The sequence below is a fragment of the Saccoglossus kowalevskii genome, chromosome 13 (assembly GCF_978046115.1).
Source record: "Saccoglossus kowalevskii chromosome 13, keSacKowa6.1, whole genome shotgun sequence".
In the NCBI taxonomy this organism is placed as follows: Eukaryota; Metazoa; Hemichordata; class Enteropneusta; family Harrimaniidae; genus Saccoglossus; species Saccoglossus kowalevskii.
In genome coordinates this window covers 37,677,194-37,749,282 of record NC_140653.1, presented here as the reverse complement: position 1 = coordinate 37,749,282, position 72,089 = coordinate 37,677,194, and the positions used below count along the sequence as shown (strand labels likewise).

Sequence of the window (72,089 nt, the reverse complement as noted above, 5' to 3'; positions counted from 1 at the left end):
AGCCCAAGAGCCTTTGCGTTTGTTATCGACGCTAGGGACTCAATTCCCCCCCCCCCCGCTTTAAGGGAAGGAGTCCAGTGGCGGATCTAGGGGGATTCTTCGGGTCCGTCACCCCCCCCCCCCCTGATAATAATATATTCAATTTATTATTGTATAATGTATACAATCATTAACTTAGGCCAGGAAAAAAAATCTCTGTTTCTCGTTTCATGGAAATTTTAAAATGAGGCGGCCAGGCGATATTTTTTTTTGAATACTGAGCTTACATGGGGGAAATTTGAGACAAGTGCGAGTACAAGCGCATTCAGAGGAAAGAAAAAAACGTCCGAGTCACATAGTTCAAAATGATGCGCGCGGAAATGAGAAACAGAGGTATTTTTTCTCAGCCTTAGTCTGGCGATTTTAAAGTTTGGACCCCCTCCCCATCAACAAATTCTGTATCCGCCCCTGAAGTCGGAGGGCAGGACTGCCTGTTGTTGTTGTTGTTATTTTAAAAGAGGACACGACCGGCCCGCGCCTGTACGCAAGTAACACGTCCACAGGTGATTTTAAAGATGACTAGATGCGTACCATAGAAGAGGTTTGTTCTTTGAATCAGTACAAATATAAAAATAAAAATATGTTCATCAGACGACAGCTAGGAAGCAAATCGCCCAATGGGAAAGCGCTGTGTGATATTGTATTATTTTATAACACATGTTTGCAAGGGCAATATGAATATTCATTGACGGTAATCATGAACAGCCCGAGGGCAGGAATCAAATCGTGATATTGCCCGAATCACCTCGTGTTATTTGTTTTATCACATCGAACATACACCAACCATGCACAACTACACCTAACATACATCTCCCACACTCGCCATACCACAAAATAACAGCACTTACTTTAGAAGTATGCAATATTTTATTTCATGTATTATAACAAGTGACATATCACTCAATAACATACTAGTACAGATATGCATTGTACATACATTGTTTGCTGAAAAAAAAACACCTTAAAAAACGCAAGTAAACGTTACTTACAGCAGTGTGAATTACTTAATTTATCGAGTACAAAATTATCGGAGTGTGTTGTAAACTACTCACGCGCAAGTTATTTCACCAGTCGCCAGATAAAAATGCCAGAACACCTTGAAAGTGACTACTATGACTTTCTGGTGTGCGTACCATACCTGCATTCACAAGTCATTCAGCTTTAGAGCGTTCTCGGAGAGCATCGGTGTGGCTCGCGGATGCGGCATTTCAATGACAGCTTCGTCGTACGTATTTGCTCCATATAAAGAATATCTTAAACATCAAAACGAAGTATCTTACTTAATATTCATTCTGGCACGTTCACTGTCAAGAAAGTTCATTGAAAGAACAACCCCGAACGAAACAGCACCCGGGACAGCGGCAGTGCAGCAAACGACAATTTGTTATGTGCATTAACGTTGCGCAATAGTTTCAGGGCGTCATGCATGTGATATACCATATAATATCCACTCCGCGGGCAATATTACATGTAATATCCATTGTTATCCAATGTCATATGACTGGGTCTCAACCAATCACAACGTGCGTAACAGCACACATTGTTAGTGTATGACATCACTTGTTACAAAATAGTTACAAACCCACTAAAATCATCCGTTATTTGAAAATCATTTTCTGCACTTTCACTTAAAATGATAAAATGGGGTGATATTTTGTTACAAGCAGATGAAAATAACATAAATTAGTTTTTACCTTTGGGTCATTCCACCCTTGAAAGTGCGGCAAGTTTGTCTTTTTAGAATCCATACTATCTAAAATAATACTCAGCACTTCATTTGGAACAGTATTACCCTCTATTCGTCTATTTCAATATCCTTTTCTCACATCGCTGAAATAGACAAAAAAATCGCAATTTATTTGTAATTGTGAAAGTTATTCAAATCAATTGAGCCTGATGACTGAATATGGTTATTATAATTATATATACATAAAACATTTAATGTAGCGAATCGAAAATCGTGTTATTATCCATAAACAAAAACAACTTTGTGATCGTCTTACTATGTTTTTGAGACATGTTTCTTCTTTGCCTCAGTGAGACCTAAACGGACTACAGGATTCCTTTCTGTACTTAATGCTTCCTTCAGTGATGTACACTCCTTGCATTTCGTGAAGCGACATTTCTAAACAAAAACAAACATTTTGACACATCTTAAAAGGAAAGTATATCATGAGCACAGTTTTTAAAGCACTTTCCGCTTACGGCAATTATTTTCCCCATGAACATAAATTACCTTTGGAAATGTGACATGTTTGCAATCCTCGGCCCATATTTGGTAGAATCTCCTTTTACAAATAGTATCCTCGGGTGGATACAGTTATTTGTATTCCTTATACGCATCTATGATTGCAGTACAAACGGGCAAATTCATTCTTCCAGTATCAGGCTGGGTGTCACCAAATTTGTTCACAAAATATTCAATGTGTGCCCTTGCAAGCCAACCTAATACAAATACATGAAAATATGCACAATAACATTAATTACATAAATTGTTGCCACTTTTACGTAATATGATGTTTTTCTATGAACAAATGCAATACCTTTATCGCCATAACGTGCTAGATTAGGCATACTCTCCACCCTATGGTGGCCTCTTTATTTCTCGTTTTCTTCTTTGTAGGCTAGAACGCGAAACACCAAGCATATTCGTCCACGCCGCCCTGAATTGATATACAATATACATTCGATTAGTTTATTTCCGCCTGTTGACTCCACATGGAGAGGGGGCTCTTGTATACACTTTGCGCTGTATTACAGCATTTAATTGTGTTTCAACAACTCTCTAATAGAGCCTATTGTGACAATGTTAAAATTGTTGCAGACTAATCCTTAAAGAATTTACTAGTCCGATTTATGGATAGCATCACGATTACCTAAACTGTAAGCGTAATGAATTATGGTATTTTACATGTCAAAGTCGCAACAGCGAAAACCTTCGAGTTAGCAATGTAAAAACTCGCATTACATTACCATATAACAGTATTTGCAGCTCCTGACAATCATCAATCATCATCATTTTCCCTCTCGTTAAGATCTATGGATACTCGTGAATTCTAGTCACAACTACTCGAATTCGAATGTTCATGTTCAATTTCAGGAGTCAAAGAATTGTACATTGGATTGTGATGAACATTTTATTTAAAGCAGGAATTCGTTACCTGCGCATGCGTCAGACGGCCTGCATGTGTCATATCGTGTCATTGTTTACAAACAACGTCTACCCATGAGACTTTGCGTTTTTAGCTTGTGTTGTTATCGTCGCTTGGAACTCAATTCCCGCGCGTGCGCACGTGACGACCCTCCCCCCGCTTTAAAACATCATGGTATGGTACTTAATAATAATATACAAATGATCAATTTATTAAAATAAATAATTTGAACTCTTGACTTGCTTTTTACATTCGATTTCACAAATAATACGAGGTATCATGCTGAGGTGGATATCACAAATTCATGGGAGTGTGTTTTAATCACAAACACAAACAATGGCTATTCAACATGAGATTATCAATAATTCCCTGATTAACGTCTAATATGACATTAAGGTTACTAGGTTATTGAATATATTATTGTGTGCGGCATTTGAGTCTCGTAGACGTAGACATCAGAGAATCAATGACTGATTTAACAAATGTTATCTGATGTAAAACATCACGTACCTGCATACTACCACTCCATCTACAAGGAACTTATTGTTTTCCATTGCAGTTAAATAATAAAACTCCATAAATTTTGTCTTTTGGTCGGCACCCTTTTTGCAAGTGTGGAACAGCTCTCGCCAATAACGAACCGTCTCAACAGCTTTCTCTAATTTCTCCATGCATTTGAGACTACAGCAATGGAATGATGCAGCATCGACTATTTCCTTTTCGGAGGTTAATAAGGTTCTTCTATTTTGACTGTTCAAGTCTATATAATATAAGAACAAATAATAAATACGTTTCTGTTTTTGTTATTACCACATTTTGTCATTAAACATGTCATACAGTTTAATGAAATAAATAAAATAAAATAATCGAAGAACATAATATATGCGACCACTGACGAATACTTACCCCTTTCACAAGTCCTACTTTGCAGTTTGTTTTCTTGTCGATGCGAGATATCTCTACGGTCAGGAGTGTCAAACTGTATGTCAGCTGATGTTGTGTTGGCACAACTAACAATTACCACATTTATAGGTTCATCACACGTACCAGTATTATCTCGAGCATTATCTGATGTAATGTCCATGGGTTCGTTTTCATCATCATCATCGGAAAAGTCATCTCTGCTTGTATTGGGGGATTCCGAATAGTCAATATCACCAAAGAGGCAATACGAATAGTCCGTAATAGAATCAGTGTCCTGTGTATCATCGCTAGTTTTTAACAATTCGAAAGAACTGTGTTGATTAGCACTCATCTTGGCTCAATATGTGTTCAGCGCGCTTATTTCTACTTGGTGTCAAATTTGCCGCCCAAAATGGTAATTAGTAGTCATCGGCCAATCGCTGTAATGTGATATTTGTAACATGAATCTCCATTTACAGGTCAAACCACATGCGCAAAGTGTGTGATTCGGGTGTTCAAGTCTGTACTGTACTGATTCAAAGAACAAACCTCTTCTATGGTACGCATCTAGTCATCTTTAAAATCACCTGTGGACGTGTTACTTGCGTACAGGCGCGGGCCGGTCGTGTCCTGTTTTAAAATAACAACAACAACAACAGGCAGTCCAGCCCTCCGACTTCAGGGGCGGATACAAGATTTGTTGATGGGGGGGGGTCCAAACTTTAAAATCGCCAGACTAAGGCTGAGAAAAAATACCTCTGTTTCTCATTTCCGCGCGCATCATTTTGAACTATGTGACTCGGACGTTTTTTTCTTTCTTCTGAATGCGCTTGTACTCGCACTTGTCTCAAATTTCCCCCATGTAAGCTCAGTATTCAAAAAAAAATATCGCCTGGCCGCCTCATTTTAAAATTTCCATGTGTGAAAGCAGCTTTTCTGCTTCCTCAAATTAGATACTTGTTTTTCAACTTATCTAGTGAGTAAACTTGAGTTTAGACACACTAAACTTTATATTACACTTCAACGTGAGTAGACAGAATACCAGTCTGTAATTGATACTACTGACATCTGTTTATGTAGTTATGAAAAATCCATTAGCAGAACACTCACACACACTGTACTATGAACTTGGTATTTGGTGGTAGTTTTCCCGCCTTTAGTTTAGTGCAGGACAGACCAGTCAAGAGGCAGCAGCTATACTGAAGAGCTATTACCATGTAGGGAGAAATAGAACCCGTACCTCCAATATTCACTGGAGTGGACATTACTGTCTGGGATCACCTACAAGAGGAAATCTGGAATCTGCTCTGTTGGATGTTGTATGCTAAAGTCCTGTACTGAGGATCTCGCCGCTACATTTATTGTGTGGTACTGCTACAAATACCGAAGGATGCTGATGTGAAAGACAGAGACTGTACGTGATCACTCCCCAAACCCCTATTTGGTGTCACTGCTTGGTAATATACTTATATATATTCAGATAAGTTCTTATTTGTGTTTTATCTTTATTATTTCTTTAGTTTTATTAGTCTAAAGTTTATCTTTGTGTGCTCGTAAGTCATTTAGTCAACAGTCCATTTCTCATTAATGGTTCCGCCCAGCTTCCCGTAACCGGCTTTATTTCGAAATGTTTAGCCTAATAAGACCCAGGCCGTTACAAATTGGTGGCTTAGCGGTGGGATTGTTTCGAATTTAAGAGAAGTTTTGAGAAATGACTGGCGACTTTGTGATTTCACAGTGCATATTTGATAGACATTTTTTTATAGATTTTGATAAACATTTTTCTTGGGTTTTGTGCTAGACTATTTGAATGTATGCATAACTGTTTCTGAGTGATTTAAAGAAAACTGATTTAAACAAGTATGGCTGATGGAATTTATAGGAATTTATATGATGTGGATGAAACTGGGCGTGTCAGTGGAGATGAGAGTATGCCTGAACTTGTGGGGAATTTAGAGAATGCTGGTACGAATGAACAGGGTGCAGATGGTGATGAGAGGAGTAAAGTTGGTGATGAAGAATGGATTGATCTGGAAATGAGTGATGAAGAGTTCAGACGTAGTATGAGAAGAGAGATGTTAGAAATGAGAACGATTATGCAAGAACAGGCTAGGATTAAGACAGACTTAGAAAATAGATTAGAGTGTATAGATAGGGAACGTATGGTTGCATTAGACAAGGCTAGAAATTATGAGGAAAAGTTTAGGGCATTAACTATGCAAACACATACGCCAGTAGAGATGACCAACAGACGTGAGTGTTGCCATAGTGACTGGAACACACCACTTAGTGGTAGGGACACATCTCATACTAAGCCAAAGTCCATTGTTTTAGATAGGTCAAGTACACACACAGCAAATGGGGATATATATAAACAGGAACAGATGATGAACAGAGAGACATTAGAGGGAATTGGTTTGTCAGGCAGATCTAGTATTACACCAGGAGATAGGAAAACACAGAATATTGACACATTAGCCAGTGCTAGGTCAAAGTATAGTAGGGAGACAGGGATTCCAACAACTAGTTCATATGCCAATATTAAGTTTGATAAGTATAGTGGTGATACCACATGGGAAGATTATTTAGCATATTTTGAGGGCACTGCCTTACTGCATAGATGGAATGTGGAAGAGAGAGGTTTACAGTTGTTTGTCAACCTTAAAGATGCAGCATTGCGAACTGTAAATGATGAGCTCCGTGGTGCTCATAAATATGACTATGATGCTATTGTTTGTGCTTTGGCAATTCGTTTCGGCACTGAAAATCAAAGTGACCGGTATCTTGCTGAGTTTCGATCACGTAAGCGCATGCCTGGTGAGTCCCTTGATGTTTTTGGGTATGATCTGCGACACCTTGCTAGATTGGCTTATCCGGAAGCAAATCAGCAGATGATAAACAAAATGTCTGTTGAACAATTTGTGCGTGCAGTTGGTCATTCAGGGATTCGTAACCGTTTTAACCTGAAAGAGCCAAAAACTATGGAGCAAGCAGTGAATGAGGCACGCAAGGGTGAGATAGGTTCAGCAATGGAAAGAGATATTGAGGCTGAGGAGGAGCAAAGGTTGAGAAGGTCAAAATATGTTAGACAAGTTAGTCGAAATAATTCAGGTGCCACTTGGAATAGAGATTTTGTTTGTCATCGTTGTGCAGGAAATGGTCATAGAGCAGCCATTTGTCCCAGCATAGTAAATGTCAATACTGTATTGACAGGTGATAAAAGGTCTACATGTCATAATTGCAGTGGTGTAGGTCATTTTGCCAGGGACTGCCCTACCACTAAAGGGAAAGGTAAGTGGGGAAACGCCAGCCGATCCAACTTGGGGGCACAAGGGGGATCGCTAGCAAACGAGAGCCCAGAGACAAAGGAATAGATACAAAGGAACCGAGTAGTATTGAAACTATAGTAAGTGAGTGTGTAGATGCAAAGCCCCGCACATTGTATGTACCAGTTTACACCTGTGGTGTTAAAGCATCATTCTGTTTTGACACTGGTGCAACAGGTAGTATAGTTTCCATAGATTTTTATAGAAGTATCCCTGCCAAAAAACGCCCAAGTATTAGACAGGTAAGTGACAATACCTGGTCCCTAGCTGATGGTAGTTGTCTTAAGGTTGTTGGCGAAGCTACTTTACCAATATGGGTAGGTTCTACTAAAGTGGAATTACTAGTGATAGTAGCTGACATTAGAGATTCAGGTATCCTTGGAATGGACTTCATGGACCAAACTGGCAGCTTGTTTGATGCACGAGGTAAGTGTGTAATAGTAAATGGAGAAACGATTTTCTGTGAAAATAAAACAACAGGTCCAACATGTGCTAGGATATATTTAAAGAATGCCATTACGATTCCTGGGGGATAAGAACAAATAGTTATAGGTAAGACCTCACGTTCAGTAAAACATAGAGATTGGAGTATGGTAGAACCAACAAAAACAAGTGTTATGGCCAATAAGGGATTATTAGTAGCAAGGTCAATGGTAATGGCACATCAACGTACAATACCTGTCAGAGTTTTAAATGTGACCAACGCTCCTATCGATCTCAAAGCTGGAAATATGATTGGTATGGTTCGTATGCTAGAGAAAGATGGAACTGTCAACATGGTAGATGAGGAAGTGGAGAGTTCGGCAACAGAGAGAGAGACAGTAACAAGTCTGATGAGTCCTGATCAAACTCTACCAGCCCATGTAACTGACCTCTGGAAAGATGCTTGTGAACACCTGGATGAGGACAATTTTAAGAAGTTTGCTGAATTCGTGACAGAGTACCAAGACATAATCTCGAAAGGTGATGATGACATTGGACGTACCAACTTGGTGAAGCATAGTATAGATACTGGGGACGCCCAGCCTATCAGGCAACCACCAAGACGTTTGCCATTCCAACAGGCACAAGAAGCCAGTAAACAGGTAAGTGATTTATTAAATAGGAATTTGATAGAGAGGTCGACAAGCCCTTGGTCTTCACCTGTGGTCTTAGTTGGTAAAAAGGATGGTACAATGAGATTTTGTATTGATTATCGGAGATTGAACACCTGTACGATTAAAGATGCTTACCCATTGCCCAGAATCGATGACAGTCTAAATTCGTTAGGAGGTGCCAAATGGTTTAGTACTTTAGATGTAACTAGTGGTTATTGGCAGATAGAACTAGATGAAAGTGCGAAACAAAAGTCGGCATTTGTGACACGTGATGGCTTGTTTAATTTCAAGGTCATGCCCTTTGGCTTTTGTAATGCCCCTGGTACATTCCAAAGATTGGTAGAGAGAGTAATGGCTGGATTGCAGTGGAAAATCCTTCTACTGTATCTAGATGATATTATTGTGTTTGGAGAGACTGTAGAAGAGTCATTAGAACGCTTGGGTCAGGTATTCCAAAGACAGAGGAATGCAGGACTCAAGCTCAAGCCGAAAAAGTGTAGTTTATTTAAGAATAGTGTAGTTTATTTAGGACACAAAGTTTCAGCTGACGGTATCACGACAGATCCGAATAAGGTAGATGCTGTTCGTGAATGGCCGACACCAAGAAAAGTGAAAGATGTCTGGAGTTTCATTGGGTTCGTTTCTTATTACCGAAGGTTTATCCAGGGCTTTGCTAATATATCAAAACCATTACATCGGCTGACAGAAAAGAAGCATTCCTTTGTTTGGTCTGAGGAATGTGATTTAGCATTTCAGACTTTAAAGGGTAGACTCATGAGTGCACCCATATTAGCCTATCCGCTGCCAAAAGGTGAATATATATTAGATGTAGATGCTAGTAATTACGCAATAGGTGCTGTTTTGTCACAAGTTCAAGATGGTGTAGAAAGAGTGATTGCCTATGCTAGTAAATCCTTGACTAAGGCAGAGCGAAACTACAGTGTTACACGTAGAGAGTTATTAGCGCTTGTGACATATGTTAAGTATTTTCGTCAGTACTTATGGGGAGTTAAATTTAGAGCCCGTACTGATCATGGTGCTATCACCTGGCTGAGAAACTTTAAAGAGCCATCTGGTCAAGTAGCACGTTGGATTGAGACGCTTGATACGTTTGATATTCAAATCGAACACAGAGCAGGTCGGAGTCATCAGAATGCAGATGGCTTATCTAGGCGACCAAGTGAGTCTGACAGTGAGTCAGATCAAGAATCTGTAGGTGAGTCGGGTCCCGTTGTTGTGACGCCACATGAGGATGACCCTAAGGTAGGGCGGAACTCTAAGAGGCGAAGACAGGGTCGACAAACCAGAGGTAAGAAGCACAAAGTTAAAAGTGGTCATGATGGGGACGGAAGGTCACCCAGGCCAAAACAGGTAGCTCATAAGGTTGAGATGCCCACACTACTGGCTGGTCCAGAAGTAATTGAGAATGAGGATAGTGATATGGAGAAGTCGCAGAAACCTGTGGGTATTCCAAAGGTTCAACAGGTGTTTGAACATATGAAGAGAGGTAAGGTAATAGATGGTAAGTATGTACCAAATGTATGTGAGGAGAGTGATACAGCTGTAGTAGGGCTTATTGAAGCTAAACCAGTATGGTCGGTAACTGATGTGAGAGAGGCCCAATGCGCTGATCCCGATGTGAAATGGATGATAGAAGCTAAAGAGAGAGCTGATGATCGTCCAAGCTGGACAGACATATCCGGTTTGTCAAGTCGAGCAAAGTCATATTGGGCTGAATGGGACATGATGATTTTGAAAGATGGAGTACTGTATCGACAATGGCAGTCAGTGAATGGTAAGTCAGTACAAAATAAGTTGTTAGTACCGGATGAGTACAAGTCTGTAATTTTAAGTGAATTACATAATGCCAAAACTGCAGGTCACTTAGGAGTGAAGAAGACTATAGATAGGATTAAGCGTAGTTATTATTGGAGAGGTGCAAGTGTAGATGTACGTAGTTGGATACGAAAGTGTGATAGGTGTGCTGCTAGGAAGAGGCCCACCCGGAAGGCAAGAGGGCCACTTCAACAATCTGCAGTTGGAGCCAAACTAGATCGTGTAGCTTTAGATTTATTAGGACCTTTTGATGTAACTGAGCGTGGTAATAGAATAGTTTTAGTTGTAGGTGATTATTTTACAAAGTTCATGGAAGCCTATCCACTACCTGATGGCAAATCTGAGACTGTTGCTCGAACGTTTGTTCAACAATTTGTCACCAGATATGGAGTACCTAGACAGTTACATAGTGATCAAGGTCGTGAGTTTGAGGGTAAAGTATTTCAAGAAATGACTCGCTTATTTGGAACAGAGAAGACATGTACGACTTCATATAACCCTAAGAGTGATGGCCTTGTAGAAAGATTCAATCGCACATTAGTAGCAATGGTTGGTTCACTGGTCGACCCAAATGACAAAAATTGGGACGACCAATTAGCATACGCAGGCATGGCATACCGGAGCACTCCCCAAGCTTCAACTGGAGAGTCCCCAAATATGATGATGTTTGGTGAGGAGAATCCAATGCCAATTGACATTGCGATGAGTGGCATCATTAATAAAACAAGTGATGATATTGAGTCAGATTATGTGCAAACACTTCGACATAATCTGAAAGAAGCATATGAGCGTGCACGAATTGTGCTTAAGGCTAGTGCAAGGAGGCAGAAAAAGGAATATGACCGTAGATTAGTATACAAACCATTAGAAAGAGGTCAATTCGTTTGGTTATTTAATCAACAGCGTAAGAAGGGAGTTTCCATTAAGTTGAGACCAATCTGGGAAGGTCCATATTTGATCCTGGCGAAGTTATCAGATGTGATATATCGCATACAGAAAACACCTAGAGCAGCACCGAGAGTAGTCCACTATGACAGGCTGAAACTATACACTGGTGATAGTATGCATAGTTGGCTAGACAACACAGTTGAGTGAGCAGTTGAGTATGTCTGATATGTGCATTGTGATTATATAAGTTATTTGTATACATGTGTATTTTGTTTACATTTTGTTTTGAATACAATTTTATATTAGTCTTAGTTTGTGGGAAAGTATGTTGAGATGAAAAGAACAAGTGGTTGACGTGAGAACAGCCTAAGAGTGATTGGGACTATTGAGTGATGAAAAAGAAGTACTATCTTTTATCTGTACTTAAGTTTTCAGTATTTTCTTTATTTTATACTTTACATTTTTTTAAATAAGAACTTACTAATGACCAAGCTTAAACAACCCCTCCCCATGACCAGCAGTGAAAGTGATATATATATATATTTCACTTAAATTAGCCCCATCACCCTTTATCTACAATTGGAAGAGGAAGACAGTTAACCTGATTAACCGGGACGGTTAATGACTTAGGAGGAAGCCATGTGTGAAAGCAGCTTTTCTGCTTCCTCAAATTAGACACTTGTTTTTCAACTTATCTAGTGAGTAAACTTGAGTTTAGACACACTAAACTTTATATTACACTTCAACGTGAGTACACAGAATACCAGTCTATAATTGATACTACTGACATCTGTTTATGTAGTTATGAAAAAGCCATTAGCAGAACACTCACACACACTGTACTATGAACTAGGTATTTGGTGGTAGTTTTCCCGCCTTTAGTTTAGTGCAGGACAGACCAGTCAAGAGGCAGTAGCTATACTGAAGAGCTCTTACCATGTAGGGAGAAATAGAACCCGTACCTCCAATATTCACTGGAGTGGACATTACTGTCTGGGATCACCTACAAGAGGAAATCTGGAATCTGCTCTGTTGGATGTTGTATGCTAAAGTCCTGTACTGAGGATCTCGCCGCTACATTTATTGTGTGGTACTGCTACAAATACCGAAGGATGCTGATGTGAAAGACAGAGACTGTACGTGATCACTCCCCAAACCCCTATTTGGTGTCACTGCTTGGTCATATACTTATATATATTCATATAAGTTCTTATTTGTGTTTTATCTTTATTATTTCTTTAGTTTTATGATTCCATTAAATATTAGTCTAAAGTTTATCTTTGTGTGCTCGTAAGTCATTTAGTCAACAGTCCATTTCTCATTAATGGTTCCGCCCAGCTTCCCGTAACCGGCTTTATTTCAAAATGTTTAGCCTAATAAGACCCAGGCCGTTACACATGAAACGAGAAACAGAGATTTTTTTTCCTGGCCTAAGTTAATGATTGTATACATTATACAATAATAAATTGAATATATTATTATCAGGGGGTGGGGGTCCCGGACCCGAAGAATCCCCCTAGATCCGCCACTGGACTCCTTCCCTTAAAGCGGGGGGGGAATTGAGTCCCTAGCGTCGATAACAAATGCAAAGGCTCTTGGGCTGACGCATGCGCAGGTGACGATCCCCCGCTATAATATTCAGTACTCGTGATAATGATTCGACATTGTCATAATAAATATTACTTCGAGACTGTAGTATCATATTAATTTCTTTATATGGCAGTATTATAGTTGAGTCCTTTCACTTTATTGTTATCAAATATAATGTCTTACTTTCTCACAGGGACTGGACTGTACGAAGTTATTGACACACTTCGGTGCCACCTTATGCCACAATAACAACACACTTTATGGCTTCCTCGACCTTCATGAAATCCCACACGATTCTAATTACATGTTAACATCGATTTCGAAGACTATGTTATTGTATGCAAACGGCGGAGCTTTGCCACCAAAGTTGTATGTGCAGTTGGACAATACACCGAAAGAAAATAAACATCGCTATGCAATTGGATATTTCTCTTATCTTGTTGCTATGTATATTGTCAAAGAGGTGCAATTAATGTCAGATTATGACTTAATATTCTATACTTTAAATTTGCAACGGACCAGTTCATCCACTATGATAATACGATTGTTACATAAAATGCATCTATTTTGTTTGAATTGCACTGAGTCTAATACAAATGTAAGATACATGTGTGTATAATCATTATTATTTTTGCCATGCAGGTGCTAGTGTCATTTGTAATGGTCGGGCATACTCATGAAGGCGAGTATTTTATTAGTTTTTTTAAGTCTATGGTTGGCCATATTTCCGGTTGTATTTGTTCTCTCAGATCACTGGCAATGAGAAAGGTTTTCTAGTCAATTGTAGTGTGTGTATGCTTCTAGGGTATACCGAATGTACGATAACGGCATTTATAATGCATGCCCCCAGATGTAATTATCTTTTGCAGTTATTAGTGCTATGGATTTGAAATATAAACTACAATTTAATTTTACAGATGTTGACCAGCGCTTCAGTGTGTTTTCTAACTGTCTTCGGAGGCATAGTGTTATGACATTACCAAAGTTGGCGTCCGAATAGAAGGGTGCATTATGCCAAGAGCTAATATAATACTGCTGGATGAGATATTTGACTTCAAGTCTTGGTTGGAACCCTTCATGTGTGATATCAGTCAATTCTCCTACTATCATCAGTATCGGTAAGCAATGCTCTCAGCTATATTTTCACACCAAAATATGATATGATGTAAGTAGCTATACTTATTTGCATTACATAGTAAACAATAACATTAAAAATTGCCTGGGCGCAAACACAATTATATGCTCCATCAACATAACAAATTTATATGTAGCTTTACATAAATTAACTTATTCGTTCTGAACCGGAATTAAATGGTTGTGGTTATTGACATTGCTATTATACTCACTCTGGTATCTGTATCACAGCCATTGTACTTCCGTGACCTTATCGATGCCGATTCGCTTGTTAATCATATTTGGAAATTAATACGTGCTTACAACACAATGGTAACTCTGCACAATATCCCTCCCGGGGGCAATACATAGAACTTGCCTAATGGGGACGTGCCCCTGAAATGGGTCTCATTTTTTTGATTTTAGGTATAAGTATGAGTATGTATAAGTATAGGTATGAATTTTGCTCAATAAACATTTATATCTTAAAGGTTTATGAAAGTAGATGGTAATTTGGAAATAAAATACAAAATGTGGGATACAGATATTGAGTGGTTGCCAAAAGAGGATGAGCCGCCTTTGGAAATATTCCGAATTGGTGAAGATGGTTCGCCGTTGATACCGTTTGGTATTCCAAATATTGTTGAAAAGGACATACACCATAAACAAGAGTTGGAGGCAAGGCAGCGAGTAGTTCAAAATTCAGCCGTTTACATGAATGAAAATGAGCGAGATTGGTGGAATCTCTTTCTGCAACACCCCGAAGATCCAAATCAGTGGTGGTATCCGTATTGGCGAGAAGATACAACTGCTGGATTGTGTATAGTGCGAGACATAGGGCATTATAACGAGCCATCTGAACTACAAACTGTCCTTGACACAGAGCGATTGAATATTATTGAAAGTATGACAAAGGATAAAAATGTTTCTCGGGTAAATCACATTTCGATTTAATATTTAGTCACGATACCATTTTGACTTAATCTTATTCTCGGTGTTGATGTTTAGTCATGACGCAATTATTCGGGGGCAATGTGTGTATGATTAATCATTTTCGTTAATTACAGATTATAACCAAACAAGTGAAGCGTAGAGTTGGAATAGCCAGTACATTTGGTAAAATGGCAGTGACGATGAAGCCATTGTCGTCACCCGAACTTGGCAAGATTATTGACTTTCCAGATATGGATATATTGACCCAGCAGTATGAGGTCATCAGGCGTGTGTAAGCCATTATTCATACCAAACGGAAGACCTAATACCAGCCTGCACAGACGGTGCGACATCGTTGAGGTATTCGGAAGCCTAACGAAAGCTTCTAAATTACCAACAGCCGTGAAAACATACTTCCAAACAACACCTCACTAACACTATTTATTTGTTTATTTATATATTTATTTACTCTGCAGTCATCATAGTCTGGTGGGGTGCGTGCGTGTGTGTGTGTGGGGGGGAGACTTTGTGTTGTGATGCGTGTATATAAAACATACATGGACAATTACCAGGTTTCGGTTTCACACATACAAGAGTTCTAACTGCACGGGTATTACACACCACTTTATGTTAAAGGTTATAAATATTTGTTTTCATTACAACACACGAGTTTATTGTAATATCTCTTTCATTTTTTATTTATTTATTGTTTACTTCAGATTATTGGTCACTGGAATTCTTTCGCAACATTTACTTATATGAAATAAAACATAAGAATACCAGTCAAAATGTAGTGCTAGTGTCATTAATAGTGATTATGACTTATTTTCTTTTAATATGTTTCATTTATACTTGACTAATTTTTTTCATTCGGGCTAATAACATTTAATCACTGAATAAACATAGAATACATATATGTATGCTTATTGGCCGATATAAAAATGCATTAACTTGTCAAAAAATGGCGAAATGGACAACAAGGGACAGAGAAGCCGAATTCGCTTACATGCAAAATAAAATGTACAATGTGAAATGCTTAAAAAATTTGCCAAGCATGTCTATATGAACACTATCTACTGGCAGCTTACATGAAAGCCAGGCTATTCTGACGTTACCAGTGAACGATGTGAAATGGTTTTAACACGCCTCTTACATGCAAGCCAGCCATGTCTATAAGGACACTACCTATCGGCAGCTTACATGTAAGCCAAGCTTTTTCGACGTTACCAGTGAACGATGTGAAATGGTTTCAACACGCCTCTTACATGTAAGCCAGCCATGTCATTATGGACACTACCTATCGGCAGCTTACATGTAAGCCAAGCTTTTTCAACGCTACCAGTGAACGATGTGAAATGGTTTTAACACGCTGCTTACATGCAAGCCATCCATATCTATATTGACAATACCTATCGGCAGCTTACATGTAAGCCAAACTTTTCAACGTTACCAGTGAACGATGTGAAATGGTTTTAACACGCTGCTTACATGTAAGCCAGCCATGTCTATAAGGACACTACCTATCGGCAGCTTACATGTAAGCCAAGCTTTTTCGACGTTACCAGTGAACGATGTGAAATGGTTTCAACATGCCGCTTACATGCAAGCCAACCATGTCTATATGGAAACTACCTATCGGCAGCTTACATGTAAGCCAAGCTTTTTCAACGTTACCAGTGAACGATGTGAAATGGTTTTAACACGCTGCTTACATGCAAGCCATTCATGTCTATATGGACTCTACCTATCGGCAGCTTACATGTAAGCCAGGCTTTTCCAACGTTACCAGTGAACGATGTGGAATGGTTTTAACACACCGCTAACATGCAAGCCAGCCATATCTATATCGACAATACCTATCGGCAGCTTACATGTAAGCCAAACTTTTCAACGTTACCAGTGAACGATGTGAAATGGTTTCAACACGCCGCTTACATGTAAGCCAGCCATGTCATTATGGACACTACCTATCGGCAGCTTACATGTAAGCCAAGCTTTTTCAACGTTACCAGTGAACGATGTGAAATGGTTTTAACACACCGCTAACATGCAAGCCAGCCATATCTATATTGACACTACCTATCGGCAGCTTACATGTAAGCTAAACTTTTTCAACGTTACCAGTGAACGATGTGAAATGGTTTTAACACACCGCTAACATGCAAGCCAGCCATATCTATATTGACAATACCTATTGGCAGCTTACATGTAAGCCAAACTTTTCAACGTTACAAGTGAACGATGCGAGCTGGTTTTAACACACCGCTAACATGCAAGCCAGCCATATCTATATCGACAATACATATCGGCAGCTTACATGTAAGCCAAACTTTTTAACGTTACCAGTGAACGATGTGAAATGGTTTCAACACGCCGCTAACATGCAAGCCAGCCATATCTATATCGACAATACCTATCGGCAGCTTACATGTAAGCCAAACTTTTCAACGTTACCAGTGAACGATGTGAAATGGTTTCAACACGCCGCTTACATGTAAGCCAGCCATGTCATTATGGACACTACCTATCGGCAGCTTACATGTAAGCCAAGCTTTTTCAACGTTACCAGTGAACGATGTGAAATGGTTTTAACACATCGCTAACATGAAAGCCAGCCATATCTATATCGACAATACCTATCGGCAGCTTACATGTAAGCCAAACTTTTCAACGTTACCAGTGAACGATGTGAAATGGTTTCAACACGCCGCTTACATGTAAGCCAGCCATGTCATTATGGACACTACCTATCGGCAGCTTACATGTAAGCCAAGCTTTTTCAACGTTACCAGTGAACGATGTGAAATGGTTTTAACACGCCGCTTACATGTAAGCCAGCCATGTCATTATGGACACTACCTATCGGCAGCTTACATGTAAGCCAAGCTTTTTCAACGTTACCAGTGAACGATGTGAAATGGTTTTAACACGCCGCTTACATGCAAACCAGCCATGTCATTATGGACACTACCTATCGGCAGCTTACATGTAAGCCAAGCTTTTCCAACGTTACCAGTGAACGATGTGAAATGGTTTCAACACGCCTCTTACATGCAAGCCAGCCATGTCTATATGGACACTACCTATCGGCAGCTTACATGTAAGCCAAGCTTTTTCAACCTTACCAGTGAACGATGTGAAATGGTTTCAACACGCCTCTTACATGCAAGCCAGCCATGTCTATATGGACACTACCTATCGGCAGCTTACATGTAAGCCAAGCTTTTTCAACGTTACCAGTGAACGATGTGAAATGGTTTCAACACGCCTCTTACATGCAAGCCAGCCATGTCTATATGGACACTACCTATCGACAGCTTACATGTAAGCCAAGCTTTTTCAATGTTACCAGTGAACGATGTGAAATGGTTTTAACTTGTCGCTTACATGCAAGCCATCCATGTTTTTGTTGATACTATCCGACGGCAGCTTACATGTAAGCCAAGCTGTTTTCGTGGATTCCATGAACAAAGTGCATTTATACCATGTTATTTGTATGGTTTTTGTGGATGGTTTTGTTTTTGTGAAGCCGTATGCGATAGTTTCCCACGTAAATGCTATGATTTGACACATTTTGCACTGTGTCAAAAGAAATTTCACATCGTTAATTAATAAACCAGGAAATCCCATTCTGGACTGGATACAATACACAGACAAGTTATACTACACAGCAGTGGCCTACGCACCAATAATAGATGCCAAGCCAACAGTCATGGCTACAGTGTTTACAACCATAGTCAAATGCAAGGAAATGACTAACCACCTGGGACAAGAAGTAACAGTTCAAACCATGAATCAGCAACTCTTTGCCATTGCTCAACAGATTAAATGGGCAGAACCTCGGCTTTTCTAGCATACAGTACTACGACTTGGTGGTTTGTACACAGCATGTACCTTCATAGCAACACTAGGTAAACCTTGGGTAAAGCCGGTCTGGGTGATCTACCCACATATTCTGAGGTGTATGCAACAGGCACAACTGCGCAGATGATTGAGGGGAAACAGTATAATCGTGCAGTTCGTGGAATCACTTTAGCATTTGAGGCTTTGATGGCACACTATATTCAGGGATTTGTCAAGTGGTGTCCATCTGTGCTTTCAACTGTAGTATGTGAAAAACTAGAAACTGTACAATTTGAAGGGTCTACTGGCATGTGGCTTGGAGAATGTTGTATTAAAACATGTGCTTCCAAAAGGTATGACGAATGGGGTTCTACACAATCTCCTACCTTCAAATTCTCGGTAATGTTTCTTCATGCAGTATCAACATTGATGATGAACATACGGGCTGAAAGAGAAGGTGATTTATCCATGCACCTACAAAGTGTATATAACATGCTGCCATATTTCTTTGTTTGTGACAGAGTTAACTATTCGAGATGGACACCGATTTACCTACTGAGCATGATAGAAATATCTGATAACTTCGAGACTTTATTTGAAAGTGGACAGTTTTCAGTGCGACAAACAGCAGCATTCAATGGCATCTGGTCAGACTTGGGCACAGAGTACACCATAATCCGTGATACTAAAGGCGACATTGGAATAATTGAACTCAACAGAATAAAGCCTGCTTTGGTTCGTTTGACCCTTACTCGTCACTTTCTAAGTGCTTAGGACAACTCCATGAAGGAACGTAATGGACTAAGCAGCAAATGACTCACATGCTCACAAGCAACAATACCTTGCTGCCATGAATAGCATGTTCAGACATTGATTAGCCACATATCTAGCAGTATGACAAGCCCATTTAAGGTAGATAACCATTCGAGAATGTCCTCATCAATATAGCCACAGGACTGCATGCAAGTGAAGTACAAGCATCCTTACTAAATGACACTGACAAAAGAGAAGAGAAATGTGCAGCATTTATCCAATTATCACTCTCATCAACATCCAAGAAAACAATATATGATGCCATCCCAAGATCTAGCCTGCAAAGGAAAGAATATATATATATATATATATGTGAAGATGAATTCAGAGTTGATATTCCGTAGAGCTTTGATGATAGCAAAGACACGGGAGCTAACCATGGAATTTCTCCTACAATACCCAATAACAGCAATACCAACTTCACTATTCCATGAAGATGGTCAGATGCGCAAAACGAGAAAGGATGATCTGGCTCACAAGCTAGAGGATAAGGTGAAGAGTGTAGTTAGCCTGCCACAACTGCCGGCTTGGGATAGTGTGTATAAAAGAGATGCAATGGCAATTATCCAGTCTATGAATGACTGATCTCTAGCTAATTTTGGTTCGTTTGGTTCGTTTTGGAGTTATTTGGCTCGTTATGGAGTAGTTTGGTTAGTTTTGGTTTGTTTGGCTCGTTTTGGGTCGTTCCATGTTTTGTCAGTGGCCCATCCATCAGTGTCTTCTTCTCAGGTATTCCATGTTGCACAGGGTTCTATCACTATTTGCTCCACAGCTCTTGCCCTCACCAATGACGTATCTTGATTGGTTTATTTATCAAGTTGTTTATCACCCATGACAGTACAGTTCGAATGCTCATGCACTATACACAGTGACAACTATCTCTGGGGGAACCAATCGCACAATTTATCGGCTGTTTTATCTTGTACCATTTCTACCATTTGTGGTCTTTCTTCTTTCACATGGAGTACTATTACTATTGTTACTCTACACACAACACAACGGCATTCCCGACCACTCTGTGTATCATGTACGCTCATATCTTGCAAATGCTGCAGGGTGTTAAGGATTACTTCACCTGTTCTGTTCCTCTGCTTCTCACACCCGTTTATGTTTATCCTTTAGAATTGCTCTCCGCTCACGGCATCGCCTCTGTGTTTTTATATTATGTATCTGTCATGATCTGAATGCTCAACCTCTGCATGGTATCTCTTTCCCTAATCATATTCCTTATTTTCTTCATCTATCAAAACTATTGTCGCCGTTATCAGATCCCTTATTGTAGCGCAATTATAAGCCCATGTGAAGAAAAGGATTCTTTGGTGTCGCCCAGGGAGTAACCAGCTCCCTCCCCAGTGAACATAAATCAAGAGGCATGTCTCTAACACGACAGTGGGCTTTTGCAAGGTTTGTCCCACAGACAGTAACACCCCCCCCCAAAAAAAAAAGAATCCTGGCTACGGGCTACGGACATGATAATATGGGCTTACAGTTATACTCAACAAATAAAAACTTGGGTATAGTTGACTTTACCGCCAGACATTGTTTAGTGGGAACTTCCTAAACAAACGTTTTTTCAGCAACAATGACATGATGCAGGCCTCAATAGTTGAACATATATCTAGGATGTTAACTCTCCTTGAGTTTAGGACAGGTTTTGACCCTCCCTAATACAGTTTCATCTACCAATTTCACTTTTTTCGACTTTGGATATCTTAAATAGGTGACAGCTATTTTACGCTGGAGTCGAAGGCTGTGTGATTGACATTTCAAGTGGGATAGAAAATGGGGCCATTTTTACGCCATCCATTTTTATAATGAGTAGTGAATTTTTAGTTTTTGTGGTTCGCAAAAATCGAAATGTTAAATGTGTTTTGATTTAAAATCACGAGTCGTTATTAGTCACTTTGTCGTCTCTGGATAGGTAAAAATCTCTGGCTCAATTATCATGAAACTAAAGTCATATAGATAGAATCTAAACGGCATTGCACTGTATTGACGTTATATTTCCTGACCTATATTTAAATTTGTCTGATATATCATTTAGTAATATAAAATATGACGTGATGTCTGGTCTAATTTATTACTTTGTGAGAGCCTTCAAATAGGTAAAAAGGTCAGCTTTTTATAGTTCTGTTTCCACAGCCCAGCTATGTACTATGCTTTATTTAAATATGATTAGAACTCAAATCAAATTTAATTATTACGCAAATTAGGTAATAAATATGAACAGATTGTTCACAAAACTGAACAGGGATGTGTATTGGCCTAGAACGTGCATGTACCAAGCGATTAATATGCAAATTATTTTATCTAAAACTAATCAGGTATGTGCATAGTCCTAGAGCATCTGCGTACCAAGCTTCTTTAGAATGTAATGATTAAAACTTGAGATGGAAACGCTGAGAAGTAGCAATCAATCAATGTAGCAATCTAGTTTGCCCAGACCCAACAGGACCTAAACTTATTTGAAGTATAAAATAAATTCAACTTGTCACAGCATGCCCAGTACTGTGAACACACTACACAGAATTGATCACTGAATCAAGAAAATGTAACACGGTATTCAAACGAATATTTAATTACCAGTCAACAGCGTACAACAATTAATTATTTTTCTCATAGGACAAATTACCCTTGGAATGGTTTTCTAATTTTTGGCTTTTTCACGCTGCATACTAGCGAGTATTTATGGTTCGACGCGTATCTGCTCTGACCATTCAGTTCTTGTTTCCCCGCCTATTTAAATTAAGACAACTCGCGGGCTCCCAACATCATAGTGCAATCCAATGTGACACTATATCACAACTATGTCACAACGACCTTGATTCCTACAACACATTCCTTTCTGAAACAAGTAAAGTTTTTTTATTTTTTTGTATCATCTAATATGAATGTCAAAGTGTTAGTCTTGTTGCTATCTTCTATTTGGCATAAACTTGAAATAGTGTATTTCTCGTTTCCTGCATGTCTCCACGTCAAATCTGCGATGGAGTTCTGCCATATTTTTTTCCATTTTCACCAAGGTCATCATTTGTATACTCCATGCTCCCAGTTGGTCATCCATATTTCCTTTAAGGCTTTTAGTCATTCAGGGTTTTATGACCAGGCGATAATTACTGGGGTCTCAGTGTTGACCATCTACCTCTTCTTAACTAAGAAAGTCCGCTAATTTGTTCTAGAAATATGACACTATTTGTAAACGGGGCTGGAAGTGTGCTGTTGGCGTTATTGTAATTAAAACAGACACACGGGGTATCAGTTCACGTGTAATATAAATATAAATTAATAACACAAAATGAGAAATACAAAGCATTTAGTTATGATCTAACAACTGGTTATTGACTTGTCAGTAACCCCAACTCGAATTAAAATCTTTTGGATGGGGGATTACCTCCAGGGGGCCCTCCCTGGAATTGCGTGTGTACGCTCGCGCAAACACTCCCTTTTTAAATCCGACCATCGTAGTCTAGGATTTTTTAGGGTATTGTCAGTGAACGCGAAAAAAAACGTAAAATTTTTTGTCAGACTCTCAGCGATTGCTTTCTGGCATATTTGTCATTGTTTGGACGACGTTTCAGACCGAAACAACAATAGGAAGGAATTTTCACTCACCTCCAACCGTTTTCCCGCTCACGAGTGATGGCAGACGACCCTCAACAAGTGGCGGAACTTGCGGCAAGGTGTCAATGTGGTTTCACATTCCCGACGTTTGACAAGCATACGCTGTGTAGTTCATGTGACAGAACCAGTTCTTAGGAGAAAACTTGTCATGTTTGTGAGAACTGGTCAACGGACGAGTGGCAGTTGAGCCTTTGTGTGTCAACGGATTAGGAGAAGCAGCCTCAGAAACGTACTTTGCCGACGGGGAATGATGAGACTGGATCGCCTCTACCAGAGACGTTTTTCGATGTGAAGAGAGCTAGAGAAGACCCCAAAAGTGATGATGCTCCCGTATGCAACAATGGGCTTCTGCTTTTGGAGCAGAGAGTACAGCCCAATTCCAACAGGGCGTAGCCTTGGCTAACACGTCTTACTCCCATCTAATCGTGGATTTGACCAGGGAAACCCTACAGAACAGGGGATTTATTGGTATATATTGGTTTATTAGGATACGGACGTTGGAGACAATTACACCTTGCAGGCGTCAGTCGAGCAGCAGTGGTGATGGCACCGTGGGACAATAGGTCGTGGGGACGCCGCCCCCACTATACAATAAGGTGAAACACTCTATAAGGTGAAACACATATATATTTGTCACTAAATCCACCGCAAATTTCGGTAGGAATGCACACCGTGCGGCCCTTCCGACAGCCATACACCCATCTCCAGAAAACGTAAGAGAAATATACCTAAGTGTACCATCAAAGTTTGCTCGCCAAAATGCAGGAAACAGCGTTTTAGAAGGTCTAGATTTCAAAATTCTCCCGGGGGATCATGCCCCGGGCCCCCAACCCAAGAAAGGTCAGGCCCCTAGCGCCTTCGCTGCTCGATTCGTTGACATATCAAATCTTCGCCCCCACAGTCAAAAAAATCTGCTGCCACCTCTGAGCAGGGTTCCAACCACGACTTGAAACAACGATCCGTTCGTAGAGACGAAAAGATCAAGAACGGTCCTGTCAAAGTCAAGCAGTTATTTAATATTCCCGACCCTCCTATGCAGAAATTTGAATGCGTTGAATCAGAGCAATAAGCCATCCAAGGAGACTAAAAGTTTTATCATGGTCTGCAAGAGTATTTCAGTCAGCTTCTATTACACAGCGAGTATTTGAAGGGGGCTCGTGGGGTAATCGGCAGCCTAAAAGTAATTCGGACACGGGTTGTTACTCACAATATGATTTACTGTACCCAATGTAATATTGGGGTCATAACCACTACGCAGTCGCCGATCTTACGGAAGATGAGAAACGTATGTCGTCAAACGTCCCTCCGTCTCAGGTTTTACGGCCAATCAGTATCGATCCACCTTTATGGGACAACGATACCAAGGACTTCGTACCACGGAATTGATGGGTTCATTCAGGGCAAGAGAACCATCATTTTGTACCGTTTGATCCACACTGTAGGGCACTGATGCGTATGGATGACACTATTCACCGTTCCACGCTGGCGCTCTCTTATCAGGATTGGTTCACCTTGTCGTTGGATATGTCGGTCATGGTCAACTGATTAGCGGCGACGATATAAGTGTGGAGGCCCATGCCCTGATCATGGACAATACTAGCAAGCTCATGGTAGCTAGGAATGTAGCTGGCGAGGATTTGTTGCAAGCAAATTTAGCAATGCGTTCAACTGTTTCGCTTTGGAAACGCCAGGGTGTTTGGAAAGATACGGCCTTCGCTAGTATTGATTTATCCACTACTAAAGCCGAGCTAAGCAGAGCGGATTTCAGAGCGGAAACTCTGTTTGATGGGAAAATGTCTGGGACTGTCGCCGATTTGAATTCCAAAACCAGCTTACCAAGAAGACCCTGTTGTAAACGAATTATTAAGAATAAATTCAGAAAACGATCATATTGTTTATTGTGTAAATCATTTACGTGTAACAGGGTTAAATGTACCTCAAAACACTTTTCCAGGGCTATTTCCAGGCATAAAATCTGTCAGAGCGGAAGATTATTTCCATGGCTATCTTGTGTCAATGTCCCACAATCGATCATACAGTAAGTCACCGGGAATCGACGCACTTTTGCCAGGCAGGATGGATGCGTTCCCACAGAATCCTTGGTACAAACCCTGTTGCAGTCGCCTCGATTGAAAAAAAAAGATGGCAGACTTGCAAAAAATCAATTGATCTCGTTGGGGTGGGGCAATGAAAATGGTAACAGCGTAACAGCGCTGATTGACCAATCGTCGAGTATTCTAATGATTGCGGATGGGGCGCTGTTAGCAAAACTAATTGCTTTCCGCTTTAGGGAGAGATTCTCAGTGTGGACAAAATTAATAAAGGACGAGTGGGTTTTGAACACAGTCAGTTTCAGTTACAAAATACCATTGACCAGGCAACCCAATTCAATTCTAAGTCATGGCTTGTGTACCCTTCTCCCCAGGGGCAAGGTCATACGGGAAGCCCTGTTACAGTTGGTCAATGAGCTTGTGTTGACAGGCGCAGTGTTTCCGGTAAAAAAGTTATTGAAGCCCGGTTTCCACTCCAGAGTATTTCTAGTCTAGAAATATTCAGGTGGTTATCGGTTGGTGATGAACTTAAAACCACTCAACAGGTTTGTAATAAAGTACAGAATGATAACACCAGCTGCCATACACGTGGGCAAATGGCTAACTTTGTTGGACCTGTGAAATGCATATTACCTTACAGGGATACATCTTCAGAGTCAGAACCTGTTTAGGTTCATAATAGGAGGGACAACTTATCAGTGCAGATCTCTCCCATTCGGTCCCAAATCGGCTTCATATGTATTCACAAAGATCCTAGGAACAGTAGTGTCAGTATTACACCGAGGACAGTTGATCTGAGCCCCTGCCTAGACGATTGGCTAGTAAAAGCATATCTAAGCGTAGATGCGAAGCAGAATACCCAGTTGACAAGTCAAACCTTACAGAGCTTGGGGTTTTTGATCAACTGGGAAAAGTCCGAATTGACGCCAACTCAGAAAATGATATTTCTCAGCATGGAAATAGACACGGCAAAATCCATGTACAAGCCATCTCCCAGATGGTGCAAAGCTATGGTAAAGATGATAGCATTAGTTCCGAAGGGATTGCATACCTCAGTCAGAAACTTAATGAAACTGATTAGGAAGATGGCATCAATGAGGGGGCTGGTACCGCAGGCAGCACTGTGATCCAGACCTATTCAGAGACAGTTGCTGGACACAATGCGAAATTACGCAGAATTCATGCATCAGTGCCACCACTTGGCTACCGAGTGAAGATGTCTCCTGCGTGTCGAACAGTCTTATCGTGGTGGGTGTCATATCCAGGTAATTGTATATGCTTTATGTGCTATGAATTATAGCGCCATCTAGTGGCAGATAGGGTCAATAAAATGGTGGGCTAGTTGTTTACTTGCACTAAAGTGTATCTGAGTTGCATTAGTTAAATCCAGCTTCATCTGGTGACATCAGATGTAACACTGGGGGTTGGAAGAAAACCTAATGATAGGTGTTCCATTCGAGGTGATGAAACTGACAATGACGATAAAAACGGAACATGGTGCGGTGCTCATCTGATGGATATGATTGTACATGGTCATGGTCATCGCACTGGGCCAGTCAGCATATAAATTGGCAAGAAATGACTGCCGTTAATTTAGCACTCTAGCATTTTCTCCCCAAGGGGAGAGGCAAGTCGGTCATGATCAGATGCGACAACATGACCACAGTTACTTACCTCAACAAGAATGGGGGGCAAGGTCGTCATTGCAAATACTGATCTGGTGTGTGGAAAAGAAAATTATATTGATAGCCTTACACCTTCCGGGGATTCGGAATAGCGTAGTGGATGCGTTGTCAAGGCAACGGCGTTTCAAAGACACTGAATGGCAAATACCTCAGAGAATTTCCAATCTATTGTTCATGATTTGGTCGGACCGTTGGTCGACCTATTTGCGACATACCATAACATAACAAAAAGAGGCTGATATGTGTGTCACTGAGACCACACGAGTCGGCACTCTGCTGGGACGGACTGACAATAAACTGGGCGAAAATGGACGCTTACGTTTTTCCGCCATTTCCCCCTGATTCATGCTGTGTTACGGAAATTGTGATCAACCAGGAATGTCAAGTTAACACTGTTGCTCCCAACTGGCCCTCCCAGGTTTGGTTTCCACTTCTTTTGACAATGCTAGTGGATTACCCCAAGTTGCTATCACAACTAGGTTTACATCATCAGTCCAATTGCATCCTGAGAAGCCCCATCTTTGTACCAGTTACACGCATCAAGCAATTGTACAGACTGTGCGGACGAGGTATCAGAATGTATGTGTAGACAGAGAATCCACTACTGGATTGTACCAGAGTCACTGGAGGGCATATAGAGCTTGGTGTTGTGAAAGAAACTTGCATCCACTCTATCCCACTATTCCAGACCTGACAAACTTCTTTTCATATTTGTTTGATACAAAGAAGCTGAAAGCAGACACAATAAGAAATGTCAGGACGTCTCAGAATTCAGTATTGCATATTACTTTAGAGTTAAGCATTTCTAAATTGCCCGAAATTAAAGCTTTCATGAAGGACTTAACTAGGGAGCAGGTTCCATGGAGCCCAAGAATCCATCCAGACTGGTCTTTATCCAAGGTGCTGGATTCTTTGAGACATGCCCTTTATGAACCGATGAGTAAAGCATCATTGGAGGTGTGGTCTATAAAGACAGTATTTCCATTGGCTTTAGCCTCAGGGAAGGAGGGTAAGTGAGCTTGCAGCCCTCTCCTTTAATGACAGGCTACCTCGGGTCCTTCCAGACAAAATCATACTGAGAACAGTACCGGAATTCAGGGCCAAGAATCAACCATTCCATCAGAAGGCGACTGATATTATCATACCTTCCTCAACGAGACAGGTTTAACTTCAATGATACACTGGAGAAGACTTTGTGTCTGGTAAGAACCATTTTGCACTACGAGCGCATGACAGAGTCCTTGTGTTTTAATCAAAGGGCAGTGTTTGTCTGTCATCATACGGGCAAAACTAGCATGACAGTCACTTCTAACTCCTTATCTCGTTGGTTTAAGGAAACAGTATACAGGGTCTACAACGAAGATAAAACTGACTCAGATAGAGGGATTCAAGCAGTCGGAATCCATCAACTAAGGGGGCTAGGTAACTCCGTGGCCTTCTCGCACGGGGCTACTTTGGCCAATGTATTGGAGTCAGGATATTGGAAAAGTCCCAATACATTTGTTAATCACTACCTGAAAGACCTCTCCTACCAGTCTGAAGGATTATTTAGATGGGGTAGGTTTGTGGCTGGACAACGTTTAATTGATGATCCATAGTAGCAATTTAGTTTAGTATTACTTGCTGTGAGCTTGTAGCCCTCTTCTTTAATGACAGGCTAACTCGGGTCCTTCCAGACAAAATCATACTGAGAACAGTACCGGAATTCAGGGCCAAGAATCAACCATTGCATAAGAAGGCGACTGATATTATCATACCTTCCTTAACGAGACAGGTTTAACTTCAACGATACACTGGAGAAGTCTTTGTGTCTGGTAAGAACCATTTTGCACTTCGAGCGCATGACAGAGTCCTTACGTTTTAATCAAAGGGCAGTGTTTGTGTGTCATCATACAGGCAAAACTAGCACGACAGCCACTCCTAACTCCTTATCTCGTTGGTTTAAGGAAACAGTATACAGGGTCTACAACAAAGATAAAACTGACTAAGATAGAGGGATTCAAGCAGTCAGAATCCATCAACTAGAGGGGCTAGGTAACTCCGTGGCCTTCTCGCACGGGGCTACTTTGGCCAATGTATTGGAGTCAGGTTATTGGAAAAGTCCCAATAAATTTGTTAATCACTACCTGAAAGACCTCTCCTACCAGTCTGAAGGATTATTTAGACTGGGTAGGTTTGTGGCTGGACAACGTTTAATTGATGATCCATAGTAGCAATTTAGTTTAGTATTACTTGCTGTTATACTACTCTTTGCAGTCATGTGAAGCTGCTAGGATGTTCGTTTTAGAATTAAAGTGTTCACGATTTCATGTTACGGGTTATAGATTTCGTTTTATTTATTTTGCCTTATTTAGCTCGGGACACTAACCAGTTCTTAGATAACTTGTAGTTATCATAACAGTACGGTAGTACCATCCTATATGACATAGAACTGGCTGCGATCATACTATATTCCATAGTTAGAAGAACTAATAGGCGCCTTCGCCGCCAGTTCTAACAACATAAAATGATTGCTGTTATGTGATTGGCTGTAGCTTATACGAGATTTATATGGGCATTGTGTCAGATCTTTGGCCGTGTGGGCTTTCGCGATTACTAAAACGCTTTAAAAAAATCCAGCAAATAAAGAATGATTAAAATAAAATAAAGTAAAAGAAAATGTATAATAAAAATAAATAATTTATATGTAACAAAAAATATAAAGATACAAATATGAAGCCTAAACTGGGATCAGATTAACGGAAAGGATGGTTCTGTATAACAAAAAACTGTTATGCTCCATTGTTTATTTCCCATACAATTACAAACGAATTTGTTGATTGGTTTACAATATATTTCAAATATCTGTGCACGGCTCCCTCGCCAAGTATAGGTACATGTGCCAATGCATACTGACACTGCTGTGCACATTTCGGTCATATTGCAACATGCCTTGTTACTTTCACCAGGGTTTGTTATGACTATGGCCACCTAATGACAACGACCTGTAATGGGGTCCCCATTTGTGTTCACTCTGACACGGTGCTGGTTTTTATCAATAGGTTTCATATCATCGTAATACCACTCTCCTTCCTGGCCCTAAGTTTCTGTGGCAGCACTTGACATCAAATTACTTCATGAATTACTGCTCAATTCACACTGACATCTTTGCTTTCGCTGCTAGGCGAATGAATGGAGTTTATTTCACTATAAAACAAATATACAGATAATAATATGCAAACGAAATACAAATGAGTAAATAAGTGTATTTTTTGAATTTCAAATATATATTTAGATATTTATATTAATGGCTTACAGTGAGAATCACGGAAATAGTTTCCTAAAACTAGTCTAGTCCATGACTCCTGAAAAGAAATAAACAAAATAAACAGTAAATAATAATAAGCTATATACAAGTACATAGTTTTGTAAATAATTGAATAGATTCAAAGTCTTAAATTAACAAAAAAGACGAAAAAACAAACTGATTGAAGCATTTTTGTCTATTGCTTGGAGAAAAAATAACTTAATCATACAACATCAAAACGGTAACAATAAACTTTCAAAAGAAAAATACATAAAAACTTGGATGAAATTAAATTATAATAGACAATTCGTTGTTTCATTGACTTAGGGGAGCATTTTTTAATTTGGAATTAAATGTTTGTCTGTTACATTTTTGATTGTGCTAGGAAGGGAATTCCAATGGTTTGCTTCAGTAAATTTAATTGTTTTTTGGCATAAAGTTAGATTCATATTGGGGATCAGCCATTGCAAGACGTGTTGCATAATTATGGGGTATTGGGTCCAGATAATGATTTATTGTATGTGCAAAACGACTATTTTTTACAAATAGACATGTTTGAAGCTTACTAACTTGCGAACATAAAATATTCCTAGTTTTTTAGACAAATGGACAGTGTTAGTATGAATATGGGAGAATGTGATGAGGCGTATGGCTTTTTTGGAGGCGCAAAATTGGTTCAAGGAAAGACGAGTATGTGTTTCCCCAAATGTCTAAACAGTAAGAAATTTGGGGAAGAATTAAGGAGTTATACAGAAGGAGAAGAATTGATCTTGAAACATTATGCCGAATCTGTAAGGTAATACCCACTTTTCTTGAAAGTAATTTAGTTTCCACGTTAAATTACAGTCAATTGTCTCGCCTAAATACTGTGTGGAACAAACGCCCTCTATTGGTAACCCATTAATGACCAATCTGCCCTCTGTGGCAATTGTTCTTTGTGGTGACCTGATAATCATGTATTTTTTGTCTGTGTGTTAATAGTAAGTTGCTTAGCATTACACCATTCACAGACTTTCTGAATTCGTCATTAATGTCAAAAAAATAGATGTTGTTGTCTTTGACAGATTTAAACAGAGTTGTTTCGTCTGCAATAAGACGAAAATCAAAAACATTGCTGGAATTTATAATATCATTGATAAAAACTAGAAATAAAATAAGGACTTTATTTCCTTGAAAAAAATAGCGTGTTATCAATATTGACTAATTGTTGTCGATTGGAAAGGTATTTTTCAAACCAATTTAACGGAAGACCTCTGATACGATAATGTTCAAGTTTGTGGATTAAGATTTTGTGATTAAATGTATCAAATTCTTTTCTCAGATCGATAAAAATTCCGAACTTAATGCAACCACTGTCATTTTATCGGCGATATTGGTGGTCGAGTCAGCTAGAGCGAGTTTTGTGTTATGTATTTTTTTTTTTGTGAAAGCCGAATTGCGTGTTTGAAAGTGTGTAATTTTTTCAAGGAAATTTATAAATTGATTCAAATATTTTGCTAAAGGATTGGTAAGGTTGAAATAGGACGATAGTTAGTGACCTCTGCCAGAGTACCCTTTTTTGTAAATGGGTGTAATCTTAGCAATGTTTAAATCATCAGGAAAAACACATTGGCGTAACAATTGATAATGTGAGCAAGGGGTCGGGCAATAAGGTTAGCTGAGTGAATTAATGTTTTAGGGTGTGTTTCGTCATGTCCTGCTGATTTACTAGGATTATGGGATTTGATTTGATTGAAAACTTCGTACTTACTCAGTGGGTGGCTAAATAACGAGTCAATTTCACTTCCAGTGTGATACTGAACCCGTGTTCGTTATACTAGCGTCAAGGCTCAGACCAATATTTGTGAAATAGTCATTAAATTCCTTGCTTATATCAGAACTGTTCGTTTTCGTTGGACGAATTTAATTAATGGGGGGGAGTAACTTTGTTTTTGTTTTGTTTGGGATCTCATTTATAACCTGCCATGAGTAAAATCAAATTTATTTGAGTGATAGGATTTTTTGGCCGACTTTAGCAACTTAGTCAAGGCGTTTCTGAATTGTATATATTCGCGTGCATTTTGGAATGCGGGGTTATTTTTAATTTTAATAAAGAATTTGTCGGGGTGATTTCGCAGTTACAGGGGATTTCGTTCTAACACCTCCATTTTGCGATTTTTTTTATTTTATTTAAACTACAAAAACAAATTAATCGCCCCGACTGCGCCAGTCTAATATCAACGGTGTACACATTGCTCTTGCTAGTTTTTTAGAATAATAGTTTAACAGGCAATTTGATTTCTGTTCACTTTGCAAATAAGTGTACCTATGCGATGGTAAATGACGGTCAAGCATGTACGGAACACGATATACTACGTTATTTGAGATTCAAGGATTTGAGGTTCCTCGGATATTTTCTATATTCGAAATACGTTTATGAAAGAGGGTCAGCAAAGGGTATTTTCGTAAGCTGTAATAAATTATTTTTATTTTCGTAATAATGTAATTTAAATAAATAAAAAAACGTAAATTCGTAGACATGGACAAGGTGAAAAATGTTATCAGCTATTTTATTCGTCCTTAATTTGTACAAAGATCTTATTTTTTAGCGTATAAAGCATTTTCCACATTCAATGTCGCAATTTCCAATTTTAAACACAAATTATCAAAAATATTATAAAAATGTAAAATGTAATTGGAAATTTGCTTTATCTGTAAAGTGTAAAAACCTATTTTTTACTGTAAATGGAACTTTCCTTTTATTTCCTGTCTAAACGTAAAATGTCTTTTATTTTATGTAACCTGTGCCGGCTAGCCCCCCCCCCCCAAAGGGTGCCATCACCCAAGTCTGTAGAACTCCAGACGCCATATGATACGAGTTAAATTACCAAATCGGTAGTAATCGTAGCCCAATTATGAATAACTATTTCAGTGGGAAAGCGTTTTCATGAATACCCACTCATCGCAGTAATTGTGGATGGTTTTCACCTATTTGGTACGCTTGGATAACGTCTCACGACACACTTTTAACTACGTTGTAGAATATCGAGACGAAAAACACAATGATAGGCCTGGAGAGTGTTGGCAATCGTCTAATGAAAGGAAAACTACTCTCTACTATTTTTCCTGAGGTATATTTAGGTATCATTCCGTAATATACTGTGATTCAATTATAGGAAATTGTAGGAATATATGCGTCAGCCATTAGTGGAATGGCAGATTAGTGAAATGGCAAACCTTTAATGCGCCTACTGAATAGAAAATCCAATCTATCACGATCTATGCCATGACGCACACGCTGTCATTAACCTTTTTCAAACATAGCTAAAAGTGGCAGATTTGTCCACAATTTCATTACCGCCTCTGCATTCCGCGACTGAAACGGGGAAACCGCCGTAAAGTAAGGGCCATTAGCGGTTTTTTAAAGCTTTTTTTTATAATTTAAATGGATCTACAATTTGATAAATTCATATATTTGTTGTGTTAAATGAGAATATGCTGAACATAAAGAAGAAAATAGTGCAAATTTACCGCGTGTGAGCGAATAATATTTTTCCTACTATTGCGACATCGATTTAAATGCCACCTTGCGGCACACAACCCTATGGTCGTCCAAGTGTTTCAAGAATGGCTAGATTAAACCGAGCACGCTAATTTTCTTTCGCACCCGCTAAAACTCATTTGGGTACGCTAATTTCTCATTAGGACACGCTAAATGTTAATCGGGGCATGCTACTTGTTATAGAATGAGTTAATTTAAAATGCATCGAACATGCTAAGTTTCTTTGGCAACGTTAACAAGACATGAATGCCACAGTCCCCATTATTTAATTATAAAATACTCATGTTAAAATAATACATGGAACCTCTGCAAACAATTGAATTAATATGTACTCTATGTGGATACAACTCATCATAAAGTGATTTCCCTTGATCTTACCCGGGTCCAAAATCTCAGAGTACACAAGTGCAACCAAACTATGTCTCATACATGCTCAAGAAACTGCATTCTTAAATCTGAGTAAACCTTGGTGTACCTTTAATAACAACTTGACTTCTTTGTTAATTCAGGTCTTTGTATATTACCAGGACCTAGATTTGTTTCATTATCACCACTATAATTCCCACCAAAATGTAGCCCTGACACCCCTCTACATTTTCCACTGAGATTGGTAAAGGTACGGCACATCTGTCACTGATTCAGATCAAGATCATGACATCACTACAGCGGGCGCAAGATATTACATACACCTAACTCCCGCACCCGGTAGGCAATTACCGAGGGACTTTGCAACATTCCCAGGCACTTCCCTTGACGCCCCAACGACCATTGTAGACGCAATAAAGTTACATACACGCCTATTTTCTTTTGGTAAAATAGTTGTTTACACATGTCAGTGGAAAGAGTGGAATGACATCAATATAAACAAATTGTATGCTTTCTGAAATACAATTCACCTTCCATGATGATCACCTTCCATACATGTCCCACAGTTGTAGTATATAATATTATAATCAGGTTTACATGTAGTAGATAATGTATACGTTAAGAAGTTAAGACATCATCATCTAACATTTGTAAAGTGTGAATGCATATTTCTCGTACACAGTGAATTGATGATTCATTCTAAAACTCATTATTAAATAAAACGTGTTAATAATGATTGAGGAGCGTTCATCTCTTCCTCATCACATAGGAAACTATAAATGTATGGTGATTCAGATACACAAAATGGTATATCTGTATAAACTATGAATCATTACTTTCTAAGTAAACTACAAAATCAATGATAATTCATGCAGAGATTCAAATTTCTAATTTTCGAGTTGTTAGTTTTCTACGGAATTCCGCTAGAGGGCGCATCCAAAATACCCGGATGACGAGCCTGAGTGGGGTTGTTTTTATTGAAGTTCTGTATTCTTACATGTGTAAATCAATAGATTGGAAAAGCAAAAAAGTCCCAGAAGTCCGCAAATTTCTTCAGGATCGTGGTATAACTTGCAGCAATGTTCGTAAAGCTAAACTGTTTGAACTTGTTGAGTTAGCAAACGAGTTAAATGTTCGCCAAGAGTCAAACAATCGTCGTCTCTAGTAGATCCGTGTAACGTAAAAACTTGGCAAAAAAAACTTCATACTTTGCCTTTGTTTGAAATAGCTGATATTTTCGCATATTTGTTGCATCGAAGTGACTGGACAACAGCCAGACTGAAAGAATATCGACTTAATAATGGTTACTTACTTCATAATTTCCGTAAAGCTTCATCATGTGCAGAATACAGAATTTAATTTCATTATGGCAGAGTGTATTCGGCAATGATCCATGAAGGAAAATCCTTACAAGCCATGGTTTATTATTAAATTAAACTATAAAATAGTTTCTGGTGTTTGTAACTGTGTAGTGTAAGTTTGATTTAATATGATTCACCAGGTGACCAGCAGATGCAGTTATCATAAATGGACACACGTTTTTTTCCTTCCGTAGTTATTTTAACTTCAACTTCGCAAATAATGCCATCATAAGGATTCTGAACAAGAAGATCGATGTGGGAATCGGCGACGAGCGAATTTTTCATCAAATCCTGCTCAATGTTTTCGTTTGCGCTCGTCTCGGGAAGCTGACAGAGTCTTCGTTTTTCAATCGATGTATAACTGCGGTTGAAAGACGGCTGTCTTCAGTTATTGAACTAAAAAAATACTGGCGCAGGATGGAAAATGCCGTGAACAAACCCAGGAATATAGTTTGGCGTCCACTCAGATTCCCGACGACGCATTCGAATCCACTGGCGTTGAAGTGTTGATTTCTTGGACGAAAGAAGAAATGTATGAAAAGTTACGCCTTTCTTCTCAGGATATTTCGCTGTTTTTTTCTTTTTAATCGAACCCAAGGAATAGTCTGGGGCATTACAATGCCAGTTAACCATTTTGACCAATTCTTGCAAAACGTTTGTAAAAAATAAGACTTCGGCAATAGTAACTACTAGTATATTGCATACAGCAGACGCCGCTCAAATTTCAACCCCACCACGAACATTGAACGGACTGTCATCCGGGTACTTTGAGAACGCCCTCTATCGAATTTCGTGAGAAAAATAGTAACTCGGAAATTAGGAATTCCATTATATGCATAGTGAACTAAATGTTTATACAATTCTGGTGCTTCATTCCAGTCATTAGGTTTTGCAAAATTACATGTGTTTACTACATATTGAAAATATTCCTGGTATTCACAGTCTTCCTCCACATCAATAATTTGGGTATTTGCATACTCCATCTCTGTATCTGGTACAGGTAATGCCAAGCTCCCATTTGGTATTCAGGCAAATAATATAGTGAATCTGGTCTTCCGCTTACAGTGTCGTGCCTTGACCTTCTAATGTAGTGTGTATTCCAGTGCTGTAATACATGATCCAAATCTGTTTGAAGCAAACTTGCGAAGCAAAACCACAAACACTCTTTTTGTAATTTGCTGTTGGTATCCAAGTCTTTGAACAAATTAATCCACCATGTAGAAAGATTTCTTCTTAAAAATGACCACCATCCCTCAATTCTTTGATTATGCTAAGATGTAACGTATCTATGAGAATCGGCGTCATCTCTGAAGAAACAATGAATGGCAGCCATTGTGCCATTCTCAGTGCCAAGGTCGGTATCTAGTTGTATTGGGCATCCACCGAACTCCCTAACTGCATCCACATAATACCTGGCTATATTGTCTCGTGAATTATTGGAACGTGTAACAAAGAGCCATAGTATTTTTCTATACCCATCTATACAACCGTGAATAGGAAAACCAAATGGCTTCAAGTTGTCGTAGCCATCGGCATGCCAGGAAAAATTTGGTCCAGGAGAGAGGTACACTCTTCTTTTAAGTCGGTGTGCTTTTCGCAGCTCTGTTCCTTCGGGGTCCAACTCACGCAGGAGTTTCTGCACTGCAATTCGTGGAACTCTGATACCTTGCAGCTGAAGTGTATGCCACACTGTTCTGTATCCGCCAATACAATCAGGACCGTCTAACATTTGTAAAATTGTTCCTCTTATAAAATTAATATCGTAGTCGGGTGTTCTTCTCCTCAATCCGTATTGCTTAAGTCTCCTCATCAATGTACTCTTGCTTATATTTATATCATAATACTTTGAAAGAAAATTCAGGATTTCGTCATACTGACACCCACTGAAGAAGAAGTACTTTATAAATTCTTCATCGTCAATTTCATTAGAATCAGCTGCTGCAGCTGCATCATAATCATTACCTGCATGTGCTGCAGCCATAGCAAGTGTACGTACGATATACCTAAGTGATGTGTATACAGTGTAAGTACTACACAAATATGGCTGCCAATGCAGTGAATTGTGGGATACATAACCATCTTCCGTTGTTTATAATAAAAAGGTTTTTGAAATTTAAGTTTTGTATCTTTTTAAAATGTTTGAAATTTGAGAAATTAAATTATTAATAGTGGAAAATAACGTTGTATTTTTAAAAAAAAACATGAAGTTGTGATTTTATAAAATTAATGCTGTGCTTTGATAAATGAAAGTTATACTGTGGAAAAATGTTTTTTCGTTTGGTAATTAAAGTGGTGTTTTTAAATTAGTTTTGTTTGCAAGAAATTAGATTTGTTATGTGCGTATTTAAATTTGCTTTGCGTGAATTTAAGTGTATATAACTAACATTTATAGTGTTGTGTGAATTAAAGTTATTTTGTCATAAGATAAAGTTGTGGTATGTGAAGTTAAATTTGTGTTGTGAAAAATTAGGTTTCTTGGCGAGAATTGAAAATATATTTTTGTAATAAAATTAAAGTTTTGTTTTGTGAATAAAATAAATTATGTGGGAAATTGTGTTTCTTCTGCGGAAATCTAAAGTTTTGTTTTGTTAAATAAAGTTGTGTTGCGAGAAATTTAAGTTTTGTTTTGTAAAATAAAGTTGTGTTGCGAGAAATTTAAGTTTTGTTTTGTTTTGTAAAGTTGTGTTGCGATAAATTTAAGTTTTGTTTTGTAAAATAAAGTTGTGTTGCGCGAAATTAAAGTTTTGTATTGTAAGTTAAATTGTGTTTCGAGCAACAAAGTCTGTGTTACGGGAAATAAAACATGATGTGACACCTTTGGGCCACCGTATAATAGTTTATTGTATTAATACATAATCATGACCAGCCACTGAGTTATTTCTGATACGATCATTATAAGATAGAAATAGCAAACCATTCCTACCCAGCACACGAAGACCTATCCCATTCCAAGTGACCTGAGCATATCGGACTACGCCGAGTTCCCGTAAAAAGTTTATAAAATGAAATTATATATAAGTCAAGCACCAGTCGATGCAATATAATAATTATGCACTCTGTATAGTAATGTTGCAGAGACGATGGACCCACTTTACCCGATCATCACCGTGCTTATTTAATATACCAGTATATTAACACGAAATACCAATCAGTGATTACACACACCCACCAATAACTTCGATCAATACGTCCTCGCTCGCGTAAATATTCTGAATGTTATGTAAATGTTCTGAAAGTAATAACATGTATTACCAATTGCCATACCCAAGCACTTCCACAGTCGCACTGTTATATTAAGATTTGTGGTGCAATGCATTATAAACGTACCTCAACTTTAACAGTGATTGAGCATTGAACCATATTTAATCGTAATCGTAGTCTATGGGGTTAGTACAATTAGGGTGAATAAAGTGATATTCCAATAGTTAATCGTCTAGAATCCAGAATTCTGAAATAGCAGTAGGTTCTTGTAGATTCTTAGGGACTAAACATTATTGCAATTCAAAATATTGACCCCTCAGAAAGATCCTCTGTGTCAGAGTCGGTGGTACTCAGCCTGTGGAAGCCTTTTATTTTATTACGTCTGAATACGGCGCCTAAGGTGAACTCTGTTCCAGGGCCGAACTTTTTCTTCTGATCTGCGCGGATGGATCGGCACCTTATAACCACGGCGACGCACACAATTACGAACGCCACTGCAGTGACTGGCACCGAATACATTAGAATCCGACTGGAATCATCTCTGCCACTTTCTGCTGTACCGTTATCCTCCGGCGCTGCGTTTTTCGTTTGTCCGACATGCTGTGCTTCAAGTTCTGCAAGAATGAATTAATAATCAAAAAATTAATTCCCTGGGCACGCGTGTTTCGCCCAAACACGATTGTGGTTAACCATTCACGATAGTGACTTTGTGTTCGATTACGCTTAATAAAGATTGCTATTGCCATTGGTAACCACAAAAGTCTGTTTTGTAAAATTAAATTTTATTTATCTAGGATAAATCAAGTTTCTAGTTACAATTGCAGTAATGACGTCAAAGTAATCATAATAACCATTGTGCAAATGTAAATTACCACAACCAATCATGACTTATATATTGCGCCCTCAACGAAAATCTACATTTAGGTCGGATGACAAGTAGATATAGGTCAAGTATTAATGCTGAATAAATGCACATAATACCAATATAAAAAGCACATTCGACTATTTGGAGGAAACAGTTTACGTTATTCGTAGCACAAATTTGAGTTATTCAAAAAAAATCAGATATTATCAACACATAAATAAACTAAAGATAAGTAGAAGATAATGTTTGCAATAAATATGATAAAAACAGACTTTATGTAACCTCCCACGCACCACCGTAAGATTGCACATTTCATAGCTTTGCGTTGTACAAAACGACATAATTATAAACGTTAATAATTTCAGGGCAATATGGATACACACATTGTATTGACTATATAATAATATAGACTTCCTATCGATTTCTGTGAGCAATAATTAATACGAGATGAGTAAATAACGTCATTATGGTATTCGACAACCTAGCCACATGTTACATTTCATGGATTAAAAATACAGATGTTCTTCGTGACACGAACAATATACTAAGTATATATAGTGGCACATACTAGTATGAATAAACAGATATGCGAGTTAATACGCATGCATTGGAAATTCCAATCCCATCATCACATTGGTGTTTCACAGGGAACATACATACAACGCGAGCTAGACAGATATCAAATAACCCTACAATTTAATTACTACTACGTGATTACTACCCGTACGAATATACCATGTATATCAACAGGAATAATGTACTTGCAAACATTGAACAGAACATTTGTAACGTTAACGATGAGTAACACAAGAGATGTACGTCTCTCAATACGTAATGACCCTGACGTCATTGTTTGTAGTACACACCTTCATAACTCTGTCTCAGATCTTGCTTCTTACTCTGTTTTTCTTTAGATTTTGTTATATCATCCTCTGAAATTGAAAATTCGTACGAATCGTTTGTCATATCATGGCTACGAATCTCCTGAATTGTATTTACTGTTCTTACATCTCCATCTTCAAGGCCGGTTACCAGCGGATCCACGTCATCTCTAAGTACTGGTACACTGGTGGAACACTCCAAATAAGCAGCACATAGCAGCAAGTATAGAAATGTCTTAATGAACATATCGGTTTTGTGGGAGTTCCAAATAGAGCTCGATCTTCATCTCGTCATGTCGTACGCCTCCTTCGTGACGACGTCACTTGTACAGGGTTCGAAGGTCATGGGAGCGGAACCAGTCCCAATCTGGGGTCTTGGTGACAAGCAATGCAGTCCGATCAAATCCGACTTGTATGAAGCCTGTAAAAACAATACAACGGGTCTTTACCAAACGTACAACGGTACAACTAATGCGGATACGAGGAGGAAGTTTCCTCTGCCATCCGACATTTTTCTTCGAATTTAATGGGCGTACCACTTAGCGACTTACGCCGTCTATGTTTTGTGTAATACGATACGCGTACACATATTATGGGATGTTTCAAACTGACATCAGAGTTTGCCCCAATGAATTCTTAGAATCGAAGAATCGCGTGTGGTTTCTGTTACCTTTTTGTTTCAAACCCGATTTGATTAAAATACATCGAAACCCGGTAATAACATTGAACATTGGGGTAGAAAGCATCAGTACATTTCATCATGTATATACACAGGGAGCCCAGGAATTATGGTCAACTGTACGCACTCCCTATGAGCGGAGTGGGGGGGTATCAGCTGGTATCTAGTGTAAGAAATAGACAAGGGATGAAGGCTCAAGCCAGCTCATATTTTTTAAACTGGAAAAAACAGACGAACAGAATGAAAAATAAAATCTATAAAAATAACAGGTTGAAGATTATTAGTTGCTCTTTCAAATTTCGCCAAAGCCTTACCTATACTTTACCTATATCTGCAGAATAAATCAAGAAAACTACACAAATTGACTCCACTTACGAATAATTAACGGGTTGCCTGATATTTTTTATAGATTTTATTTTTCATTCTGTTCGTCTGTTTTTTTCCAGTTTACAAAATATGAGCTAGCTGGAGCCTTCATCCCTTGTCTATTTCTTACACTAGATACCATCCGATACTCCCCCCGCTCATAGGGAGTGTGTACAGTTGATCATAGTTACTGGGCTCCATGTGGTATATACCTCAATGATTTCATAATGCGACCTTTTCTCTATGTGGCTTCTGAATAAACTTGTATGACGAAGTTTGATCTTTGACATTTTACGTACCTTACTGCTACATGCATAATCAATACATGTAGATCACCAAACATAAACATGAACCACGGTTAAACGTATGTATTTCAACATGACTTCAGTACATGCATCGTATATATTAAAAAGTCATTTGAAACATTTCCACAATGATATTAAATGGTATTATCAGTACATATTCAATTGTTTTTATTATTAGTAGTAGTATTATTATTTATTGTTTGAGATGTGCACTCGACAATACAATTGAAATATATACAAGTTCACGTAATACACTCTGCGGGCACCACAGTCCCTCAATACATGGTATAACCTAGACTGGCACAGTCGGGCGATTAATTTGTTTTTGTAGTTTAAATAAAATAAAAAAATTCGCAGAAATGGAGGTGTTAGCGAGAAATCCCCCCCGACTGGCTCATTCTGCAGGAAATTCATTGCTATTAAATATTCATGAATGCCTACAGGTGGGCGCGGAAACACGTGCAAAATGAGGTGAACATGAGGTCACACTGCAGACATAACATGGCGGCACGTTGAAATTCGAGTTTGTCGTCGTTTCTAATTCATCACAATTTGTAAAAAAAAGTAACTCGTACTAGTCGCAGAATTTAAAAAAAAATCAGCTGCTACAACCAACCGACGTCTTCTCGGTCTGAGATCAGTTGAAGAGATGTTGTGATTGGCTTAGATGATTGTCAGTTACAACATCATTAACATAATTACCCGTTGAAAAATCGACGGGTACCTGCAGTGTCGATAGAGGGCCATGCAGAATAAACCAGTCGGGATGATTTCACAGTTACAGGGGATTTCGCGCTAACATCTCCATTTCGCGAATTTTTGTATTTTATTTGAACTACAAAAATTAATTAATCGCCCGACTGCGCCAGTCTAGGTATAACCTATAACAATGAAAGTTTAAACATGGAAGGTCCGTTTGTACCTTCCATGGTTTAAAGGTGTTGTTTGTTTACCGATGTCGGGTTCATGTCAGGCACCCCCCCCCCCCGATATACAAAAAGCCGTAAAAACATAATACATTTATGTACTTATCTAGTGTATTGTTAAGTTAGTCAACATTCAAGTTCAATTTTACAAGGTATGTGAAATCACACTATACAAATAAATCTGTTAATGATTACGGTACCACGACATGTACCTTAAATGTCAAAACATGACCAACAAGTCTAATACTCCCCTCGTGTTAGACCAACCGCACACGAATAACACGTACATAAACAGATTGGACAATGTACAGAACACGCTCGTGCACATTACATGAATATGTCCCACGGCAAAGTTCAATGCCCCACACGAAGCCGTTGCATGATGCGGGCGAGCTCCACCTACCGTGTTCAAAATGACTCGTTTCGACACACCTCCCACACGTCACTCGCCAAGGCTTCCAATTTCGATCGCTATCAATGCAGTCCGAGTATGAAGTGCCGTAACGTCCTGGTACCTAATTATTCATTATCGCTCATCATTGTAGCTAAATCTCGCCGTAAAATATCAAATTTGACTCTGCTGTAACCATCAATGCATCGGTGAAGTAAACGTCGCGCTGGTATCAGTCCCAAAATAAGGCGACAGCTGGCACCAGTGAGGTAAACCTGCCAGCACACAGTGTACGGCTATTGTATGTGACGTATTACTATGCACATTAAGATTTGCATATATTAACATACAATAGCAACCCGGCCTGTGCTTGACCACGTCCCTTACTCCCGGTTCAACGAGAAGGTGTTTAGCAGTAGGGTCGGATAGATTTACACAAACCAGAGCAAAAACATGTCCGCTTCGCCTTTGGACCGACGTCAGAATAGGCAAGCAACTAAATGACCTTTGTTTTTAGTGTGATGGCTTGTCACATGGTACCTGCACATATGCTCCAACTATGCGGTGACGATGGTGACGTGTACACCACCATTTTTATTATAACGTAATTTATAGCAGCGATGTATTGTGTAATACTACGAACATTTTAATTTTATAATGAATCTAATTATCAAAAATTAAGAACGCTAACAATAAATTGATCAGGGAAGACAAGGTGAACGCGTCACCCTCAGCCTGGAAGTTATGATAGTTTCAGTCCGGCGCATTGGGTGCATTTTATATTTGCTCAATAGTTTCGCCATGAAATGTAGGTCGTACAATTGTCTTATATCTCACCGTGGCAGATATATAATTATTAGCTTGATCACATTACTTAATTTATATTGAGTTTAGTGTAATATACGGCAATTGTCAATACTAATTTTCCCTTCTGTTATTATTTGTCACTTCTTGCCTGGACCTGTCCACCCTCTGATGGTTAACTACTGTAAAATGACTAATTTTCACTGGGTTTAAATTTCACTGATTTACCATTTCAGGCATATTCAGTGGGTTTTAAATTCACGGTTTCGTCATTTAGATAATGTGCTCCATGCTAAATTTTACATATTCACTGGGTTTTAATTTAGCGCATTTTCCAAGCGGCGAAATAAGCTAAACTAAAACCCAGTAAATAATTACCCCCTTTACAGTATGCCACAACCCAATAATCAGCACCTGCGTTTGCTTGTATACATACCGTACGTACTTGATATTTTCGGGTATTTTATTTCGACTAAATTAAATTACTATTTTTTTTTCAGATGAGCCTGAACTCAGCAGATCAAAATATTGTCCATTCAATTCGCATTCCGCAAATAGCGAATATGACGACTCAAAATATCCTAAAATGGTGTGTTGTGCACACTACATTCATTTCGCATATACGAGCGACAAGTCCATGTCGTCGGTTCACTGTCATTTTTTGTTATATATTACATGATTACATTGTTTTTGTTTTTGCATTTTTTATTACATTTTAGGTTTTACCCGAATATATGATTTTTTGGCTGTTTTTGTTTGTTCTGAACTTTTTTTTTGTTTTACTAATTGTTTTTTTCCTTTTCCTGCTAAATCTTTGTCAGCCACCGTTTCTAAAGCTACCGCCTCATTCAAGATGATGTTGAGGAATGAACTTTATAATACACACTGGGTATAACTAAGAATGGAAACACACAAAAAAGTTAATAATAATGATTAGAAAACTGTAAACAGCTATTGTATTATATATTCCCCAAAACAATGCAACATTCAAATCCCAAACTGATTTGACCCCGGCAGCTTTAAGCTGTATATCGGTCGACGAAAATAGTTTCTGATTAATCGCGTTGTGTTTCAAATAAGAAGGAATATTTTTTTCAAGCCAAAACATAGATGTTATATTTATCTCTAAATTTGACAGTTAATTGTTTGTATGCTGTGTTTTCGTCGTTAGCATCTGTAAAAAGTATTGTACACTTGATAGTTTTACCATAGCGACATCACGTACGCATATTTGGTTTGCACGCTGTTGCAGTATTGTTTAGAATCAACAACTTACATGTTTAGAGTAGACATTATAAACATACATTACAGGAATTTGATAAATAAATTGTTTACTTATTGTATTTACGTGTTGCGACTTTGCAAGGCTTTAAGGTAGCGTAATAAGACACATTCCTGGTAATCACGTGACTGCTGCGATTGGCTGCATGTTTACTCTGTCACGCCTTACATTTTTATGGGAGAGTTTGTAAGAGAGGAGAGAACAGAGAGGGGTTATCTCAGCTGACCGTTTGGATGAATAAAGTTTGACTATCTGTAATAACTAGTGTATTCATTAGGATCGAATCTAGTACCTCTACGTGTAAGTGTTACCAGCCAAGCAAGTCATGTGACAGTTCCCGAACACGTCGCAAGTTTTCACAACATATGGCAGAGAACCGAATTACTTCTACGCCGATTTCAATGTCATTTAGGAGAGAGACACGCTCAAATACAAAAGACAAAGGGAAGAAAAATAGCCGAGACATCATAAATGGATGACCAAAGGAAAAGCCTGACACGTTGGAAGTCAGACGAACAACAAAAGTAGAACACGGTGAGTCACGGTGAGTTCGGTAAATTCCAGGATACCATAGAAAACAAAGATACCGAGAAAAGAAGACAATTCAACAATTATATGGAAGTGAACGGTCTGAACGGTCCACGACGAATAGTCAAATTTGCGCTTCAAATGCAAGGGAGCGCTGACAAGAGGCGCACATATATGGAAATAACACATTTGTTTTTACGCGATCCAAGATACAGATCGCTACTAGAACGCAAACAAGGCGGAAATGAACCAGTTGATGAATACATCGCTGACATCAGTTATATGTGCGCGGAGTTGAACAATAGCCCACTTAAGAACAGCTAAACCACTTCATGATGAAGGGGCATCGATCAGAGAACAAGAAGAAGCACGCCGCCGAACCAGACTTGATCAGATACAACATGGGGACGCGGTAACTAGCCGTACAAGTCAAGAATTGTAAGAGATACAAAAGGTAATGGAAAGACTCACAGAGAAAACAGAACAGTTAATAATCTAGAATAAACGAAGAAAAGAATATTCATTACAAATATGTGCGAAGGAGAATATATTCAATACAAACATGGGCGAAGGATAGTATTTTCGTCACTAAGATGGATGGAGAGTATTTTCAATTCGAAGTTAAGTGCAAACCAAATATGATGTATTCCTTAAATCGTTTACCAGGTAAGCTGGAGAAGAATGTGGCGGGTACAGTATTTTTACTGGAATGAGGGGGGGGGGGGCTTTTCTTGAATTTCGATTGTGGAACAAAATTTGTTTCATCGGCGCGTTTTGTTTACAATAGCTGCGTCAGCGTCGCTTATGAATCAGATGTGACAGAATGTTTACAGTCGGCACCTGTGAAACTGGAACAAGTTACCTCGATAATAAAGTTCACATGTAAATTGCTATGGTTACTACTCGTTCCAATTCACGTCTGCAATTTTAATTTTTAAATTAAAATATAATGTTAATCACACTTAACATCTGTGCCCTTCCACTGAATAGATATAAGGGTTTAATTCTTACGATGTTCTGATTGACCCCGAGATTGACCATCGTCCACTCGCTCCAAAGTTAAAGCGACTAACACCTAAGGAATGATATAATCCAGTTTCTAATCAAATAAAATGAAGCTTTCGATAATGAAAAGTTTCGTTTCATATTATTTCCTTGGCAGGTTCGCAGATTACCCAAAGAGTTACTTACAAGTTAGATGGATATAATGTTAAGGGGAAACGTTTATTTATGTTCATGAATCTGAACATTGGCATTCAATTGTGAAAAATTCACAGAAAGGAAATAATTTAGTATGAATCTATCCATGATCTATGTAATTCCATCTTCTATCAGGGGAGAAATTATTCTCTTCGGGGTTCTCCACACGTGTCAGGGGGAAATCTTGTCTCTCTATCGCGTCCCCTTGAGGTACGGGATCGGGAAAGTCAATTAAGCTTTACAGACATATAAGACACACACAACAGAATACGTTTCAACTTTCGTCTTAGTCGATCAGTCGAGCACTCTATAAGACACAACGCCCTGGGGAAAAGTCCCCAAGACTATCGCAAGGCTGAACCAAGACTCGCCCAAGACTCGCAGACTCGCCCCACAACTCTCCAAGACTCGACTGCCTCTGTCGTGGAGTACTCGCCAAGACCAACTAAAACAACTTTATTCATTTTCAAAACTCTAACCAATTACAAAACAGTAAAAAGACTCTAGGGCGTAACCTTCAATCAAAAAGCCAATCACACTAAGTACTGAATACGTCATATCTTTTGATTAATCGTTCACAACATTAATAACTACGAATACCAACTGTCAGAAATAGTAGTCCGAATAGCGACGGTTATCTCGTAATTAGTTCCAAATCACTGAGTCGAGTTCCGTCCAGGACCTCGCCTGTCTAAACGATGCCAGACATAACACATTCATTCACTCGTAATCGGCTAATTAAGTCGATTAACAGATACGCGTAAACAATTTCATCATACTTCACACACAGCTTCGCAATGAATGGCTTTCGCGATTGATTGGCTTTCACGATGATTGACTTTCGCGGTGAGTCGCAGAAACTTGTTTTTTTCATGGCAGTTGAGAATCTAATGCTGTATGTTTCATTAACAACCGTTAATCTGGAAATACCATGTATAATTAAAATGATACTAAGTATATGAGATATGTAGTTATATGCATAATTGGTACACCTTAATACAAATTAGTGTTATTTACGAAAATATTTGTTCACAATTTTATAAACTGGCATGGAAATACCCACCACAATGCAAATTCACATAATTTTGTTTACTTTGCATGTGTACTACGATTGTATATAACCTGGACAAAAGAAAGTATTATGTTTCCATGCCATGAGACATTTCCCTCTATCTGTGTAACTTCATATTTTTGTATAAGGTAGTGAGAATGCATATACGTTAACTGGGATGTATATATCCTAGCTAGTTTCTAGTGCACCCTCTCATATTACTTGACAATAGTCTACAAATATTTTGTAAGCTATAACATTGGTATACGTAACAGAAGTAAGTAAGTAAAAGTTACATCCCAGTAAGTAAAAGAACCAATGTTTCGTTGCATCTTCGTTGTATTTAATTGGCCGTAAAGGGACTGGAGGAGACAACTTAACACTTAATGTCCGTCAATTACTGAGATACAAAGGGTGACAGCCGCCTGACTCAAAATGTTGACAGGGTGTCAAATCGCGACTTTACGTACGGTCTGCCTTTGATATAGCTCTATAAAATTCACTACAGTGAGTTGAGTCCATGTGAGCATAGAAGCTGTGATGTTTTTCAATTAAGAAAACTTACTACAAACACATGTGTGTATATGTGCTATTTATCAGTTTTCAACGCATGAACCTCCCCTCACGAACCCTGATATGTCGTGTTTTTTTGTTTGGATCCACGGTTTAGCGAGGGATCATCGTATCACTAATGTGTTGCAATACGACAAAATAAAAAAAAAATTCAATATAAAATATTCCATCAGTGACAATGATGGGTGCATTTTACGGTTAGTGTTTGTTATGAAAATATTTGTTCACTATTTTATAAAAATGGCTTTGTAATTCCCATCACCAATTATATATAATGCACATCATGTTACTACCGGTAATCCAAAATCACTCTCGATAATTTTGTTTACTGTGTGTGTACTACGGTTGCATTTGAAGTTTTTATCATTTTAATGGTGTGCATATTTTACCGGTAATACATAAAGGTACACTTTACAAAAATACCCATGATATATTAATTATAGACTCCATTATACAACCTGGAAAAAAGAAATTCTTATCTTTTCTTGATATAATGATAACGTGTTACTTTATGCGAAAATCCTAGTAAATGAGATTTAAAAAAAGGATTGTCCCTTGCCCCATTAATGCTGTATGTTGACGCTACTTTCAGGTCCTACCTGTTAATCAGAGTCTCATGTTGACCATGCACCGGATCATTTACTTACTTAATACTTACTTATCAGTGTAAAATTCGACCGAACAAAAGTAACAAAAAGATCTGAAAGTCTGTTGCCCGTGTCAAAAAAGCTTATAGAATCAAAATAGTCTGTCAGCCGTTGCTGTCCATCCCAGCGATAGTTTACACATAGAAATTGAGAATCACAATTGCAAAGAAATGAACAATACAGCTATTCCGGCCACCAGGCCATAAATAGAATCATCAGTCTTCATGATTGATTTAACTGATATTTCCAATAATTTGTTAGTTGTCTGAGACTGAATGTTGTCAAGTTCGAGAGTGTGTTTTTACGTAGGGCGACGTCAACATTATCTATATTATTTTACATCACAGTCCCTCAACACTGTGATTACATTAAAGACGCATTGAAAAGGAAGTCCATTTTGAGCCAGTGCCATTGTAAAATCTCGGAGAGTAGAGGACTTTTCAAGCTTGGGACGTTCCAGTACGGAGTTGTTCGATTGGCATATCAAAATCCTTTAGTTGTATAGAACATGTTCTATATATTCACCAAAATAACAACGTTGTCATGTTTCTAGGCATAAAACGAACCTGAAACAAAAGAAGTCATTCGATCTAAACGACCTGCGTCCTTGTCGGGCGCAAATACCAGCGAAGATACCCTGGAACAAATATTAATGCCGTAATTCACTGCGATGTGAGAATAGGTGACAAAGGTCAAAACAAATTTGAGGGAATCCGAAAACGTAATTTACTGCACGTGAATTTAACGACGATTTTTTCAACGTTCTGGTTATCTCTGTGCGACAGCAGACTTTGAAATACCATTGAGATCCTCTAAAAACGCAATATATGGCACGATAAAAACGCAATGTAATGGAATATCACGACGAATGTTTCGAATGTTCGCCCATTCTTCCATGTTTATTTGACGATATGAATGATTCATCCCAGCGCTTAGATAGGTTATTTACTGGAGGCGCCCGGGAATCAAAATTTAGCGTGAATGTCTTTCCGAGCGAAAAATGTCGGGGTAAAAAAAACGATTTTCGCCCAATCATCCACCCAGCCCAGCAGTAATAAAGCGTATTTATTAGAGGCGCCAGGGAACCAAAATTTGGAACTTGAATTATTTGGACGACAATAACCAAGAGCTCAGAGACTGTACTTAACGCGGCAATAGCTATGGTGACTGCAAACCCAATGATATTTTAATTTTAGTAAGCGAGGGTAAAACCCGTGTTTATGCTATGAGAAAGGACATATCTTGAACGTACTTTAGTGCAAGTACATTTTTTGATTGATTAAACTAACGTTTAAATGTTGTATAGAGTTGTCGGAAATATTCAATATGGCGACACGACAACTTCCGGTATGTTAGTTCGAGTTTTCTCGGTGATAGCTACGTGAATTTGAACCAAACTGTTATCGGCAAGATTCAAAATACGACAGTGACAGACACGAAACGTTATTGAAGGTAAATGAGCACGTCAAGCAAAAAAGAATGTTTCGAGTCGTGGCGTAAAATGGAGGAGAATGGAAATCAGTCGATTTGAGGGTGTCACAATAAGCGAGGGAGCAAATCGTTTTTTATGCTATGAAAAGGTGAAGACCTTGAACGTACTTTTTGTACTTTAGTACAACGTCTTTTTTGTTTCATGTGCTCTAAGTTACAGAGCACATACCTAAGCGGCCGTCCCTCAGCAAATAATGAAGCCAAGGCATTTTGGATGTCCCTTTTTACGCAAACTGGGAAGTTCGAATTACTAAACGAATTACCGGACGACGAAGCTTGAATATCCAAGAACCAAGATATACCAAAAATTATATCTCAAAAGTTTCAGTGAAAAACATAGTTCAGTGAAAAACACATTTTTGTAATTTTATGAAACATGAACTCAGGTTTCAAGGGATTTACATCCAAACCTCAATACAACAGTTTGTAGTATTTACATTATAAATACGTAACATTATAATGGCAAATCCGGAATTCCGGTAGGAATTCGGTCTGAGTACAGAATATTTGGCAAGAATGCAATGATGTCAACTAGAGCGCCCCAACGATCCTCTCATATATGATACCTTACAGTTTGATACTTACTATATAATTATTATTACCTGTACTAGAGTGAAGTAGCGTTCAGTGAGCTATGAAAGTAAATACGGTGAAACTAGTGAACTCTACCTCCAGAAAAACGCCAGAGAAGCTAATGAATCCCATTTTAAAATAGGCATGACTCTCCTATATTTAATTAAAAAAATGAAGCAAATTGTGCCACTTATATAAAATATAAGTAAACTTGTTGGTCTAAGTAGTTAGTATTAGCTTAAACTAGTTTTCGCAAACGAGTTTTGTTTTCGATATTTAATGCTGGATTATAAATATGCAAGACATATAAAGGCCAGCCAGTACGTTTTTATCATAAATGTCATTACAATATGTGCTAAAAAAATCCCCCGTAGAGGTAAAAACAACAACAAAAGAGGTGGTGAATGACGGAAAAATGACTACTGTTCAATGGAAATCAATTATCAAATTAATTGTTGTTAATAGTACGATGACAAGTATAATATTAAAACATGCCACCACAGTCATGCCACCATAGTATTGCCGTTTTATTTGAATCTCTAATTGACCTATTACATACCTACAATACATATATACGTATTTTTTATATGGAAATATCAAGCGATTTGTAACATTATAAACGATTAGTACTAATTTGAATATAAATTAGTCATTTAATGTCTTGTTTCTTTTTTTTTAATTCTAAATATTAATTGACAAATACACCTGCTTTGCAGTAGTTGTCAGACGTCGTCATGTTGGTCTAGGCTACCATGAAAGATGGACATGACGAACTTCTTTCTCCCATGTCGACAATAATTTGAGCGACAATCCCTCTGGCCTAATGTTTTTTCAGTAAAATTATTTAAACAATGCTTTTGTGTTTGACCTGGGCGCGACTTGCACACTAATTACCGCCGGCGACTCTTCGTTAGATACGAAATATAACCCTTTTGGCGTAGCTGGTCGCCACGATCAACTGTGAAGTGCTCAATCAGAGTCACATATATTGTGGTCGATGAATTCGGTTGAAGTGCCGACATCTATTGCCACAGTACTCTCCGCGACCTTTTTCCAAGTTTGTGAAGGTAGAGTTTGACGTCTGGCTTGTATTCTAGTTATTTGTCGGGTTACTGGATATGTTCATACACGCATGTATTCCATCGATCGTCTATGTGCAAAAAATGTTTTGCCATTCTAAACATTGAACTATAGCGATCAGTGAAATAGAGAAATAATTAAAAATGATATAATGAATCGATGATTTGTAAATAACAGTTACTAAATGATAGCCGAGTGTAAATGAATTGACATCCTGTTCAAATGAGTGGACGAACGTTTCGACCAAGAGTTTCGACCGGGCGGAAGTAGAGTTCATAATAGACTATGTATTAAATATTTCTGTGAACAACTGAATGTGATAATAATAATAATAATAGACGTGATAAAAAGGAACATAATGTAAGACACTTAAATACTTTTACTGTTACTTAAATTAAAACAAAGTAAACAATATATACAATTAAAAAAAAAAACAATGGATATCTAGATGCCCATGTAAAATGGTACGTCACTCAATCATGATGTGTTTCGTCTCCTGGCCAAAAAATCACAATTTTCCCCTCCAGAATAAACCGAATATCTTTAAACAAACATATACTGCCAACACTAATTGTTATGAAATGACTGATATCAACAGATATAACGATAAGTGTGAATTTCATAATGAAAGAAAATCATTATGCCCTCTTATATGCCATTACGTATATCACAGTATCTGTTGAAACTGGTAAAACGTTGCTTATATGTTACCACCACTGTTTGCGTGATCTGAATGGAGATAGTTCTGTATGGCTTCACTAATGTCGGCAACATTACTTGTAACGCTAATTTCAAATACTGAAGATCGTTTATTTTACAGAAGAGAGCCACTGGCCGAAACGTCCGGCATTCGTTGAAATGTGGGTGAACGCATCGAATTGTGGGTGTATTGCATGAATGTCGGCGTTTGAATAATAAAAATAATTGAGAGTTATCGTGATTGTTATAATTACGGCATCATATTAAAAAACGTGGTCGCAAAATATTGACAGCGAACTTATTACGCAAATCAAATTGCAAAATAAGTTCACAGAAGTTTGAAGTCAACACCAATCACAAAACAATTCAGAAACATTTAGACAGCGTAATTAAAGACAATTGCCAACGTGCTGTGCAATTTCATGTTTGGCCGACGCATCGGTTTTTGCGTCACATCCTTTCAACTTCTTACATGACATAAATTACATGGCCTCTACAAAACGTTATTCAGATTCTCAAAACATTTCAAACACTTGCCAGACGTTTCTCTCTCTTTAAAAGCTGGCGCGGTGAACATGGGCTGGCCGGAATCTAGTTCGTTAAATAATTGTTAGTACTGTGCCAGGTTTAATTGTTCGGCAATATTCTTTAAACCCAATTGTCTTTACTTAAAACATAAAAGGTATAATATGAACACACATGCATGCCCGACTGAAATATAGTCTGGAGAATTTATAGAAAACTACAATTTATTGCCACCAAAATATGTGGCTGGCTGTTACGGCTGGCTGTTACGGCTGGCTGTTACGGCTGGCTGTTACGGCTGGCTGTTAGGGTAAACTCCATACAGAGTGTTGTCCCCCTGACAACAACGACGATACATATGAATGTTTCAGCAATTATTTAAAAACTAATCTATGAACAATTTATAAATTTGAATATATTATTATTTATATATTTATTTATCATTTTAATGCAATTCCGGATTCCGGATTCCGGCCGGAATTCACGCAATTCTGCTTTTTGGGGTTTGCCATTACAATCATCTGAATGTTAGAATACATTAACGGTTATTATTAGAAAATATTATCTGCTTTTGTACACGTGTTGCAATTTATCCCGATTTAATGCAATTCGTGTAATAACCGTTATTTTACTAGTTGACGGCTATAAAACATGGTGAGGTCTTTGTAATTGGCGGATACATCGTCATTACTCAGTGATGTAGCCCTTTGATAAAGGCGATACAAGTTGGTTCAGAATCTACTACTTACCACTTCATTTCATTCATAACAGAACTGTCATGAAACAACACTAAATATTTGTTATTTAAAGTGTATAACTTTACTTATATTTTTCAGTGACATCAAACAAATCAGGCCCTACATAACAAATAAAGACGTTCCATCCAGATCGGACGGCGCCCTCTCGTGCAACCCTCCCCCCTGTTGAAACCGAAATTGTCATTTAACTGTAAGGCCATCGCTGAATGGCTGCTGAATTGGAATGACAATTTTTGGGTCTATTTATTTAGTTTCATGCCGTTTTCAAGATGGTGACTGCCCTATGTTCCGAACTCCCTATGTTCCCAAATCCCTATATACAGAAATCCAATGTTAATGATTCCTGTATTGAGTGTTCCGACACTCAAGGCAGCGGGAGATATAACGAACGAACGTTGCAAATTTCTCGTGAATAAGCGTCATTACACGTTACAAAATTGCGGGCCCCCATAAGGGGTGGACCATTTGATATCCTGGGGGCAGGACGATTTTGTGAGAAACAAAATTTCTATGACGATGCTTGAAAAAAAATCCTACACTATATGCATGTAAACAAAATCTGAAACTTTCAGACCCCTTGAGAAAAAAAATCAAGACAAGACAGGATAAAAAAAATGTAATCAAGTGATTGAGATATGGCAAAATTATTTCCTAATATGGTAGGGTGCACATACCCTGTACAAAGTGCAAATTATCGCATGGCAAAACGCCATATGTTACGCTGTTAGATGTATAATAATATTATGTATCTTATTCTAATATAAATGAACATGTATTTGCTATCTGTATATTTTGAAATAATATAGATTAATAAAGTGTTCGCTTCATACATTCTATGACTGCACATTCTACAGAACTGAACCAGTTGAACACATGCAGACAGTAGGTCTGTCAATCTAACAGAACCAGAGTTGTTTGCTAAGCAGCCATCAATGTTGCCAATTGGCTGGTCCAGTACTTCTGCTGTCAAATACTATTTATGATATTCTCATGAATTTCTTGCTTTGAGTAAATTAAAACTGTATATGTTTGGCATTCTCTGTTCCAATACATTAAAGTTTGGGAAAATTGATTTGTTATCATTTTCTAATTTGCATGTGAATGATTGACACTGCTTAATACTATAGTTTGACTTAATAAGTGTGGTTTAATGCCCATATGGTAAACTTTAACACAAAGCCTAACATGGCTAGTCAGATGAACATACAGCAGTCATTTTGCGTATGCTATCAAAATTCTGAGAAAGATTGTTTGTAGTCAGAATTTACACAAGGCTATCAATAGTCTGACTACTCTCCGTGGTGATCTATAGCAGTTTGTACGATTGTTTCTGACTGCCTGAAATTAGAAAGATATTCTGTGACTATTTTTGTGGGTGTGTGCACCTACATGTATGTACACAATTACACCAATCATTGAAATCCTGTAGGCATGCTGCAAGTCACACCTTTCTTTTATAACAAACAATAAATAACAAACAACATGAACTAGAGATAAATAACAGACTATTGATCTGAAAGTTTCTGGCCAAAAGAAACAATCTTCAAGCAAACAGTGATTTCTCAAAGAGCTTAAATGGCCATTTCAGTTTATATCTGCACCCCCTCTATGTTTACCTCATACAGGGTATAATTTACACAGTGTTGCAGTCGCTATTCGCCATAGGAAGATGTCAATTCAAAACTATACTCTCTAGTTATGGATGTTTTCCTCATCACAGTATTGAAAATTCAATCTCATCAACAGCAGGGGGAGGGGTGAAGATATAAACTGCAATGACCCAATATATCATACCCAACTACAGTAATAGCTGTAATGAATGATGTACAGTATTTTCACAAGTCCATACAAATTTTAAGATACCCTTGGAATCATGCATTACCGTATTATCTTCCATGATGCAATGCATATGATTTGAGGAAAGCAATAGCTTTACAGCCTTCTCAGAAGTTATGCCATTGATATGGTCAGTAAACAATACATTTATTGATTTTATTCACCTTTTCAGGTTTGAGAACGAGCTGTATTTAGCGTTAGTGTTTTTAAATCATATGCCCTGATGGTGGTACTCTCATCAACAAATTATACGATCAAAATGCAAAATAACATAAATTGTAACAACTAATAACGACCAAATCCTGTTTCCTGAAATGACACTGCTGTGTCAAATGCTCTTTTGAATTCTTCATAGAACATATGACTAACTGGCAAAATAACTTCTTCGATACAAACACATGGATCTGGCAATTTCATACATTCAACAATAGCAAACTTGATGGATAACTTAAATGGAACTGTTGTCGTGCCTGTTATAAACTGCATCACTTCTGTAATGCTTGGATTTGAATCTGAAAAAGTTAATAATTAACGATGTTTGTGTGTTACTGCATAAAATTAATAACTAAGTACTTGGTGAAATATGAATGCTAACATGCTGAAAACAAAGTGGACTGTAACTGGTAAAATACTCAGCAAATTGAACCTGTTGATATTCTTAATTGTATACATCACATGATTTGATAGAGGAATTTGACATATATTATTTGTGCAGAAAGTAACAGGTGTAGAATAATTTGGTAATTTTCCTAAAGATATCAACCCACCTATATTTTTCTTTCATGTATTGATGAAAGAATGAAAGAGCAGTTTTCTTATTCTCAGCAGAACCATCCTCACCATCCTTAATTTGTATTTTACTTTTTTAACACTTCATACTTTATGGCCTTTTTGGAAGGGAATACCAATGAAGCCTGCACTGGTTGATTTGTGATTATACGCAGAAGGCCAAGTGAATCCAAACCTCCTCGTATTTGGTTCATATGTATTTTTCTGCTAATGAGTACATGATGCTGCATAATTTCAAAGACCAATATACCTTTATTAGCCTCAGTAAGGTCATAATATGATGCCTCAGAGAATGATAGCATGTCACACATTTCAGAACCAAGTTTTTCTAGTGTCTCTCCACTTGAATCAAGTACCTGTATTGGTATAAAGATACATTTGTTGCAATTCCTATCTATTTCAAGAGGAAACACCGTGAAATTGTAGTGCAGAAAGAGCACAATTTACAATGTTTACAAAGATGAGTTGTACTTGTACATATCATAATAACTCTAAAACATGGCATATAATGGTGCATACAATCAATTTGTCATACAACAATACTAGTCTACTGTCAGATGACATGACAGTGGTAATCCCTTTATTTTTTTAGATGACATGACTATTACTATTTCAGGATGAAACAAGTCAAACAATGAAGTAGCTGCTATGAGTATATATGTACAATGTATTGGTAATAAGGTTGAATCAACAAGGTATTTCTAATATGCCAGTCTGTAAATCTTGCATGTGCATATATTCCTTAAACATGTTTCATTTAACAAATTAGTACATGTTTGTCAAGTATGTATAATATGTAAGTTTATATATACACACCTTCTGTAGAGTGATTCTGAGATCAAAATCAGCAACATCTTGAAGTTGACATGGCTGCCTGCTGAGGTGATATCTGTTGCAATGTACTCAACTACTGGTTTAGCTAAACCACTGAATCCAAGACCAAAGTGTAGCATAGAATAAGCAACAATTTTGCCAAAAAGTTCAAACAATTCCTGACTGATAATGAACTGCTTGGTAACTGGTAGCAAGTGTTTTTCTTTACACTCAAACAATATCACTTCACTGTTAGATTTCATTACATCAAATGCCATATGAAAGAATTACAAGGTTCTTTATGACCAGCAGATATAAACACAGCACTAGGATGAGTATAGAAGTTGAGGTTGTTCTTATACATGCCTACTAACTGTCGAAAAGGAGCTTTTCTCCCTCGGTTATAGTAAAGGATTGTTTGTCGACTGTCTACATCAACTTTACTTTTTCTCCACTGCTCAATAGATTCAATATACAGTATAGATAAAATTAATTACTTAACTTTGGGGTTATTTTTCACAAATGTAAAAGTGAGCATGATTCTCCAAAATGTACTTTACGTAATTTTGTCACTGAGAATTTATGGCCATTCAATCATGCAGTTGTACAAACTGCTAGAAGCAGCACTTCTTTTTTTAACAAAAATGCAGTTGGACTGCTACAAAAAATCCTCTGGTCAAGTGAACAACAAGTAAGTCGTTTGAATCAGAGAGAGTACGTGTTGTTGTTTAGTAGTGTCCAAAGGATTTCATACCTGAAAGCATGTAGAAATTGCTGTCGTTTGCATAAGTATTGATTATTTGTTTAATCTTCAAATTGTTCTATGTACAAAATATGTTTCACTAGTAATAAATGATCTTCTATGCAAACACATCAGTTCAAAGATTTAATCCAAATATGTGAACTGCATTTTAACACAAACATGGAAAGTGAACCAGACCGTTTGTTCCCATAAAATATTTAATACAAACAACCTGACACGTAGTTGTACACTTACTTGTACACGTACACGTGAATCAAGTCCAGAGTGAAATGGTTGGTGACTTTGAACATTTGTTGAAACATTTTGATCCCCAACTGTTACTAACACACAAGCAAAATAAAACCAGAGATTCTCACCCTTGTCTGTTGTAACAATTAAGTACTTCAAATGAAACATTTATTTTTTCAGTATGATAAACAAAACATGTATAAAGTATGTGCCGAATTTGAATAGAAATTGAAAAAGCATGTCCAAGACACCACATTAAAAAAAACAAGATGCCTGGCAGCGGGCCATCTTTGATTCAATTGCGGAAGAAATTGTCATGGACATGTATCCTAACATCTATAATCTATGTACCAAGTTTGAATGAAAACTGATAAAGCATGTCCGAAATACAACATTTTCAAAAAAACAAGATGGCTGCCAGTCGGCCATTTTGAATCGAATCGATAAACCATTGCATGTGCATATGTCCCACATAAAGTACTAGGTACATGCAAAGAATGAGCGGAATCGGTAAAAAGGATTCTGAAATATGACTCCGGACGCACGGACGGACGCACAGACGGAGACCGAATTATAAGTCCCCGTTTTCGGACTTTGCAGTATACCATATGTCCCATTTCTGTTCAATAGTAACTTTTTTATTCATTAGTTCTTACATGAATAGACAAACTCTATAATAGGTATTTTTACAATATTTTAGCAGCACTTTTTTTAGTCTAAATTGTCTCCAGCAGTCCGAACAAGTCACTGTAAATAACACTGCAGACTCCAAATAGGAAGAATGGCTGTTATTATATATTGTAATGTTTTACTTCCAAGCTTGGAGTGCACTCTGAAGTATTTAGTTGTGGGGCGGTTCAATTTTTGCCAAGTACGTGTTTTCGTAAGTCGTGGGAGATAGGGAATGGGTGGCTGTTGATTTAACTTGGGAAATGGAGATATTTTCACCAAATTAACAAATTATGAATCTCGAAGTTTTGAAGAAATAGAAAATATGCAAAAATTAAAAAAAAAATAAACACTTGCATATGGTGCCATGAAATCAATAAGTCATCACAGATGACATAACCCCCACAAGTCACATAGATTTGTTTTGAAGTAAATAAATTGATGTGACCCTTATATGTTAACTGGGATACGTTAATTCCTTTTATCAGTGTCAAAGGTTTTGGGGAAGGGAAACCACATGAAAGTAAATCAAATCATCTTCTGAGATTCTGGTCTGAGATTACCACATGGTAAAACACTTGAAGTAGAAACAAATGTAGCAAGTCATCTGAAGATGACATTTTTTGGCTATAAGTTATGAAGTTTTTATTTGAACCAAGTATCACGAAAATCGGGTAAGAAAATTAATTAAGTTGACAATCAAGAGTACATCCGTCATAGGTAAACATCAAGTATGTATCTACCAAATTTGCTAACTAATAGTTCACAAGATATTAAAAAAAATAATTAAATATGCAAATGATCTCATTAATTAAGTTCAAACTCAATATTAACAAAGCACATACTGTATAATAATATATCAAGAAAGTCCATACAAAGTTTGGCCTTATTTGGACTATTAGTTTACATGATATTAACAAAAATGCAAAATTAATTAAATATGCAAATGAGCTTGTTAATTGATCGCTTCAAAAAAATAAAACCACATGCATCTGTACCAGTGGTCACTCTGTGTTTGTATAAGTCTCAACAAAATCAGAACAGCCATCTCCGAGTAATGACGACGAACACACCAGGACTGAATTTTGACATTCAAATGGGCCGACAGTCGGCCATATTTGATGGAATCAGATAACGAAATAGGGAACACAAAAATGAATAAAATTATATGCAAATAGTTTGCTAATAAAAGGTGGTGGTCTTTAAATGACAAATAAACATACTTGTTTTGTTGATATAGTATTATCACCTCAGGGGAGTTGTCGAAGTAGGCAGGAAGTTATGGAAGTTGATGTGGACCTGTTCCTACTTACTAACTTACTTCGTTGCCAACTCAGGGAAGTTGTCTGAGTGGGTAGGGGCATGTTCCAACTTACTGAATTACCAACTTAGAGAAGTAAGTAAGCTGGAACAGACCCCTAGCGACTTAGACAACTTCCCTAAGTTGGTAGGGGTCTGTTCCAACTTACTAACTTACCAACTCAGGGAAGTTGTGTAAGTATATAGGGAGGGGCTTGTTCCAACTTACTAACTTACTTAGTTACCAACCTAGGGAAGTTGTCTGAGTAGGTAGGGGTCTGTTCCAACTTAACTTACCAACTCAGAGAAGTTGTCTAAGTAGGTAGGGGCATGTTTCAACTTACTAACTTACTTTGTTGCCCACTTAGGGAGGTAGGTAGTTGACTGTTATAAAATACTGTAGTTAGGTTTTCATAGAATATGTATAGACCTACTAACTTGTAAGTTGGTTTACTTGCATATATCATACAAATATCATACATGGACTGTACATGGACTGGGCACCCAACTTGCAGATATCAGTGACAACAAAACACTCAGATTCGCAAAGTGAAGTGAACATGTTTTATAGTCTAGGCGATTGGTGCAAAATACAGCTTGAATTGCTCAGTAAATGATAAAAGCATGAAACTTGGCACAATTATACTTGATCCTATATTGAATATTTTCAAAGATGGAGCCCATAGATACATCATGTTTCTTAGGAACGGTTGCAAAGGAAACCGATTGATCCTAGCAACGAGCGGGGCAGGATACCCCAGACGTAATTGTCCATATGAAGAAAGGGATGGTGGAAATTGATTTTCATGGCTGACGAAATTGTCCAAATAACCATCTCTTGTATGGCATGCAACATACAGTCTTGCAAAAAGGGATGATTCACTTTTGAGAAGATTGACATGTGTCCCTGCTTTCTTTGACTAGTGTGCTTGCTCGTTGAACATTACTACTTTGTTCCTGGTGATGGTTGAGGTTTTTGGTTTGATGTTAGCCCGGAGACGCTCGTCTACAAATGTTCCATACTGTTCTTGACCCTTTGATTGTATTGTAGTGAGGCACTTGATTGACTGCTTGACCATGATGTCCTTTGAATGCAGTCTCAGAAGATCTTGGCTTTCTTCTTCAAACGGACTCCCCATGCCCTCAATTACTCTGACCAGTGTATCGACCTGTGTAGCAAAATGCTTCTGGGTAGCATCAGTTTTGCTCATGGTGGTTTCTCTGGCTGGGACTCTCTCGTTTCCCTACCATGGATGACTCCAATTCAGATATGACACGGACAAGTTCTGGCCCTGCTACTGCCCATCGTAAAAGAGCATCGGCATCCTGTGTCAGTCCAAAGACTCCCCTTCAGCCTTCATCACACCATTATTTTGCTCATGGCCATGATCAATTGCGATGAGGGAGAATTTTATCAAGGACTTGACCATGACGAACTTGCCGTGCCGAAATTCTCGGGCAACATCAGAATGGGTGTCGTCCAGGCTACACATATCTTTCACATGAACTGACATCCAGCGGGCGTAATGGTGTGGTTGAGACTGAAAAACCAAGGTGTCAATATAGTTAGTGTATCTTTGTACAAATCGAAGTCACCAGTATGCAATGAAAGCACAAATGCCAAGGCAAGCAGTTCCAACTCAAGGTTTGTGTTCCAGTACAGGAATTGTGGACTGTCAGTCTTCCGACGTGTGCACCACATGCTAAAACTCTCTGCAGGGCCTTCTATGTTGGTGGCATACATATCATATGCATTCTTCAGGAGAGTATACAGTGTGCATGCAGTTACTTGATGGGCATGCCGGGTCCGAGTGACATGGGATGCCTTGAGGAAAGATTCTGCAATTCCACGAGTGGCAAGTTCAACCCATCCACTCCCTTCCAGCCAATGACCCAGAACTTTGTAGCAACACATCTTCGTGTGGAGTCCACCAAGAAGAATTACAAACTTGTCCTCTCCATACTGGCTGTCCATGAACCATTGTAGTTGTTTCAGTTTTGCGAACACAGACTGGTCAACACAAAACACTGGAATCTGACCAGGGTTGACAAGTTGTACAGCAGCTTGAATAACATCAAAGCAGTGACGCAGCATTGATGGGGAGCTGGCCTCCCCAGCAAACAGAGGCAGCATGGCATTGATCGATGGTAAACAGTTTGATTCTGCCATTTGACTGGCATGGTATGCGGCCCAAGATATGTTAGACTCGCAGGATATGGATGCATGCATGTTCTCATTCTTAACATACAGCCAGTTGTATTCTTTTTCCATCTTTTCACTCAGTTTATTGCAGGAAGATGTCAGGTTACTAGAAGTTAGTGGAATATGAACATCACCTGATGGCAGACCTGTGGGTCGTATGTCACTATAGGCCATAGGTAAGTCCATTACCTTCCTCTGTGCCTTCAAAGGTGTTATTAAATGGGTAACACCACGGTCGTTATCACCACTTTTACTCTCGGTAGTAATGTTTTGGAACAAGGACAAGCTTGTACCGTGAAATGAACCAGTGAAGTTAGCTGCTAAGCTTGGATTGTGGTCTATATTGTCAGCGGCTGCGGTGATGAACTAACCCTTCTGGATCTGGGAAGGATAGACTGTGCCAATCTGGTGATAATACTCATAGACATTATTTCCCAATGATGTGACTATATCCATGATTTGATCATATGAGACTGACACACCAAGAGCATAAAGACACCAAATGTCGTTCTCTCGTTAATGCATGGGCTTTAAGTCCCATATAGAGGGGTAGTGGCGTCTCCCGATCGTTGCCGTGATAGACATGTTGTACAGAACCGTAGTCTGAGCGATGGTAAGCACTGGTTGACTGAGGTTCTTGTTGCATGTCTGATCAGTAATATTTGATCCATTGATGAGCATGCTGACAAGCGACAGAAGTGACTGAGGCACTGATTCAACCTAACAATTTTCGTCAAATGACCCTGAGAATGTTACCTTCTGTGTTAAAATGTCACGTCAGATCGAGTCTGCAATTTGAGTGATATTCACACTCTGTTCATCTGGATCAGTCTGGTAGCTTTGACGTATGAAGGTTCCTACATCATCCTCGTAAGCCATGAACACATCTCTTCCTTCCCTGTAGGCTTTTACACCTGAGAGATGCATGAGAATTCTGTATTTAAGGTGTTTACTGTTTATTCGTGTAGGAACATTCACACCAAGTTGATCTAGTCTCTCAGTGTACAGCTTAGTAAGATCTGCAAGTTTGAACACCTTTATGTCTTCGTCTTGTCTCCTTTCCTCTATGTAGGATATCAGCTCTGCTAACGCGATACCTTTACATGTTTGGTCACTTGATACACATGAAATTTGTGAGACCTTTCCACGTGCTCTGTTGTACAAATTGGTGAGGCATCTTGCATGGTATTTTGCTTCAAGCGCGATAAGGTCTACTACACCTAATTTTGCCAGATTATACTGCCCTCTGGTGGTTGTTTGTGGACTTTAGGCAGTAAATACCACCAGGGCGTTCTAACTTTGAGTCTGTATATTTATACGCGTCGTAATTGATTAATTCCATGTAACAAATTTATGTAACAAGCTGATGGACCAAATTAGTTATAACTATGGTCGTTGGCTTTCATATATATAGTTATGCCATGATTGCAATGCCATGACCTTTGTCGAATGGTTTTATTACAATTTTGTTATCATGATGTATTTTATTTATTACTGCTCTTTCGGCAGAATTCATGTTTTGTTTGGGTTTATTGGTAGTAGTTTTGGATATCTCAACTTTTGTTGCCTCAATGTAATTTTCGAGGCTACTGTTATGTGAGCCTGGTGGGTTCCATGTTGATTTCATTTTGATAGGATGTTGTTGAGATTGTTTATTACGCATTAAATATTTGATACACATTCTCCTAGATAGCATAGACTTGTATCTGTGCAAAGTGTGATAGGTTGGCTTGGGTGGGGTTAGTATAAATTTGAGTCCGTTGCCAAGGGCAATGACTTCTGTTGGGGTTAGAATTTTACTCGAAAAATTCCGAATAAATTTGAGATCAACTGAGCTTGATCAGCCAACCGTTTTTTTTAGCAAGTTTTTCATTGTATTTCTTCATTCGTTTGCATCTTGCAATGTGTTTCTTACGTGAGAAGAGTCTATTGCGTTTTGTGTTATTGATTGTATGGACAGAATCCATAGTAATAACGGTAGTTCTCTTTTGGAAGGATGTGGTGGCCCTGAAAAGGGCCGTTTGGTTTGTGTGTCGGAGAACTGGTTCATTTAAGACTAGTTCGTTTTTTGTCTACTCGGGGGGTCCTGCACTCTTTTCCTCGATTGTTTGAGGAATTGCCTCAGTTTTTCAACAGCCAGAGCCTGATGTGCTTCTCCAGCCAGGCGTTTGATATCTGCAAACGCTTCCTATCCACTTTTACCAGAATGGTCTGAAATTTTTACAGGTGGGTCGGAAAATAAATGTCAAGTAGTTTAGTGCACTGTTTAGAAGCCTGGTTTGGAAGATCGTTGTTTTGAAAACATCCAGGAAGTGGACTGATAGCAAAACCCTTTCACGATGTTAACAAGGGCTATTATACAAGTCATCTACTGTTGAGTGCAAACCAAAAAATTAGAGACAAGGTCTGCTGGAAAAAATTCCATATCAGATAAGGGAAAATAGGTAGGCTTCATTTCAATCCCCCCCATGATATCAAATGGTCCGCCCCTAAAGTGAATATCGCACTTGTGCGCCAGCTGACTGTGGTTGTACACAGATTTGCCACGCTATAGTATTGGTTATCAACTTCCGGGTCACGTCGGGTCAGAGGTCATGGCATTGAAGTCATCATGTTTTTTTATATGTAAATAATAAGCATGCGTACGCATACATTGTTTTATTAGATAATTCATGGTTTACATTGCACAGCATCTAAAAATAGTAACCCCGGTTCGATGACGTCACTGAATATAGAGCACAATATCTCGGTGCGGACAAACATTACTGTACGCATCTCGTCTATGCACTGGATATTGTAGTGCATTTCGTCCTTACGACTTGATTTTGTTATTATTGCGTTAAATAGTAAAGATACAGTTCGATATGCCGGGAACGAAACACTGCTGCTATGGACCATGTCGTAGCGACAAATGAAGGATGTTACTTGGATCCATTTCGTCAAACCACATCACGATTTGGAGAAATGCCGGCGGTGGGTTCGGGCATGTGGACGGGCCGATTTCACAGTTGATAGCGTGAAAAAAGATACCTACATTTGCAGCAAACATTTCATCAACAATGCAGGACCTGGTGTTGAACACCTAGATCCGATTCCTGCCCTTGCATCTCCTGAACAGGTTTGTTGAAACCTCTAGCTGCTCGAATGCATACATTCCTTTTCCGTGTACGAAACAATACACGTCTCAGCAGGTACTGGGATAGCTATATAGGGCTCATACCACTAATTGAATTTCTATAAACGACAATGTTAACATATGACGAGATTGCTATATGAAAATGATGAAGAAAGTTGAAAACATGGCTCAAAAATTGGAAATCAACATGCCAGTAATCAACCATATGAAAAAACATGTTGGCCAGCTCAAACTCTTACAAATCTCAGGTAAACAAGACACACCTACTGTATTTGGATTGTACCTAGAGAAATCACTGGAAAAACACCAAGATTAGAACATCCAAATACACACAGAATAAACCCACAGGTACACAGCCACTAAGTAGTAAACAAAAGACCACATGTTGGTCTCACCTTTGACCCAGGTGATTACGCCCTCAAACAGGGAGCACCTGAGAAAACAAAATATTTAAAAAAAATCATTGGTCCTTGCAAGGCATTTAAATTGGTTAATCAGTGGCATGAGACCTATAGGCTATGTTGCACAAAAGAGTCTAAAGAGTCAAAAGTTGAACACTGGGAATAATGTTGAATATCACTATCACTGCTTATGCCATTATCTTCAACACTGCATATGTGATTGTCCAAAATATCTTTTTCATAGCATGTGCTGTATGTCCTTTCGAAGACCAAACTATAGTTTGAGCTGTTGATCGAGGATTCACAAGTTTCACAAGAAAAAGAAGGCTCTGATATATGTGTGACGTTGCTGTTGATCGAGGTTGATCTTCATCTGGAAATAGAAAATCACAATCACAGAAAATAATTTAACACATGCAAATTTTGCTTTACAGGTAGACAATTGGGCAGAAAACGCAAAGCTTCAACACCCAGGGCTGCACCTGTAACCAAGAAAGACAGAATTCAAGCTGCAGAAGGATTGTTGTTATTGTTAGACGATGAACAAACAAATGGTGAACCAGACATGACTATTCCCATGCCATTATTTGAGGAAATTGCCATTCAGACTGAACCTGAAATTAAGACATGATTGATCAAGGCATATTAAAGCGAAAAATAAACTCACTTGCAGCAGAAATACAAACATCAATTTTGTATACTTGTATATTTGTGTCATTTCTGATGGAGGGTAGCACTCCAGCTTTCAGAAAGTTGCAATATCCAAAGAGTCATGGCCACCCGCTTCTACACAGTTTTTAATCCTGAAAAAATAAATTAAGGAAATACTAACAAGGGGGGGGGGGGCTGAATATGATGGGTAACTTTTTGGCCTTGAGTGCATCCCACACAAAAAATGGTAGGTATGCCTCAAAAGTGAAACAATCTTTACTGCACCCCAGGAAATGGGTCTGTGCTGTGCTGTGCTTAGCACATGTAGTACAAGAACACGAACAGAGCAGAGAGAGGGGTAGACTTATACCCTTACCAAAATTCATTAGACAAAATGTTTACTTTTTGTGTGCAAAAAGTATACAACTTTTGAATAAATTTGTACATTTTACGTAAAATCTTTTGTATACAAGAAGTACTCTATATTTGGAACAGATTTGTATACAAAGAGTATGCAAATACTATGCAAATAGCGTACAAAAAATGTACTTTTGTATACAAGAAGTATCCCATATGCAGCCAAGGATGTACAACAAACTGATTGTGGTGAAATTAATACTGATTTATTTCATTTTATTTTGCTCAACTGAAAATGCCAAAAGTAGATGTATAATGAGAAATTACATTTTTATTTAGTGAAATTGATCAAGAAAAAGTTCATAAAAATTGGCAATAAGTCATGTTAGGATCTAAAACACGATAATTTTTAATATATGCAAATTAGTCAAATTCTAAACGACTCTTGTGGGGAATGTGTTATACACTCTCCTTATAGTGACTGAATTCTTTCAATAAACAGTAGACACCACTGTTGACAGGCCATGGGTCTCCCACGTCAATGCATTTTCAGACAGTTATGAAACAGTTTCCCTTTAAGTTATGCTTTATTCCTATTCATCATACCAGTTATGACATGTATACAGGCTGAATAGTACTCTGATGGTATAGAATGATTGACTGCAAAAATACAAACAATAGAAAAAATTGAATGTCACACAAAGTCTCACCAAGCACTTCTCAATGTTACAAATACAGCTCCATAAGAGCACACAGAAAGGGAATTATATCAACAGTAATAGCGCCCCCAGGCAACAAGAAAATATTCATACTTTTCAGTAAAAAACCTTCATGTACATAAAATACCACACAAATTCAGAAAATTACAGTACAGAATAAATCATTCATGAATTGAATTACTGAACTATTATTATTTGTAAACTGGCATTACTGGGCGTCCGGCTGTGATCACTAAGAGAATGCGTGATCAACCAACGTGGTTGCAACATGTTATTACATCATCGACACAACTCTGCCGCATGCAGAAACGACTCACTAAAAATGAAACAAGATTAATCTGCATAAAGTGTCTCTCACCGTACTTGTAGATTTACCCAGCTATGAACGAAACGTTTGATTGCTTGTAAACTGTAAACTTGCCAGTTTCTGCCACAAAACTTAACCAACGCTATGTATAACTGCATACGACTGATTTCTTGCAATAACCACATTGTTTGCTTGTTCAAGTTCTACTTCCCGTCTCACCTCCAATGCTACCATACGTGGCGCTCTAACCACATAGTATCGTGAATAACAATATCGTGAATAACAATAGCGGATTGAAGAGAGCAAGTACAGTGTAACAGGAATGATAAAATGAATTAAATAAGTTTGTTTTTTGGCCATAACATTCCGGCCCCCTAATTGTACAGACTTAGTCGAACCAATTATTTAAAACTAACTAATGGCCAAATCTAATTGAAGTACCACCAAAAAAAAAAAAAAAAAAAAGTATGAGTCAACCAAAATCCACCCATGAGGTAGCCAAAGCAATCACAGGAGCTTAATGGCATTAATGCAGCTCCGCATATAAACACGCACAGCGCCACCCACCACAGAAGACATACCTGCAACAGGCTATCAAGCACTGACGTAGGACTACTAACCGCAAACTTAAACATCACCGACCTGTGTTTTAGAACCATCAAATCCACCATCAGCATCATTAGATTCCAGTAGCAAACACAACTTGTCCACTGGACGCAAATACACATTGGTCTTCGTCTTAACTTTAACCATTCGAACCAGCATTCTTCGGCCCTTCATCACCTACACTACCTTTCCCATTGGCCAGATGTTTCTTGGGACTGAATTATTTATGACCAGGACAATATCCCTCAAAGCCAGGTTTCATCTGGGGTGAACCCATTTTTGTCTTTCCTGCAGCGATGGTAGGTACTCATTTAGCCATCTCCTCCAGAACACATCTGCCAAATATTGTACTTGGCGCCATCTACGTTTCACGTATGTGTCTTTCTTCTCAAATACACCAGGAGGCAGGGTCTGATTTGCATGCAGCAACAGCAGGTGATTTGGAGTCAATGCTTCAAGATCATTAGGATCGTCTGATACAAATGATATGGGACATCCATTGATAATAGCCTCCACCTCACAAAACAGGGTCTGAAGTGCTTCGTCATTCAAATATACTGTTTGTTCTTTAAAGAGTGACACAAGATCTTTCGAATCATTCTAATTTGTCGCTCCCATATCTCGCCCATATGTGATCCAGCGGGAGGATTAAATCTCCACTCAATATGATCTTGCCGAAGTATGCTTCCAATCTTTATGTGGTTCCATTTATTAAGTTCCTCCTGCAATTCTCCTTTGGCACCTACAAGGTTTGTACCGTTATCTGATCTTATAGACTTGACATTCCCTCTTCTGGCCTTAAATCGCCTAAGAGCATTAACACAAGAATCAGTATCCATTGAATAGGGAACTTACAAGTGGACTGCACGTGTTGCCATGCAGGTAAATACAACACCATACCTTTTAACAGTTCAACGACCTCGTCTGACTGCCAACGGTCCAAAGTAATTAACTCCGGTATGCGTAAATGGAGGGTTATCTGGTGTGACATGCTTGGATAGCAGATCTGCCATTTTTTGTTCACCTATTTTGGCCCTGTATCTTCGGCACACAATGCATCTGGCTACAGCTCTCCTCACTAAGGTGTTGGCACATAAAATCCAATACTTCTGACGGAAGCTGTTCAGCATGGCATTCCTACCAAGATGTCCAACAGATTTATGTACAGCATCTATAATGAGATGTGACACAGGGGAGTCCTTGGGTAGAACTATAGGATGTCTAATACTCTCCGATAATACTGCACATTCCAGGCAGCCTCCAACTCGAATGAGTCCATCTTTTACTACTGGATCTAATTTGTACAAATGGCTCCCACATGTAATCCTTTGGGAATCTGGTGTCAAAGCCTTGAAGTCATCTGAGAAATGTTGCCTTTGGGTGTAAGTCAATATAAATAATAATATAATAATAACTTTATTTAATTAAGCGCAACAATTCCAACATATGAAGATCAAAGGCGCTGATACAATAAACAATCAGTCAAATATTAAAAGCACATTTGAATAAGTGCGTTTTCAGTCTGGATTTTAAAATGTCTACTGAAGGAATAGAACGAATAGACAGAGGTAATTCATTAACAAGTTTAGGACCTAAATTTTCAAAAGCACTGTCTTTGTATAACACCTTGGACTTTTTACTACTCATCTGACGAGTTTTAATAAGAAACATCGATTCAGATCTTAAACTACGACTCGGTACATAAAATTCTATTAATTCACATAGATAATTTGGGGCAAAACCATACAAAAATGTATACACTAGTAAAAGTAATTTGAAATTGATTCTTTGTACAACTGGCAACCAATGAAGTTTAATAAAAATGTCTGTAATGTGGTCATATTTTCGAGCACAAGTGACAAGGCGGGCTGCTGCATTTTGTACACGAATAAGAGGTTTTATCTTAGTTACAGGGAGACCAGGCAATAATGAATTACAGCTGTCTAAGCGAGAAGATATGAAAGCATGTACCAACTTTTCAGTATCAGATTGGGATAATGATTTACGCATACGATTAATATTTTTTAGATGGGAATATCCAGATCTACAAATAGTAGAAATGTGTGTTTCCATAGATAGTTGCGAATCAAACAAGACACCTAAGTTTCTAGCACTTGACGAAGCACTAACCAATTCTTCACCAATTGCGATACTAGACAAAGGATATACTATGCTCTGCCTTTCTTAAGTCCTGTACTGTGAGCTCTGCATGCTTACAATTCTTTGACACCCTTTTGAACTCTTTCATTTTGTCATCAACAACTTTCTCTTGTTCTATTGGATCCATAAATGTTTTCCTTACTGCTTCTCCCACTTCCTTACGCATTGTAGACAATTTCCGAAGCTTCTCCCTTACTACCAAAATCCAACAAATGGCTATCTTCAAATTCATCCAGCTTGAGTAGTATGACATGAATCTGTCCAAGATTCCAGGGGATGGATTCATTAGAACTGATGTATGTACCTCTTTCTTTATCTCTGGGTCAGTATCTGGGAGTGCAGTAGAAAAGGCACTGCATGTAGGCCATTCGGTCTCAGGTTTCCATAGAAATGATGGACCATCCAACCACCTATTCTGCCGAGCTGAGTCAGCTACATCAAGTCCTCTAGAAGAGTCATCTGCAGGATTAGATTTAGAATCTACATACCTCCATTGTGATGTCTCAGATCCTTCTCGAATAACATTTACACGATTTGCCACGAATGTGTGAAAGCGAGCAGTTTCATTCAAACAAGACCGTATGACTGACATACTGTCTGTTCAGAAGAAAGTTTTGTCGAGAATATACTCCAACTCTCTCTTTACCAGCTTGCTCATTCGTACCGAGATGACAGCAGCTGTCAATTACATGTGTGACTGGAGCTACTCTGGATTTACCAACCAAAAGAGCACAGTGGACCATTCCTTTGTCATTTACAAAACGAACGTAGGATGCAGTACCATAACCTCTTTCGCTTGCATCAGAAAAGTTGTGAAGTTGACATGAAAATATTTTGCCAAAGCTGGAGGGCTTGAGACACCTTTGTACAGAGATGGTCTTAA

At 38.4% G+C, this 72,089-nt stretch overlaps 3 protein-coding genes across 3 annotated transcripts; all 3 read right to left on the bottom strand.

The window, feature by feature from the left end:
• Positions 1-38,788: 38,788 nt before the first annotated feature.
• Positions 38,789-43,525, bottom strand: LOC100377603 (uncharacterized). Its single transcript, XM_002730619.3, has 3 exons — positions 43,071-43,525; positions 40,377-40,812; positions 38,789-39,259 (listed from the first exon to the last, which is right to left on the bottom strand). The coding sequence occupies exons 2-3, from the start codon at positions 40,636-40,638 to the stop codon at positions 38,946-38,948; spliced, it is 576 nt and encodes a 191-aa protein (XP_002730665.1). The 5' UTR covers positions 40,639-40,812; positions 43,071-43,525; the 3' UTR covers positions 38,789-38,945.
• Positions 43,526-69,304: 25,779 nt separating this feature from the next.
• On the bottom strand, positions 69,305-69,885 carry LOC144347581 (uncharacterized). The gene is made up of 2 exons (XM_078007405.1): positions 69,672-69,885; positions 69,305-69,519 (listed from the first exon to the last, which is right to left on the bottom strand). The coding sequence occupies exons 1-2, from the start codon at positions 69,883-69,885 to the stop codon at positions 69,305-69,307; spliced, it is 429 nt and encodes a 142-aa protein (XP_077863531.1).
• Positions 69,886-69,957: 72 nt separating this feature from the next.
• LOC102805326 (uncharacterized) lies at positions 69,958-71,798 on the bottom strand. The gene is made up of 2 exons (XM_006811391.1): positions 71,264-71,798; positions 69,958-70,406 (listed from the first exon to the last, which is right to left on the bottom strand). Exons 1-2 carry the CDS (start codon positions 71,796-71,798, stop codon positions 69,958-69,960), a joined length of 984 nt encoding a protein of 327 aa, XP_006811454.1.
• Between the last annotated feature and the right edge of the window lie 291 nt (positions 71,799-72,089).

Coding starts and splice junctions, on each gene's coding strand:
- LOC100377603 (XM_002730619.3), bottom strand. CDS start 40,638: ATGTTCATTAAGACATTTCTATACTTGCTGCTATGTGCTGCTTATTTG. Junction 39,260..40,376: donor TCTGAGACAGAGTTATGAAG/GTGTGTACTACA, acceptor TCATTCTTGCAG/AACTTGAAGCACAGCATGTC.
- LOC144347581 (XM_078007405.1), bottom strand. CDS start 69,885: ATGGATACTGATTCTTGTGTTAATGCTCTTAGGCGATTTAAGGCCAGA. Junction 69,520..69,671: donor TCCCGCTGGATCACATATGG/GCGAGATATGGG, acceptor CATTTGTATCAG/ACGATCCTAATGATCTTGAA.
- LOC102805326 (XM_006811391.1), bottom strand. CDS start 71,798: ATGTCAGTCATACGGTCTTGTTTGAATGAAACTGCTCGCTTTCACACA. Junction 70,407..71,263: donor CAAAAGGGTGTCAAAGAATT/GTAAGCATGCAG, acceptor AACATTTCTCAG/ATGACTTCAAGGCTTTGACA.